Source organism: Rhipicephalus microplus, chromosome 7 (assembly GCF_043290135.1).
Source record: "Rhipicephalus microplus isolate Deutch F79 chromosome 7, USDA_Rmic, whole genome shotgun sequence".
Classification (NCBI taxonomy): Eukaryota; Metazoa; Arthropoda; class Arachnida; order Ixodida; family Ixodidae; genus Rhipicephalus; species Rhipicephalus microplus.
In genome coordinates, this window is record NC_134706.1 from 53,120,735 (window position 1) to 53,185,722 (window position 64,988).

At 46.3% G+C, this 64,988-nt stretch overlaps 1 protein-coding gene across 3 annotated transcripts; it reads left to right on the forward strand.

Annotated features, from left to right (window-relative positions):
* Positions 1 to 591: 591 nt before the first annotated feature.
* Positions 592 to 43,292, forward strand: LOC119180039 (dermonecrotic toxin SPH). 3 transcript variants are annotated; one of them, XM_037431170.2, is made up of 7 exons: positions 592 to 681; positions 19,996 to 20,088; positions 24,670 to 24,901; positions 25,752 to 25,883; positions 34,492 to 34,611; positions 35,004 to 35,241; positions 37,763 to 43,292. In XM_037431170.2, exons 2-7 carry the CDS (start codon positions 20,035 to 20,037, stop codon positions 37,956 to 37,958), a joined length of 972 nt encoding a protein of 323 aa, XP_037287067.2. In that variant the 5' UTR covers positions 592 to 681; positions 19,996 to 20,034; the 3' UTR covers positions 37,959 to 43,292. The 3 variants fall into 3 exon arrangements, with proteins under 3 accessions (XP_037287067.2, XP_075725300.1, XP_075725301.1); XM_075869185.1 differs by lacking the exon at positions 592 to 681 and adding an exon at positions 10,014 to 10,146; XM_075869186.1 differs by lacking the exons at positions 592 to 681; positions 25,752 to 25,883 and having other exon boundaries at positions 19,832 to 20,088.
* Positions 43,293 to 64,988: the final 21,696 nt, after the last annotated feature.

Consider the following 64,988-nt stretch of genomic DNA (forward strand, 5'->3'; position numbering starts at 1 on the left):
TTTTGGCCTTCTTGTGTTTCAAGAGTGCAACACTTGGCTAATTATCTCTATTGTTTCAGCAAGTCAGTTTCGCAATAGCAAACGAGCTGTTCAGCTTAAAACTGCAATCGCCACTCACGAGCGGCTTCAGTATCACATAATGTTGATATCGTGCAATATGACCATCGAGCTCTGCACACTATAGCTTCTGAAAGCACTGTAATGAAATAGGCGTATCTCTCGGAGAATGCAATTTCGAAGCGATATCGACAGTCATTATCTCCATCGTTACGGCGGGCCATTCTTTTGTTTATCCCCCACAAACCACGCTAGTGAAACAAGCTCTTTCATATTACTTCGGTGATAAACGGCCGCTCTATTTGATCACGAGTCGTCACATCTTCCTTGTATTGTTCCAAACAATGTACGGCTGGCCAGTATAGATAGGCTAAGGGAGAAAGGTATCTCACGACAATATCGGTATGGACCTGCACATTGATATACCTTTAATTCTGCAGCTGCCAGCAAAGAAAAGCGCGGCTACGGATGATAAAATCTGTTGCTTCCTCTATTTCGTGCACTTTTTTTTTTATCAGATTCACTGTGATCACGCGATAGCGATGTAAGGATTCATAAAGTCTCTCACTTCCAGCTAAGTCTGTCCGAAGCAAATGCTTGCGGTGCCCATTCATGCCTGCGCAGGTATGTCACTCTTTCAACTATTGGTTGCGTCAGTGTAGATCTCGACTGCGTTCTCAGGTTTGCGGAAGCAGTGCCTTTTTTCGAAGAGTTGTCTGGTGGTTTTGTTGCGCCTGGCGATCGGGCCTGCTTCGAGTGGTCTAAGGGAGGTGGACCAACTCGGGCGATTGTGACTTTTGGAACGTCTACTACAACGGATGAAAGCGAACTGATGTAATCTTAATATGCTGACGCAGTGTACCTAGTAATCCCTTCCTCCCATATTCTCAAACTGCGGCCCAGAGCAGTCTCTTTTTTTTTCTGAATAAAAGGTTTCATTCATTCATTCAACGCTTGGTTGAAACGCCACCTTTGAAAGCCCACAATTTGTATTCAAGCGCGAAAGCCAAGGTATAACATTAGGCCGGCCATACCGCAGAACTCCGCTTTTATTTTCAACCCTTTGTTCCCACAGCCACTGAAGTTGCACACGCAAACTTTTTTTTTTCGTATATGTGATAGGAATAGCATACGAAAGCGGGAACAAAACCAAAACATGCAAAATTTAGCTTCAGTTCCCCAAAAATCTAGTGTTCCCATTTGTGGAACGCTGGAAACACCTGTTGTTGTTGTTGTTGCCCCTTCGCACTGGCACATTTTACACTATATCACCATTCTTCTTCATTGTAAATGGGAAATTTGCCTGCTAAAAACTGTGTTTCAACGCATGAATCATTATCATGATTCACAATTATCATAACCGACGCCTTCAGCATCTGTTCAACGCGTTCATCAACAGAATTACCGTCATCATAAATTGTTGACGTGGCCACTTGCTTACGTATCTGATTCAACACTTTCATCATCATCGCTGATGATCGCTGCCATCATCAATGCTTCAAACTTCACGTTAAACACTTTCATCATCACCATCATCATCGTCATTCCAGGCCCATTTACATGCCCACACCTCTTCTTCAACGTGTTTGACCTCATTTTCATCGTCGTCGATCGTCGTTCACCATCATCGCCAATGCGTTCATGATTACCTCAGTTAGTATGAGGAACCAATTACCAGCGCAATTAATGCGGCTGATGTAGAGCGCGTAGCCAGCTCCCGTCCCGGCAACAAACGAAGCTGATCGGTTCCGTGAAGGCGAACGCGGAAGACCCAAGCACGGGAAAGAAAGGAGACTTCTTCGTTCGCACGGTTCACGAGCGGAGCAGTCATGGTCGCCCCCGTTTGGGACTAGAAGGGGACGCCTTACTCGGAAGAGCGTCCGGCAAGAGGCAGCTCAGGCGCAACTATCTGAGTTTACGCCATTGTTGGCATGCACGCGTACCATTGAGAATGACGCGGGGACGCGACCACTTGGCTGACCGAGACAGAGTGGCGGCTGGGAGACGAGCATAACCTCCCCCGCTGTACCTCATTACCTGGTGTTGTTAGGATGTCGGGGCGCCTCGCTGTCGCATGCTCACCTGGTAAGCGCACAGAGCCCAAAGGTGTACTCGCCGTTCTTAAGGAGGCTTCTACGAAGCAACATTTAATGAGAGAGCTGACAAGCTCGAGCGTGAGAACGGCCGCCGACGGAAGTCGGCCGACAGAGGCAGCCCGGCCTGGCATGGGAGATAGTGTCACACGCGGAGAACCTATCCCATTTGCGTGTTGTATTTGGTAACGTGGTTTTTACCAATGCAGTGTCTATTATAAAAGTGTTTCTGCAATTGATTGTGGCAATGCGAGGCCACACGTCTGATTGGCTTGTGTGTATACCCTTTGTTCAACCGACGGTTCAAAAGAGGATCTTTGAATCTGAAATGAAAGAGCGGAGGTTCGGGCTTGGACTCGGGCAGTAGCCTGAGGCTGCAACAAAGCGTCTCTTCACCGGACTACGGCTCTTCCTTCGCGCTGCCACCGTGCACCCGAGTCATCGAGGGGACACATTCCGAACCTCAAACATCTTCCCTCCTTGGCTAGTGTAGAATCTAGTCGAGGAGGGGGAAATTAATTACCTTCAAACTGAATGTTTTCATAATCAGCAGTCAGGGGCCTAGGCAGGGGTTGGCACACTGGACCCGTGCGCCCCCGAACCCGTAATTTTTTCACCGTTGCCTGGAGAGCAAAAAGTGACCATTTTAATGGGTGCCCTCGCCAAAATACTGGAGGCCGAAAAAAATTTCTAGGTACGGCCCTGTCAGCAGTAGCACTGTTAAAAAGGCCTTGGCTTGTTAATAGATCTGCTTCAACGTGTGCTCTCCGAATCTGAACACTCGCTTTTGCTAGTCAGATAAAAACTGTGGCATGTACGTCTTCGTCACTAAAGTGACGCCTCGAATAAAGCAAAAAAAAATTATAAACGTGACTTTCAAAAGGCATATTTAGTTATATTAAATATGATGCTTTGTGTAGAGCCACATGGCAACGAGGCAGATCCTATACCATTCAACGTACTATCAGCCTCTTGCAGGGCATGCCGGGTGGTATACCTGGCCACGACAAGAGTTATTGTATATGCTACCTTTCTATAGCCACGACCGCTGCCTGGCAAACGTCACGGTGATATACCAGCGCTGCGTTTGGGGACTCCCCGCTGCGGCGCCGCTGCAGCGTCCACAAACGTGGACTCCACAGCGAAAACTAAACTTACAAAATTTTGGCCGTTCACAGCGCAACAAAACTCACACAAAAGAAAAACGAAACCTTCCTGTTCTCGAATAAACCCAAATAATTTTAAAAAGCTGTAACGAATTAAGGGTGAACTCTTGAAAAAAAGTAGGTACATACGTCTACGGGTGACTTGACAAGAGCGCTATTCGGTGCACACGTGTGGCTGTTCCTTCACCAGGAGTGGACACATATAACCACAGTTCACAACAACATATAAATGTTATGAACTGCTAAAGTGATGCCTACATTTGAAATCTATTTTTGGCTAGCCTGATCCCACTAAAGTGATATGTATTTTTTTTTGTCCACATATATCGACGCGCTGGGATACAAATGGTTATAGGCTGGGGGGTTTACTGGCGTGCACCTAAATGTACAAGTTTCCGGGTGTTCCTTCATTTTCATTCCAATAAAATGCGAGCGCCATAGCCAAATATTTAACAAGCTCCATCGCGCTTGAAAGCGTGCGACCATCCATGCATCCACCCACGCATCCGTGCGTCTGTCCGTTCGTTCATCCACGCGTCCGTCCATCCGCTCAACTGCTTGTTTGTCTGTCCATCCGTCCGTCCGTCTAGCAAGCACTTTAAGAACTGCCATCTAACATCGTTTTATAGGATATTTGCGAGGAATCCAACTTGATCCAGAAAGAGTTCACGCCGTGCGAAATTTTTCTATCCCTTCATTGACGAGAGATGTCCGCAGTTTTATGGGTTTATGCTCGTACTTCTGTCACCCCGCCGCGGTGGTCTAGTGATTAAGGTACTCGGCTGCTGACCCGCAAGTCGCGGGTTCATATCCCGGCTGCGGCGGCTGCATTTCCGATGGAGGCGGAAATGTTGTAGGCCCGTGTGCTCAGATTTGGGTGCACGTTAAAGAACCCCAGAAGGTCAAAATTTCCGGAGCCCTCTACTACGGCGTCTCTCTTAATCATATGGTGGTTTTGGGACGTTAAACCCCACATATCAGTACTTCTGTCGCTTTGTAAAGAAATTTGCCGACATCGCTCGTCCTCTGACCGACCCTGTTAAGAAGGATACCTCTTTCTACTGGGGACCGCATCAAGAGCGAGCGTTTTATACCCTTATTCAGTGGTTTACAAGTTCACCGATTCTCTCGCACTTCGACCCTACCGCGCCCACTGACGCGAGTGGTCATGGTATCGGCGCTGTTCTCACTCAGCATCAGCAGGACCACGACCGTGCCATCGCCTATGCGAGTCGCCTTCTCTCCACGCCCGAACGCAATTACTCGATAACTGAGCGAGAATGCGTTGCACTCGTTTTGGGCTGTCGAAAAATTTCAGCCGTATTTGTTTGGTCGTCCTTTCAGCATCATCACTGATCACCACGCCCTCTGTTGGCTCTCCTCTTTGAAGGACCCAACTGGACGACTTGCGCGTTGGCATTGCGTCTACAAGAGTATGACTTCACAATAGTGCATAAATCTGGACACATTTACAACGATGCTGACTGCCTTTCTGGCCCTCCTGTGGATCAACCGGACGATACTCATAGTGACATGGACGTCTGTACTCCTTCCAGATCCGACTTTCTCCATATATGCAGCGAGCAATGACGAGACACTGTTCTTCAAAATCTTATGGGCCGCCTAAGCTACGCGTCCACCGACCCCTCTCTCCGGATGTTCGCATTGCGTGACGGTATTTTCTACCACCGCAACATTCAGTGTTACGGTCCTGAGCTCTTACTAGTTGTTCCTAAGCACCTGCGGCTGACCGTGCTTCAGGAATTCCATGACGCTCCTACTGCTGGACACATGACCGCGTAAAGTGCCGCTTCTTCTGGCCTGGGCTCTATCGCTCTGTGGGCCGCTATGTCGCTTCTTGTGACCTGTGTCAGTGGCTTCTGGACATATTCTTTCTATCGCACACAGTAATATCACATATATATATATATATATATATATATATATATATATATATATATATATATATATATATATATATATATATATATATATATATATATATATATATATATATATATATATATATATATATATATATATAGTACTGCGTGCGATAGAAAGAAAAATGATTGGTGTAACCTAGAGAGACAGAAATGAAGACAGCAGACAGCAGAGTGGGTCAGGCAACAAACCGGGATCAAGACAGCATAGTAGAAATCAAGAAGAAATGGACACGGACTAGGCACGTAACGCGTAGGCAGGATAAGCGCTGGTCATTGAGGGTATACTGACTGGACTCTAAAAGAAGGTAAACGCATCAGAGGGAGAGAGAGAGAAAGGTGGGAAGGCGAGATACCGAAGTTTGCCGGCACAAAGTGACAGCAGAAAGCATAAGACTGAGTTGAGCATCGGAACGCAATGTGATTGTGTTCTCATGCTTCTTTTACTTCTTTTTTTTTGTCAATGCAGTCGCTCTGTGTGAAGAATGTACGGTGTGGTGCTGGAGGCTTATTCAGACGACTGATAATGCCGCCTATCGTCTCCTGCACCACGCCAATCATGTATTGTCAAACAAATAAATAAATAAACATCGAAGAGGTCTTCGCCCTGCATGCAGAAGGCAATGTCAAAGGTCAAATCGTTACGTTTAGCCTCATGCACACCACACCGAAAATAATGTAATGCGGCACTACTTGCGTCGAGCGAGCACATGCTTCATTGTAAGTCCTGACGGCATTTCTGAATGTTTGTTTGCGCATCAAAGTTTATAATTGCTGCTTATTACGACAGCCCGCCGCGTAAAGGTGTGAACGTAAACACAACCGCTGAATGAGCTTGCTGGTAAAAAAATTTTATCTCGAGGACAAGCATTTGGACGCCTTGCCCTCCCAGTTGCCTACTCAGAAAGCGTTTTCAGGGGATGAGGGAGAGATCATACTATCTTACTTCATGCATTATCCCACCAGCTTTTGTACGCATGTGCGTGTATAGACAGGCTAAGATAAAACCTACTTAACGTGCACACATGGGCTATTTGGCTGTACAGCACATGTTGTTTTGTGTCCTCTGTGCTGCTTCTTCGAAAAAAAATTAAGTTATCCGTTAAACAATTCTGAAGGGGGAAGCGTATTAGCCTCCCACACTCCTTCCCATCCACTAGGGCCACGTATCATGCTAACCGCACTTGCTTATGTTCTTTTTTTTTTGTAAATTTCCTTTCGAACGGCTCACATGTTCGCTTTATTACATGTTGTGTTTGTTATCTATCGAGGTTATCGCTACCTTAGAATGATCATGAGGCGATATTCCGTTGGATGTACGTGCAGCGATGTGTTTAGCCAAGACGAAGTAAGTCGCGAGTCAACGTGCAGTCTGTTTCCCCACCTGTGTCATCATACCTTCGCCCTGGTGCTGAAATGACCACCCAAGCGACGACGTGCGGTGCAGCCATGGATCCTTGCTGCGCAGGTTAGTCAAATACCGGAGCGCTTGGTGACCCGCTCCTACCCACTCAACCCTTTCCCCATGTGCTCCCAAACCGGTCCCGCGGGGGAGACAATGCAGTGCTCTGACGAGACGACTAGCACGAATGAAAAGGTGGATGTCGTTGCAGAAGCAGGAAAATAACCACAGACGAATAACATATTCAGAAATAAATCACACATCCTATGTTAAGAGCTAAGAAGCTATAGTCTGCACTAGGACCGGCTATGAAGGAGTCTTGAAACTGAAGTAATCGAGCATAATCACAAAATAAAAAAAAGCACTGGAGTGATTTCCCAATCGGGGAAATGGGGGAAGTGCGCTTAGCGGGTACGTGACTGATGTACAGTGTTTTTTAGAAGCAAAGCTCCTAAAGGCGTTGGTCTGTCCATCCCTTGTGTGCACAGGTCAGCACTTTGAGGGACTACTCACTCACACTCACTCACCACAACTTATTCAGCCTTCGCACTCACTCACGTTCATACTAACATCTACTCGCATTCATAGACCCTCACTCACGTTCATACTTACGCCTACTCACACTCTCGTCTCCTCACACTCACTCCTACTCACTAACGTTCATAATTACTCTTGCTTACACTAAGAGTATTCACTCACGTTCATACTCACTTATACTAACACTCAAAGTACTCACTCACGTTCATACTCACTCCTTCTCACACTCATGAGTACTCACTCACGTCCATACTCACTCCTACTCACACTCAGAGTACTCACTCACGTTCATATTCACTGCTAATCACTCATGAGTAATCACTGACGTTCATACTCACTCTTACTCACACTCAGAGTACTCACTCACGTTCATACTCACTCATACTCACACTCATGAGTAGTCACTCACGCTCATATTCACTCCTACTCAAATTCATAGGTACTCACTCACGCACGTTCAAACTCTGAGTGTGAATACTCACACTCAGAGTATTCACTCACGTTCATACTCACTCCTACTCAAACTCATGAGTACTCACTCCCGTTTATACTCCCTCCTTCTCACACTCAGAGTACTCACTCACGTTAATAGTCACTCCTACTCACACTCATGAGTACTCACTCGCGTTCATACTCATAATCAAACTCAAGAGTACTCACTCGCGTTCATACTCATAATCAAACTCAAGAGTACTCACTCGCGTTCATACTCATAATCAAACTCAAGAGTACTCACTCACGTTCATACTCACTCCTACTCACACTCATGAGTACTCACTCACGTTCATACTCACTCATACTCAAACTCAAGAGTACTCACTCACGTTCATTCTCTCTCCTAATCAAACTTATGAGTACTTACTGATGTTCATACTCCCTTCTTGTCACACTCAAAGTACTCACCCACGTTCATACTCACTCTTACTCACACTCAGAATACTCACTCACGTTCATACTTACTGCTTCTCACACTCATGAGTACTCACTCACGTTCATATTTACTTACACTCACACTCACGAGTACTCATTCACGTTCATACTCACTTCTACTCGCATTCATGAGTACTCACTCATGTTGAAGCACACGCCAACTCACACTCTAGGCCCTCGCGTTCATACTCATGACAACTCACACTGATGAGTACTCACTCATTGCATACTGACGACTACTGACATTCGTGAGTACTCACTCACGCTCATACTCACGCCAGCTCACACTCATAGACCGTCACTCACGTTCATACTCATGACTACTCACACTGATGGGTACTCACTCACGTTCATACTCACGCCTACTCACACTCATTGTTCATGACTCACGTTCATACTCACGACTACTCACACTCTTAGAGAAGCACGGACTGCTTGGCGAGTTGGTAATTCATTTTAACTGAGGTGCGCGAGAAATCGAAGTACGAAAGGAAGACACCTGGTCACAGCGTGTCGTGTCCAGGTGTCTCCCTTTTGTACTTCAATTTCGCGCGCACCTCAATTAAGACTCAAAGTTACTCACTCACCTTCACACTCACGCCTGCTCAAGATCATAGGCCCTCACTCACCTCCGCACTCACGCCCGTTCACACTCATAGACGCTCACACCTACTAACACACATCAGCACTCCCGTTCATACTCGCGCCGAATCACGCCCATGAACTCTCCCTCACTCCCACTCACACTCATGAATACTCACTCACGTTCATACTCACGGATACTCACACTGTTGAGCACTCACTCACGTTCAAACTCACGGGTACTCACACTGATGAGTACTCACTCACGTTCAAACTCACGGATACTCACACTGATGAGTACTCACTCACGTTCACACTCACACTCAAAGTACTCACCCACGTTCATACTCATACTCACACTCACAATACTCACTCACGTTCATACTCACTCCTACTCACACTCATGGGTACTCACTCACGTTCATACTCACTCCTACTCACACTCATGAGTACTCACTCACGTTCATACTCTCGCCATCTCACACTCACAGGCCGTCACTCACGTTCATACTCAGGACTACCCACACTGAAAGCACTCACTGACGGTCATACTCAATCTTACACTCATCAGTATTCACTAACACTCACACTCACCACGTTCAAATGAGTATGGGTGAGTGGGAGTGACTACTCATGAGTGAGTATGCCGAGCTATGCTTGTATGTACGTGACCACCTATAGTTCCACCTTTGCAAACTGCCCACTACTTCATCCTTGCAAACATCCCAATTTGCCCCATCAGCGATTCACCACTTCGCCGACCATAAAGCCGTTATAAAGAAGGGGGCACGGAAGCGACGCATAGCTACCACTTACGAATAGCAAAATTTCTTGTATAAATAAATATGGTGTTTGTCACGTCTTTGATGATGTAATGGGCGATATTTGCGGATGGTTCACGGTTTAGCGATGAAACCCTCCAGCGCTGTGTCCCACTCGTCAACATTCACTCCGTGGATATGTTGCGATTTTTTTATTTTCTTGCGTCGCATTGTGCCATGCTCCCTCCTAACTTTTTTTCTTCCTCCATGTCGAAAATCATACCTTCACCTTCTTGCTTAGAAGCGCAAGGCATCATTAGCAACAAGCAAACGACGGAGGCTACGCGATCGTGTCCAGGGAACAATGAAATGTTCCAAGGACGTAAAATGAGAAAATACCCCGATAAAAGATCGCACGGCCATTGTGAATGAAACTTGCGCAAAGAAAAACAACATCAGGGCAGGAAGGAACCTCGAGATAAGAAGCGGCACATTGATATCTGAAGGTACCATATATATAATGACGAATCCGTCTTCGGTTGCAGTAAGACGAATAGGGAAAAGGTACACTCTTCTCAAAGGCAGTTCATTTGTGTCAGCGTTTTCATAGGAGACCAAACCCTTTATCAGCAACACCCTCAGATTACCTTCATCCGTTGTCAAGCCCCATAATAAGTAAGTACATTTATTTCATCCATAGAACGAAATGAGCGTACTTACTGTGTCCATCGGGATTAGCTATGTATATTTACATTTTTTTCTCTTCTATTATTCATCTTTCTCGATAGAGCACATTTTTTGTATGTTCGTGCATGTGAGTCGGTGCATTTGTGTGGGTGGTCTTATAACAACTCATGAATATATATATATATATATATATATATATATATATATATATATATATATATATATATATATATATATATATATATATATATATATATATATATATATATATATATATATATATATCTGTGTGTGTGTGTGTGTGTGTGTGTGTGTGTGTGTGTGTGTAAACGCGAAAACACGTGAATAAGATAACAGCAATCTGTCCCTCTAAATCACACCACCGTATCAGAATCGGCTGATCGCCTACAAGCTCACGATCGCGAGAGCACAGATTACTGGAAAATGGTGCCCACGTATATGCCTGCCACTTTCGCACCTTCGAGGTGCCGCAATTTATCACGAGAGCCGGCTGCGGGCTCTTCGCGTACGACGCTGCCACAGATTTCCGTGAGTTATGACATGCTTCGCGTATAAGTGTGTAATTGAAATAAGACTCTTAAAACAGAAAGCGCTGCTCGCAGTGCTTGCGCGAGGCTGGAACGTAGCGAACACACAACGCTACCTAGTTTTTGCTGTTTTTGCCAGTGAAGCGAAGCTTTTGATAGAAACGCCAAGTTTTAGGGGCGAAGCTCCTTAGGGCGTGGGCTGTGCGTCCCCTGTAGCCTGTATGTAGCCACCTCTAGTTTAGTTCTTGCAGTGTTCACTAGATGGCGGTACCGTCCCCTGTATGTAGCCACCTCTAGTTTAGTTCTTGCAGTGTTCACTAGATGGCGGTACCGTCTCCTGTATGTAGCCACCTCTCGTTTAGTTCTTGTAGTGTTTACTAGATGGTGGTACTTGTAGCTGATGATGAAAAGATGCAAGATGTTATAAACTAGAAAGCGGTACTTGTAGTTGATGAAAGACGCGAGATCTTATAAAATCCGAGGGTTAAAAAGAGTCAATGTTTTTCGATTAATAAATCAGTTGTTAGATTGCGCCAGTTTGTATTCCTTTCTTTGTCCTTGTTCGCCTGCGCATACATTTTCAGGATGGATAGATTCCAACTAGGCCGAATCGCAGTTTTGCTTATAAAATAGGAATGATGTCACATATGGCGCGTGTCATTGGTTGAAGGCAATCGTTCGATTTATTGCGACGACGTACGCTAGGGGGAGCGTTGTAATAAAATCCGTTCGCTGTTGGCGCGCGCTCGGAGTCGCCGGATGGATAAGGCTGCACAGCGGAGAGAGCGCAAGGCGGCAGCAGCGCGCGCTCGCAGACAGAATCCCGATGTGCGAGCGCGCGAGGCAAGGGACATCGCAAGCCAAGGGACATCGCAAGCCATCCATCGTCTAAGAACAAATAAAAGTTGATTTGTGTATATACACACACAGCGTTTCTCACGTCTTTACATGATGATCGACTGGGCGAATTACACGGAAGATTCACAGTTTACCGATGAATCCCTCCGGAGCTTCGCCCATTCATCATCATTCACCCCGTGAATATGCCGTAATTTTTGCTAGTAGTACTAAGTATGGTGACCCTCGCCTATTTTTCGCTGGTTTCGCTCGGTTACCCACGTACACACGTACCATGTAGGTTTAGCTGTCGTGTGATGCGATTTCAATTACGTGACTGTCCGTTACGTGAGTCCCGGAGGGGACATGTCACATGACTAGTTTTAGGTGATCTTTACATGACCAAGATTTGGGGAAATTTGCACGTAGCGTCATCTCTCGCCGTTGACAGCAGCGGCCTGCCGTAACTGTTTGGAAAATAGGCGAAAAATATTACGTGAGACGAAAAAAAAGAGTTATCGAAAACGACTCCTTGTCTCACAGGGCAGAGACTTATATAAACGTTCTGTTAATATAACAGTGTCGCACTACAAACCGCATGACTTCGCAGGGCGTTAAATATTTTACAATGGCGCCCCATGTTTTTTCAATGGGCGGTGTTGAATTGTCCTGGGGAGCCAGGTGCTTTGTAGTGTGATACTAAAGCTTCACGAGAATGTTCCAATAAGTCTCTGGTGTAATACAACACGGAGTCCTTTTCACTAACTAACTTATTTAAAAAGAAACAATTCTTTTCGCCTGTTTCTCATTCAGTCGCAGGACCCCGTTGCTGATGCCGAGAGATGGTGCCACGTAGAGATTTTCTCAAATCCTGGGAACGGTCGCACGCATAACTGTTACGTGTTTTCAATCATTGTTGCGCGATGTCGCGTGATAGCAGTCCAGTGATTATAGTCGGGCACTACTTTAGAAGGCAGCGGCATTTTCCCTTCAAATGCGGATGCACTTGAGCCTCTACCGGTTGGCGCGCCCTTCCGATGGCGTCAACAGACGGACGGCCAGTGACCCTGCCGACTTTGATGCTGCCTTCGTTGTTTCCAGCTCAGCGCGCAAAAGACTGATCGTTGGCAGCGCTGTGATAAGATAGTGGGGCGTCTAACTGCCCGAATGGGCATTTTGAGCTCGACAACGATAATCAGAGAACAATAGTGTTTCGATTCAGATATTACAGCATTGAAGTGTGTTCCTATGCCACTTTGCCAATCGAACATGAAGTGGGAAAGACGTTGCTTTTCTGGAATACGCGTTTTAGAAGCAGTCACAATTTTTCGAGCGGGACTGTTTCCTTAGTCGTGGAGCGAATACGCTGCTGCGTTTTGGTCATCTGGGTGGGGCCTCTCCTGTCTTCTAAAGTTATACCCGACTATAGGTGTTACGTGATGTGTCGGTATTTTGATCAGTGAAAAACCATCACGTATTTTCGCTTGAAGCGTATCACGTAACTGGAAGGTATATTACTTTAGGGCTGTCACAAGACGTTATATGCGATTCACAAGACGTTGTTATGCGATTCGTAGCCACCTGAGTAGTGGTTACGTGATTCGCATGTTGTAGTCGCATGACTAGTTACGTAATATTACTCGATTTTAGCCACGTCACTCGTCGTTTCATAATGTCGCGTGACTTAGTCACTTGACTTAATGCTATACGTGATTGCCTGAAACTTTGGTCACGTCACTAGTTGTTATATGATGTTGCGTGACATTAAGCCTCTTAACGCACTTGTTCGTCATACTTATTGCATTCCATCGCCGGATAAATTGGCGCACATGTTCGTTGTTTGGTTGTTCCCTAGAGTCCTGGCGCAACGCACCACAGGGGATCGGCCATGAAATGGACGGTAGAGCCGAATACGTTCAGAAATGGGTGCTTTAAAAATGAACACATTGGCAAAACAAGGGCGAAAGACTTATAAAAAACGAAAATGAAATAAAGGAAAACCTAACAGACCAATGGGAAATTAAGTCCTACTAGCTTTTATGTTTTACTTATGCCTAAGCCAATTATATGTTCGTTTTGGTTTCTATAGGGCTTCGCATACGACTTCACTAACGAGGCAAGCGTGGGCCGGTTCATTTGTGTTCGTGGTACGGAACTCAAGGAACACCGGATTCTTGTACATTGCTGGTTGGTTGAATTCACAACTGCGCTGCTATTAATATGACCAATGGTGCACACATACAATCAACAGCGTGGAACATATGTCTCTATGGGCGGCGTCGAAAACATAGTGGATGGTCACCACGGTTGCAACGCTTTGTGTTAATGCTATAATTATCAACGATCATGTTATAAATACAACTATGTAAGCAAAGTGCTGCATTCAGTCTTCGAGAACTATTCAAATTGATTTTGCCGCTGTGCAGTTTGTTTCCATTCGGTCTCAAGATTCATTGCTCGTACGGCCATACAGATAGTACGAATTGATTATAATGAGTACTCAATGAATGGTGTCATGAATGGTAATTACCGGACTGTTCTATTGACACAGAACCGAAAGTTGGGCTAGTTGGATATGCGTGGTATAACTGTCGGTCAAGCGCACGAAGAAACACAAAGGAAGAGGGGACAAGTGTGTTTCTTTCCGCGCTTGAACGGCAGTTATACTATTTTCTATTCACATTTTTTCGTTTTACTTTACAGTTAGTTATGTGCCACATTCATGACGAGTCAATTTCGGAACGATCCTAAACCGTCAATACCTTAAGAAATAATTCTTTTTTTTTGGGGGGGGGGGGCACTTTCTTTGCTTAATTTTATGGTTGATCTCACCAGTTTGTTTTCTTTAATGTTCTGCACTTATCGGCGCTATTGTCCTTTAATGGCTTGATAATTTTGACCCTTCCAGCTTTTTGAAAACTTACACAAACGTACTGACTGCAAAGAAAACTGGCACTGAATGGGCGTGCAACCGAGTAAGCTGTACTAAAAATGAACACAATTCTTTTTTTTTATAACTCGACACCCTGACTGAAATCACAATACGTCAGGTCAGGAACAAATCCGAGTTGCGTTACCCGAGAAACATGAGAGAAAGAGAGAGAGAGAGAAAGAGAGAGAGAGAGAGAGAGAGAGAGAGAGAGAGGGAGAGAGAGAAGTAAACGTTTATTTAGAAAACAGTGTTCCGAGCGAGACCCGGTGTCACCCTAAGGTGGGAGAGTTCCTGGACTCTGGCTTCGACTGCCCTCTTGGCCCTGGCGACGAGTTTTCGCTGGTCTTCCAGGTCACTGAGGACGAGCTTGGCCTACCACGTTTCCATTAGGTGGTCGTCGTTTATTCTTGTGGCTTGGTTCCGCTCCAATTGCACATCGTTGTTTGCATGGCACTGGCATTCCACGAGCAAGTGTGCCAGGGTGTCTGGTACGCTGCAGAGTGGGCACATGTAGCCATGTGTCGTTGGTTAGAGGCGGTGCATTAATATGCCATGTATGTAAGTGTTGCTTTGTAGGCGTCTGAAAATCACGCTCTCTTCTTTGGTTGGTGTTGGATGGGGTGTAGGGTACACCCGTCGCTCCAGTTTGTAGTGTTGAAGTAGCCCCGAGTAGGTGTTTTCTACTACCTCCATCTCTGCAGCCACGGATCCGGTATCCTTTGGTCCCAGGGCAGCCCGGCTTACGTGCTCGCGGGCAGTGGCGTGAGCCGCTTCATTTCCCTGTAGACCCTCGTGTCCAGGAACCCAGCTTACGCAGCTATATGGAAGTGGAGAGCTTCGCCGTCAGTGTGTTAATTGCGTCAGCTGTCACGCAATACTTCACATAATTCAGGCAAGCGATTTGCGAGTCAGTGAAAATTACCGCGGCGTCTTTACAGGTGGTGGTGGCGAGAGCGACTGCCGCTTCTTCCGCTGTGTCTGAGTTGCGTGCCTTGACTGTGGCAGACGCTATAACTCTCGGCCTTGAGAGTCGACGACGCTGATAGCATACGCGTTCCTACAATTGCCAATAAATATAAGAATGCATAGCCCACTGCAAGGCGTAATTGGAGCAATGCTATGTGGGGTTTCACGTGTTAATTGCGTGAACCACGCGTCATTATGCATAGAAATTTCAATCATGCATGCGGTATTTTTGAACGAGCACTGATAACCCACACTACGCGTACCTCTGGCATTTCGCCTCAGTCGAAATGCAACCATCGTGCCCATGACCTTCGCGTCAGCAGCCGAGCACCAGAAGCACTGTACCACAGAGTAGGACAAGTCATTGTCATATTTATTAACGGTAAACATGTGCACTACGTACACTGACCTTTAAAATTGCGTGATCGAGGTACAAAATGGTGTTTTGTAATTATAAATAACAACGTTCAGGGATCAAGCGACTTGCGTTGGGGCATGCCGTCGAGAAGGGCTTCGGTTAGCCAAATTTGATGACACAATTCAACATTTAAAATTACAAAGGGGCATTTTGCCTCCGCCTCGTCAAAAAATAAGTAAACAGTCTGCGTTTAAATATAGTATAGGGAGCTTAGCTAGTTTGTATGTATTATTTCTAAAAACTAGCATTTATTCCGTGTGTTAATACAACCGATGAGCAAAGCTCTATTGAAATGGTACACAAATGACTATGCTCAACTAGAAGCCACAATCGTGGCTATTTCGCGTCATGGAATAATGAGAGAAAACGTTCGATTTGTGCTACCCTTGAACCCTTCCTTTCTTTGCGTCAAATAGACGCAACCCTGGCTTCTAATTGAACGTGAGCCGACTAGCCCAACAACGTGTACTTCTAAACGACTACGCGCCTGGTGTCGCTGCCTGTTTTAATGAGTGGGGAGCGGATGTGGGGAGCGTGAGCTGTGCTCCGAGGCGGACACGACTGAGCGAGCGAGTGTGTGGCACGCGTGGCGCTTCGCGAACAAGCCCAGTCAACAGGTTCGCCGGTTTGAGGGGAGAGGGCAAAGACGAAGAAAAAGGGAGAGAGTTGTGATAGTGAGCAAGCGATGATACAGAGGGGAACTTTGACGGTGGTGGCGGGGTGCGGGCTTAAGGAACTTCGCTCCTAAAAAAGACGGGACACGCAAACACGGCCACGAGACGGAAGTGACGACACCAAGGCGTTTGTGCTATCCTAACTTCCTTCTCATGCCCGTGTTTTCACGCCCTGACGTTTTTATAGGCGATAGTCTTTCTTGGGGACCTTCGGCGCAAAACTTTTGGTCTGTCTGTCTATCTCTCGATATATTTTTCTCTTTGTCCGCCTTTAACTGTACGCAAGACGGCACCAAAGTCATACAGTAACCTTCTATATAACTCTATGTCAAAGCGACCAAACATTACTTTCAACGGCCGACACCATCCGCAGTGCCCACCAATATTGCTCAAGTTTTAGCGTTCTTACTTGTGCGATTGTAAATTAAAAATCAATTATTGCGCATATCTGAGGCACCATAGCAACACATCAATATTCTGTATGTGTGTCTTTTTACTAGAAAAAGCTTACATAAAAAATTCTAAGGACCGTAGCGTTGATCACGCTGCTCTGACCATTCAAGGCTTGCACGAAAAGGCAAGTGTTTCCAACGCTTGGCTAAGACGACAACGTGGTTGCACCTACCCGTCGCCTTGCGTTCTAAACCTTATCACCTCAGAGACAGGCGCGCACGCCACGCGCTTGGTTTCCAGGATTACTGCCAGATAGCGCTCATTTCTCACGTGGGACGTGACTTGATGCGCTCGTTCACCTCCGCTGCACGCTCGAGGCACTCTAACGCAGCGCCTCCAAAATACCATTCACCGATTTTCTTGCGCAGAACATCAAATAAACGTTTTGTTTTCTCTCTTCAGACGCAAGGCTTTTGTCTTTCGGCGACATTTGCAGTGTAGCATGCAGATACGGGGCCAATTTTTCATTGCCTCCTGTGCTTCATACGACGCTAATGTAGTTTTATGTAGGTCTTGGTGTAGTTCTAAATCGACCGCTTAATACAAGCACCACTATCGCGAAACTTGAGGATGTGCGTAGCACGGGAAACACAGTGATTCCCAGGGTAATCGCGCTCATGCCGAGGTGGTGGCGCCATCTCTGACGTGGCGCATGTATCAGCCGGATGCTTCATATGAGTTTTTCGCTATTTGAGGTAAACTAGTGCCAACAATTCTTAGTTATTTCTGTAGTTTATAACAAACTGCATCTTGTCAGTTTATTTTTCACTGGTAATGAGCATTTTTGGCCTTCTTATGAGCTTTTATTGACCACCGTGTGACCAAGCGATATGAGAAAGCGAATGGACTACAAGCAGGGCGCTTAAATGCCCCGCCGCGGTGGTCTAGTGGCTAAGGTACTCGGCTGCTGACCCACAGGGCGCGGGTTCGAATCCCGGCTGCGGCGGCTGCATTTCCGATGGAGGCGGAAATGTTGTAGGCCCGTGTGCTCAGATTTGGGTGCACGTTAAAGAACCTCAGGTGGTCTAAATTTCCGGAGCCCTCCACTACGGCGTCTCTCATAATCATATAGTGGTTTTGGGACGTTGATTGATTTGTGGGGTTTAACGTCCCAAAACCATGCTATAATTATGGGAGACGCCGTAGTGGAGGGCTCCGGAAATTTCGACCACCTGGGGTTCTTTAACGTGCACCCAAATCTAGTGGTTTTGGGACGTTAAATCCCACATATCAATCAATCAAATCAGGGTGCTTAAATTATTTAAAGAGAAGTCGATCGACTTGCGGTAGTTTCAGACGAAAACTTATCCGGACCCGGCGACCCCAAACCTCCCGTTCAAGACATATGCAAGACATATTGGCAAGGACGATGGTTCAGAGCCACTCTGGAACACATGCTGTGGGGATGCCGAAGGATAACACCCAACACTGGGGTAAACTTAGGCCTCTAGTGATCCTCTCAGCGCGCGCAGAAAGACTGTGTTGCACCGTCCTGCCAGTGAACATCATCAACCGGTCTGTCGAGCGGGCAGAAGAAGCCGTCAGTAGTCAGGAACTCCTGGCCATCGCCTAGCTCAGACCTTTAACTCGCCCGGTGGACTCGGAGAGCATTTAAGTACAACTATTTGTACTTAAATACAATAGTATAGTATTTAAATAGTTTTAAATGTACTTAAATACAATAGTATTTAAGTACAATACTACCAATTGCCGAACGTGCTCAGAAGACCAGGCATTCAGGGGATCAAGCCCAGCAGATTGAACGTTCCTGAGAACGTTTCTGCGGGATCACCAACTTAGAGCCGATAATCTGACACTCCCACTGCCCTGGGGTAGGATCATTTCATTATTATCATTATCTTCTTTTGCAACCTCACTCAGTTACTGTGACTCGGCATATATCTGTGTTTGCAACGCCAAAGGAAGACGACATTGAGAAGCAACGTATTGTGAAGCAACACCCTTTGCTACACCCTTTACTACACCCTTTGCTTCAAAAAAAAAAAAAAAAAGCCAAGCTAGCAGAGAGCCGAGATGTGTGCTCGAGCTTTTTCGCGCTATTTTAAAATGCGATTTTCCTTAGCGGCACGGTCCTCCAGGATTTCGGCTCCACCGAAATCTAACAGAGATCAAACTCGCGGCCCGGATCGACCTCACAACTTCGGATCGGCAGCCTGAAATGATATCGCGTGATACCTGCTGGAAGGGGACGTCCCAAAACCACCTTATGAGTATGGGAGCCTTCCACTACGGCGTCACACAAGATTTTGGAAATATCTAAGTACACGGGCTTCCATAGAAAACACGGCCGCCGTGGCCGGGATTCAATCCCGCCAGGTGCAAATCAGAAGTCGAGTGCCGGAACCACTAGACCACCGTGGCGGGCAAAATGAGCATCGCCATAGCCACCGTTCCGCAGGGGTTTCCGAACAAGATATGTGTGTGCGTTAGTCATCACTGCTTTATGAAAACACAGACAGCGAGCACTCGTCGCCATAAAATGTCCTACCGTTGACCTTACACCAGTAACAATAAACCAGGAATATCAGAACAAAGTAGCACAACTAAGAGTATCCCAGTCGACGCACGTGGTTTATCAGTCATAACTAAACGCTCTGCTATGAGCTTTGACAAAGCGAAGAGGCCGAGCCGGAGAAGCTGTCTGCGTTGCTTAATCTGATTATATCTGCTACGCAAACGGAAGAGCGCCTGTGCGTGCATCTCAGCTTGAGTATCTGAATGCGTGTTCGTATTTTAGTTTTCTTTCCATAGATACTTGTCCCATATTTATACATTAGCAAAAGCGGCTCTGAGAACCTTGACGTTTTGTTTATCAACTCCCTCGCGCGCACGCGCTGAGTTTCGAAATGCGTCGGTCATCATATTTCTCTTATGGGCCGATTGATGTAGGAAGCTTGTCAGGAACGCCTTTTCTGACGTGCTGCACTGGCCAGAGATTCCTGGGGGAACTGACTCTGCATCAACTTCAGTGACGTCAAAACTTTGCAGGCTGACCGGCTGAACGAGAGAGAAGTGAAACGATAGATCATGCACGCGAAGTTCCTGGCCGTCGCGGTTGCTCTGCTGACCGCTCCGCAACTGGTAAGTCTTACACAACTAAAGCGCGCTAGTTTTTTTTTGTTTTTTTGGTACTAGAAGCCTGCTTGTTAGCGATAGTTGCTGCACGTCTTAAGCGTCACATACGATTTTTATTACTGACGGAATGTCGCAGAATAAAATGAGATGATGTATGTGCGGAAAATTGTGCTCTTCAAACCAGCTACAATACAGAAAAAAAAAAGGCTCGCTAGGAACCTTATACATTGGTCTAAGACGACTGGTCAATTCGTGAGGCTTTTTCATTGGGCATTTAATAGATGACTCTCTTTTTTCACCATGATATGCTCATTTGATGCGAACAATTCAGTTGGCTGCAGAAAGCGCTTCTCATTGTTGACACTTGTTCGTTCTTTTTTCGAGAACGGAGGAGAAGAGAGTCACCCTTAGAGCTATGTTTCACATACAGCATGGAAATAGCCAGGCCTACAGCCTGTTATTCAGTCATAATGAAATATTGTTGCTGGAATGAGTAGCGAGTGACACTCGCTGCTTGAGACCTCCGTGTTAGGACCTCCGTGTCAAGAGCCCGAGCGACAGGGACAAGAAATGTGTGAAAGAGGGGAAAGGGAAGAGAAGGAAAAGGAAAGACAGAGAGAGTAAATTCACTGCAGCGTGTAGAATTCCACCGCAAGTCAGAGGCGATATCACAAACCTGTCGTCCACAAAAAGCTCAAGAAGGTTTTCACTGCCTTGTGGGCTGTCGAGAGATGTGGACGGCGCTGTAATGGCACCCGCACAGGAATTGTCCCATCATCCAGTGTCCGAGTTGCGTTGGCAACTGTACTTGTATTTCTAAGACTGATCGAGGAGAGTGACACAACAGGTGTTCGATATTATCGTCGGTGTCGCAAACATAGTATACCGCACTATCAGTCATTCCAATTGACGTGCTTTGGTTCATATACCACGACGCAGCAAGCGATTGAAGGGAAAATGATGGTTGTAACCTTAAGAGACAAGAAGAGAGCAGAGAGGGTCAGGGAACAAACTGGAGTTGAGGATACCATAGGTGAAATAAAGACGAAGAAATGGACATGGGCCGGGCAACTAGCGCGTAAGCAGGATAACTTCTGGTCATTAAGGGTAACTGACTAGATTCCCAGAGAAGGCAAGCGTGTGAAGAAGAGACAGAAAATCAGGGGGGGCTGATGAGATTAGTAAGTTGGCGAGTATAAAGTAGCAGTAGCAAGCACAGGACCGAGTTTACTTGCTGAACATGGGAGAGGCCTTTCTTCTGCAGTAGGCGTATATATACCAAAATGATGATGATGAGTATGGTGGTGGTGGTGATGATGATGATGATTATGATGATGATGATCCTTTGGTGAAATCAGCTCCCAGCTAAAGGCAGTAGGAAAGCCTTCATGTTGATGTAGGCCGGATGGATTCTAGAGCTCTAGCGAAGCGTCAAGGTCATGTAGTCTGGTACATCGTATGTATGGTGCGTTCCACACATTCAATGTGAGACTGCGGGCTATTTGACAAATCTGCCTCACGGCGTCTGTTGAAATCCGAATCGGAAAGATGTTTGCTTCCCGATGCGACGCGCGAGCAGCATTAGCCGCGGAATAATTCCCGCTGATACCGCCAGGCAACCACTGAAATACAATGTCGAGGCCTTTTCGTATTGAGAGGTGGTCAAGTTTCACGGAGTCATGTGTCAACTATTCGTGACATCCGTGTCGAAGAACTGACCGCAGGCACTTTATTGTCGGTTTTGAGTCAGAAAACCCAGCCCAGTCACTCAGTTTTTCTTCAGAATCAATGAGTTCCAGTGCACAACGTAGAGCCACGAGTTCTGCTGCCGTAGACGTCGTCGCAGGCTTAAATCGCAGAGGTACCCCTTGTGATGGTGTAACCACTGCTTCACCAGAACTGGACGACGTAGCCGAGTCATCTGTGTAGATGCGCATGTGATCACTGTAGTTCTCGTCCAGTATATATGTAGTATCATCATCATCATCATCATCATCATCATCATCATCAGCCTGACTACGTCCACTGCAGGACAAAGGCCTCTCCCATGTTCCGCCAGTTAACCCAGTCCTGTGCTTGCTGCTGCCAATTTATACCAGCAAACTTCTTAATCTCATCTGCCCACCTAACCTTCTGTCTCCCCCTAACCCGCTTCCCTTCTCTGGGAATCCAGTTAGTTACCCTTAATGACCAGCGGTTATCCTGTCTACGCGCTACATGCCCGGCCCATGTCCATTTCCTCTTCTTTATTTCGACTATGATATCCTTAACCCCCGTTTGTCCCCTAATCCACTATGCTCTCTTCTTGTCTCTTAACGTTACACCTACCATTTTTCTTTCCATTGCTCGCTGCATCGTCCTCAAATTAGGCTGAACCATCTTTGTAAGTCTCCAGGTTTCTGCTCCGTAGCTAAGTACCGGCAAGATAGAGCTGTTATATACCTTCCTCTTGTGAGATAGTGGCAATCTACCTGTCATAATTTGAGAGTGCTTGCCGAATGTGCTCCACCCCATTCTTATTCTTCTAGTTACTTCAAACTCGTGGTTCGGCTCTGCGGTTATTACCTGCCCTAAGTAGACATATGTATATGCAGTATATATGGACTTAATTGTGTTAGGGCATGTGTTGGTAGGCGTGATTTTCTTTCTGGGATCGTTAAGGGAACTCGTGGCCGGCTCAAGCCCTAAAAAGGGAGCAGTGGCTTCCACGCAGGTGCGTACATCACAGTAAATTATCAACGGTACTTGAGCACACTGGAACCGTGTGTCGTGCGGGGACTTTCTGCAGCGAGGCTCGCCAGGTGGTGGGAAGGGGTCCTGGCATAATGCCTGAGGTGCCTACGCATGTTCTCGGTGATAATGCGTATCTTGATTGAGTAATCTTGTGCGGCGGCATTGGTTTCAGCCGTTGAGGCCCTGCGGGGTAACCCAAAGGCAAATCGTAAGTGCTTGGACTTGAATGCTCTGAATTGTGCCCAGGTTATATTCTTGCCGGCGCTACGCAGTTCCGGTAAGCTGTATTGCAAGAATCAGAGGAACAATACCCCGTACAGTGAAAGAGAGAGATAAATATGCAAGGAAAGGCAGGGAGGTTAACCAGACGCACATCCGGTTTGCTACCCTGCACTGGGGAAGGAATGAAGGGGAGAAAAGAGGTTGTAGAGAGATAAGAAGGTACACACAATCACGAGCGCACTCGAGGGAGCACACACAGTCTACAGGCGGTCGCTCAGGTTTGTTGACTTTAAGTAAAGTAGCAGTGCTTTAGTCGCTTTCTGCGCAACTGAGGCAGATGCCCAAGGTCCTAGAATCTTCTGCACACAAAATGGTCTGGAGTGAAGTTGATTCAAAACCACCCGGAGCTGGCATCGCTGTGTGTCGTAGCAAGCGCCGCTGCACAGGACGTGTTCAATGGTCTCTTCAGCTCCGCAGTAGTCGCATGTAGAGGTGTCTGCCATACCAATGCGAAAGGAGTAGCCCGTATAGTTGTAGCATATATGGCACGGGCACTTCCCATTTTTTTCCTCATCCGTATAAAATAGGCACACCATGCAGGGATTACGTGAGAGCAGTGGGTTGTCAAGTCTCGCCATTCTCGTTTTGGTGAAATTTGACTCGGTGGTAATCCTTCCAAGATAGGATTCTGTGCCGTCAATCTCTCTGCGCTGTAGGTGAATTGCCAGAGATGTAAGTGGGTATCGCTGATCAAAGCTTGTGCGAGGACCCCGGACCGCTCTCCATATAGGCGACAGAGGCTTTCGCGGATCAAACGACTCGCAGAAGAATGCCCAGCGTCACCAAGCCAGTTTATCCATGTTCCACTGCATTTTCACTTAGGTGCGTCTAGCCAGCCTCAAATATATTATCCGTGCCCTCTGTCCATCTTTACATACATACTGCAGGATGACACATTGCACGAAGTTTCTCAAGCCCGATGTCTGAACCAGGTCGCATGTAACCAGTCAAAAACGAACGCGTCGTATTTTGCAGGTCCTCCCTTATCGAGGCCTCTGGGTTAGAGTATGAGCCGTCGCTACAGATTTGTAGACACTTCAAAGAATGCATGGGGCAATAACAGGCTTATGTTTCCTAAATGCCGGACGTGGGTGGGATGGGGAGTTCCGCAGCCGGACTGTCTATGCAATCAGAGTGAAGTGCACAGAAGAAGCTTGTCATTGCCGCGATGAAAATTTGCAAGTTTGGGCAAGCTCCGTTCTAGCATTGTATACACTGTATGTCTAAAGAGAAATTCAATCGCTCCTTAGGGATGCTTTGCTTCGCCTCCAGAAGAAGGAAAGGGGGAGGCTGCGGCTGGTGTAATCGATAACGCCGCTGCTAACATTCCTCCTTACGGTTTATATATTCAATTTAAACCAATAAAATATATTCGCTAGTTCAGAGCAATCTATGGCATACCGATATATGCATTTCATTTATCATCCTCCACAAACAGCTGATCGCCATTATTGTTAGCATACCTGATACTCTGCTTCATATCGCTGCTGACAACACACCACACTTTCAAACAACCAATCCACGCGTTATTATGAAATAACGACAACAGTGAATGCTTCTCTTTCTATCTAGACAAGCGGCTCAGGTCGCAGGCCCATCTACAACATCTACCACATGACGAACGCCATCTGGCAAGTGGACGAAGGCATGGAGCTGGGAGCCAATGCCATCGAGTCTGACGTCACATTCGACAGTAATGGTACCGCGGTCTGGTTCTTCCACGGCGTACCGTGTGACTGCGCCCGTTGGTGCGAACGTCACGAAAAAGTGCCGGCGTTTCTGCAGTATCTCCGTCGGACCACAAGTAAGATTTTTCTTTGCTCGTCCGACTTATGTTATGAACGAGTGTGTTTCGTCCTTTTGTTAGATTGCCGGGCACAATTATGGCCAATTGAACAGTTTAATTGTGGACATAGAGACTGCTGCCTTCTTCAACGTCACGACCACGTGACAATGTCAAGTTATCCACTTATGTGTCGCGGAGACTCGACCATGCAAAGACAGTCCATGAATTTCTTTCGGAGGTGGCGTCTTCAGTCTTCTTTATTTCCCGAACCGTAAGAGAATTGAATGCTCTATCACCTAACATTGCGAACATATTGGACAGCGATGTGTTTAACAACACTTTGTGTATATGAAATTACTTTGTTTTTTTTTTCTCACTGCAACCCCTCTGCTGTAGTGTCCATTGGGGTGATACAGGTATATTTTATTAAATAAGTAAATAAACAAATAAACAAATAAACCTTGAGGTTTATTAACGTCCCGAAACCACCATATGATTACGACAGACGTCGTAGTGGAAGACTCCGGAAGTTTCGACCACTTGGGGGGACCCAAATCTGAGTACACGGGACAACAGCATTTTCGCCTCCATCGAAAATGCAGCCCGTATTCGATCCCACAACCTGCGGGCCAGCAGCCGAGTACCTTAGGCACTAGACCATCACAGCGGGTCTATAAATAAATAAATAAATAAATAAATAAATAAATAAATAAATAAATAAATAAATAAATAAATAAATAAATAAATAAATAAATAAATAACGCCCTGTTGCAAGTGAATACCAAGTAGGTGTATATCTGACGCACTTACAGGCTTCGACAGGTCGCGTGTGGAAGTTTAGTTAAAGCACAGATTTTTTTTTTTTCAGACGGGGGCAAATACGAAAACAACCTGGCTCTTCTGTTTTTGGATCTCAAGAGTACTACCCTTTACGCGGACAAAAAGCACGATGCGGGCGTCGACGTCGCGAATAAGCTTCTGAATCATCTCTGGCTCGGAGGTAAGCAAAAACAGTATGCCGGCGACGCCCAATGAGCTGGCAATTATTGGCCAATAGTATTTGGACGCGTGAGTTGCACCAACGCCTCTTTTACCTATTTCAATGCCTGCGCAAACAAGCCCTTCTCAACCGGTGCCATGCCTTAGTTCAGGGAGTGGCCGTGACGCGACGCTGCATGATGGGTGAGCAAAACGTCAGGAAGCCTCTAGGGAACACAGACATGCTAAGCAGCGGGGTGAACTGACAGATGATGTTGAAAGAAAATGGGCAACCTTTCTAAGCTGTAGAAGGGATGCATCCCTTCTGATCAATGAAAAGATTAGAAGGAAGGGAGCTCAGTGGCTGGCAGAAGTACATAAAAAAGATAAAAAGGCAGCTGCGAAATTTTGGAACCATCTAAACTCCCTAAGAAATGAGACGAGCCTAGAGCAGAGTTTTATAACTACAGCCCAAGGTGCTAGGCTAGAAGGGGACGAAGCTATTGAATATATAAGAACAAGGGTGACAGAAAAAATTCAACAAAGAAGTACTTTATACACCAAAATAGACGAGGACTAATCAAGTGGTACAATGGCTCCATTTTCACAACAAGAGTGGGAAAGGGCTGAGAAAAGGGTTCCTAGTAGTACATCAACAGGCCCAGATCGCATTCCAATTAGGCTGATAAAGACATTAGGTCCGAAGTCTAAGCAGGCTTTGAGAGAGGCAGTGAGCAAAATAATAATCGATGGTGAAGTTCCCGACGGATGGAAACTTAGCAGGATGAGCATGATCTATAAAGGAAAGGGGGCCAAAGCTGACATAAACAACTACCGTCCTATAACAGTGACATCAGTGGTCTACAGGCTGGCGATGCAGATTATAAAGGAAAGACTTCAGGCGTGGATAGAGGATGAGGGGGTGCTGGGGGAAATGCAGAATGGGTTTCGGAAACACAGGAGGTTGGAAGACAATCTGTTCTCACTGACGCAGTGCATCGAAATAGCAGAAAAGGAACACAGGCCCCTGTGGCTAGCATTTTTGGATATCAAGGGAGCGTACGATAGCGTGGTTCAAGAGGATTTGTGGGGAATACTGGACACACTAGGCGTGGAACATGTAGTAACTAATCTTTTAAAGGGTATCTATAAAGGTAACAAGGTAGTTATAAAGTGGGAAAAAGAGGTATCCAAGCCTGCAGAGGTAAAACGGGGGCTTAGGCAGGGGTGCCCCCTGTCACCCTTATTATTCATGATGTACCTACAAGGATTAGAGGCAAAATTAGAGGGAAGTGGACTGGGCTTCAACCTCTCTTTAGTCAAACAAGGAAAACTTATTGATCAGGCACTACCAGCATTAATGTACGCAGATGATATAGTGCTAATGGCCAACAACAAAGAAGATTTGCAGAGATTGATGGACATCTGCGGTAATGAGGGAGATAGGTTAGATTTTAGATTCAGTAAGGAAAAATCAGCAGTCATGATTTTCAATGACAACGAAGGTAGTGAGCTTAGAATACAGGAGGTCACGCTAGAGATAACAGATAAATACAAATATCTGGGCGTATGGATAAGCAATGGGACCGAGTATCTGAGGGAACACGAAATATACGTGACGACTAAAGGTAACAGGAATGCAGCAGTAATTAAAAATAGGGCACTGTGGAAATACAATAGGTATGATGTTGTGAGAGGAATATGGAAAGGGGTCATGGTTCCTGGGCTGACGTTCGGCAATGCGGTCTTGTGCATGAGATCAGAAGTTGAAGCAAGATTAGAAATTAAGCAACGTGGAATAGGCAGGCTTGCTTTAGGAGCTCACGGGAATACACCAAATCAGGGAGTACAAGGTGATATGGGATGGACATCATTTAGGGCAGGGAAGCTAGCAGCAAGATAAAATTTGAGAAGCGATTGAGAGAAATGGGGGAGGAGCGTTGGGCTAGGAAGGTTTTCAGCTATTTGTACGTGAAGAATGTTGATACAAAATGGAGGAAGCGAACCAGGAAGCTGACTGGTAAATACTTAGAAAACAGCAGGTGGCCAAACCAAAAAGAACTATTGGTTAAGAAGAAAGTGAAGGAAACGGAGACTGACATGTGGAGAATGGGCATGATTAAGAAGTCCGCACTAGAGATCTATCGAACTTTTAAGCAGGAAATTGCCAAGGAAAAGATCTATGATAATACTCGGGGTAGTTCTCTACTGTTTGAGGCCAGGACGGGAGTACTGCGAACCAAGACATATCGGGCCAAATACGAAGGGGTAGACACAGTATGCAGTGCGTGTGGAGAGGAAGAAGAAACTGCCGAACACTTGATAATGTTCTGTAAAGGGCTTCACCCTATAGTTCAGGATGATGGCGCAGAGTTTTTCGAAGCACTGGGGTTTAGGGACCGAGAGGGCAAAATAATCTTTAAGCGGGTAGACTTAACTAGAAGGAGGTTATCTGATTGGTGGCTAAAGTCAAGGCACTAGTGAAAATTAAACTCTTCACCGCAAAGTACGAATCCTCAAACTCACTTTTTAAGGAAAAAAAAATAAATATAGTTTTTGGTTCATTAGGTATTACGGCTTGGTGGCGCTAGCCACCGCCCGTTCTAAAGGGTACAGCCATATCCATCCATCCATCCATCCATCCATCCATCCAACCATCCATCCATCCATCCATCCATCCATCCATCCATCCATCCATCCATCCATCCATCCATCCATCCATGCATCCATCCATCCATCCATCCATCCATCCATCCATCCATCCATCCATCCATCCATCCATCCATCCATCCATCCATCCATCCATCCATCCATCCATCCGCTAAGGTCCCTACATGAAACAAGTTGTTTTCATCTAGGGACCTTAGGTGGCGCAGCTAGCGCTGCCTGAGTCACAAGTGCGTTCGAACGCTTTCCGCGGGAGACGCGGTATACGTGTTTCCCATCCCAGTATCGTATACGTCTGTCAGACTTGTTCCCTCGTGCTCCTTCTTTGTGGCTTGAAGCAATGCCGCCGCCGCATCGCAAGGCTCTTATACCCGTGACACACGGGCATCCTAAACTCCTTTAGACAAAGGGGACATCTTCCGGGCAGGCGGTGCAGTGACACACGGCAAAGAAGTAACTCCTCTCCGGCAAAGATCCTGTCTACTTTTCGGCCCGGAAAGGAGTACTCACAAACACCCGCGTGACATCACTAGCACCTGGAAAGGCGTACTCTCAAACGACCGCATGACGTCACTAGCACCACGTCGAAATATATGAGCACACAAGGTAGAAGGAAAAGCACTTGACAGGAAAGACACTGAACTTACAACTGAGCTTTTATTGGAAACATGCATTGCACGAGCACACAAACGCGCAGGCGCAACCAATTATCACTACAAAGTGCTACAACCCCCCCCCCCCCCTTACTTAAAAGAAAAGGAGGTATACGTTTATCTACTTCAACAGCTCAAAAGAAGACACCTCTTTTTCAGTTATTGCTACCGAAGGAACATTGATACACCTGCTTGCGTTCGCCCTAATCTGTTCTGTTCCATGATTTTTCTGGTCAATCTGTGTTTAGATTTGCCCAGAATTCTTGTGCTGCCAAACTGCGCATTGCACCCACAATCCCTGCAGTGCTTCGAGAAGTGCGTGCCACCTGCGAGAACCTTCAAGGACGTCGCATGTTTTCGGAGTCGATCATTCAAACAACGACCCGTATGGCCGTGGCACTTTGAAGTGATAGTTGGTTGCGCCTGCGCGTTTGTGTTCTCGTGCAATTGATGTTTTCTAATAAAAGTTCAGTTGTAAGTTGAGTGTCTTTCCTGTCAAGTGCTTTTCTTTCTAGCTTGTGCGATCATATACTTCCACATTATGTTGTACCAACTGGCCCAGCCTTCCGCATTATTCACTAGCACTCCCATGGCAGCGGCAGTTGCTGCGTCTGGTGCCGCGTGTGATCGGCGCAACTCCTTTCTGTAAATGGTCCCTTTTGGCGACAAAAGGGGTTCACTTCAAGGTACTTCACTTTTTCTCGTGTGTCACGGGCATTAAAGTCGGTGAATGCAGTAGCGTTGCAGCGACACTTTCCTCTTGATTGCCCGCATAGCGCCACAGAACGGCGACATGCTATCACGAAACACCATATCTTTGCAGTGCCAGCATGACCGCCAATATTGCGAATATGAGGAAAGCAAGACGCCACCTAACGGATCTGCACACAACTGACCAAAGAATTATTTCATATAATTTGCGTCGGGAGGTAGCAGAGTTGCGCATAGGTCCGCCATCTTGCCCGCTGAGGCGTCGACGTCATGCATGACAGCCACCCCTTTCGAATGTAGGAGCCGACGCGGCCCAGCGGCTCCGTCAGCTTTCTCACTCGTTCATAATCTGTCGCTGGCGCAAAGACCTTCACTTCGAAGGAAAAAAAACGAAAGCTCGAACAAATAATTCCTTTGGATAATGCTGCTGCTTTAGCTTGTGTGATAGCAGCCACTTTAGGAAGTAACCTTTCTGTTAACCACAGTAACCTTTCTGTGGCAAACAGGACAACCTTAATTTAATTTGTCAAGAGCCGTGAAAGGATTCCTGATCGATTAAGTTCCGCTCGTTTCGCGTAGTTTTCCACGCAACGCTTTCAACGACTGAGTAGGTGGCTCGATAAAACAATTGCTAGAACTATCACACCGTTCTTTACAAATTATAACGCAAGCAAGCGAAAATCTTCGTGATATAGGTGTGGCATGAACTAAACACCCTGTAAGGCTTGGAATGCAATACCGCACAGTGCCTGTACTGAATGATAATAATATGTGGGGTTTAACGTCCCAAAGCCACCATATGAATATGAGAGGCACCGTATTTGAGGGCTCCGGAAATTTCACCACTTGGGGTCTTTTAACGTGCACCCAAATCTGAGCTCACGGGCATACAGAATTTTCGCCTCCGTCAAAAATGCAGCCGCCGCAGCCGGGATTTGAGCGCGCGACATGCGGGTCAGCGGCCGAGTACCTTAGCCACTAGACCACCTCGGTGGGGCACTGAATGATACTGTTTGACCCAGTTATAAATTTTGACGGAATTAGTGCGGTACATGAGTTCTCGTTGAGGCCTAGAACATGTACACGAAATCCTAGCCATATAGTGATTCACTCTAAAAAACATTAAACTCGAAAGAAAACACATAAATGAACCTATTAGCAAAATCATTTTTCGTTTTGTTAGAGCCATAAAAAAGTGAAATTAGTTGCCTCAAATGCAAGTCTGCTGTCAAAACGAAGAATTCTTCATGTCACTGCTGCAACCCCCCTGCTGTAATGCCTTCGGGAAATGCGGGGTAATCTTCGAATAAAGACTAAGGAAGCTGCAACGTGGTGTTCAGAAACTCGTCTTTCGACAAAAGGACGCAGGCCACGCTAAGACAAACGGAGCCTAAAGGACGAAGGTTAGAAAAGCCTGTGTACTACTCGTCATTCCTATGCTACAGCTAGAACGCCATGTCCAGCAGCTCCTTGAGACACCAGCGTCGAAATTCCGCCTAGTGTATTTATAGAAAAGGTTGAGCTACTGTTGAGGTGTCGCACTGTGATGCAGATAGTTACGGGGCTCACTTTTCTATTCTTTTCTCTTTTAAAATTCACATGAGAAGCATCTAGACTTCTTTGTCTTCCTTGAATAAACCATGACACGCAATAAAAATGTGTCGTCCCCTTCCAAAGCAAAAAAAGGAAAAAGCGCTACCATTCGTTTAACTTTGTTAACTAGCGTTTCAACACGACCCACCTTTCTTTCAACTATTGCGATGATTTGGAGCCATCACGTTTACCTGCTAATTTGCCCTATGTGCTTAGGGCAATGTTGCTTAGGGTGACTCATAGAGCAAGTCGGTATTAACCAAGTTAATTCAACAACTTCATATATATTTATACCGGCTGTGGCGGCTGCATTTCCGATGGAGGTGGAAATGTTGTAGGCCCGTGTACTCAGATTTGGGTGCACGTTAAAGAACCCCAGGTGGTCAAAATTTCCGGAGCCCTCCACTACGGCGTCTCTCATAATCAAATGGTGGTTTTGGGACGTTAAACCCCACATATCAATCAATCAAATTAACTTCATATATTCTGAACGTAACAAGTATGTGTGACCATATATGTTAGTTACGACTACAAACACTCTAAAATTTGTCTTTTCCCTTTTCGGTACCGCCTTCTGCCGTTTTGGTAGGGGTAAAACAACCAGTATCACCACAACGAGAGCCTACGAGATATACAGGGTGTTTCAGGTAACTTTAGTTAGAGTTTAGAAGTATACCGGCACACGCAATTACGACGCGACGAAATGCATGTTGCTCACCACTGCCCGGAGTTAGACTATTTTTTTGCGTTCTCAAATACTATTTAATTAGATATGTTTTTTCAACTAACTTTTCAAGAAACGAAGATAGATGAAAAATTCCATTGAGAAAGTTGTAGATCGGTTTGCAAAACATCCGATTCGACAGTTTCAAACCTTATATCTGTTAGGTACTAGTGTTTTTCTGCTAATTACAAATGCCCGTGAAATACAAAAATACCACGTGATAAACCCGCTCGTGAGCCAGTGTGCACAATGATTCTAGTGCTCCCTAACGTTACACATACGAACGACCATAGCATTTGCCCCATTATGCTGTCTCGGCACGTTTTTAACGATGGTGGTGGCTTTGCGACGAACACGTTTTGCTATCGGCCACAGAAACAATAACCGCTGTTACTGCTCATCGCTGTCAAAAACCGGTGCGAGGGAAGCGTGTCGTTGATACGCGGAACGTTAGGGAGCACTAGAATTATCGTGCGCACTGACGCGCGAGCGTGTTTGGCGCGTGGTATTTTTTTTTTTATTTCACGGGCATTTGTAATTAGCAGAAAAACACTAATACATAACAGATATAAAGTTCAAAACTATCCATTTGGACGTTTTGGAAACTGATCTACAACTTTCTTCTTGAAGTTTTTTATCCATCTTCGTTACTTCAAAAGTTAGTTAGGTAGATCTAATTAAAATTATTTAAGAACATACAAAATAGTCTACCTCAGGCTACGGCGAGCAACATGCATTTGGTCACGTCGTAATTGCGTGTTCCGGCATATTTTTAAACTCTGGCTTAATTTACCTGGGACATTCTGTAGAGCTGTCTCGCGAATTCCCCGCTAGAGAAAGCCCGCATGTGCCGTGACATGTGGAGAACGTTGGGTTGAATATAAGTGATTAAATGCACCAAAGTCCAGTAGATCATCGTGAACGAGAAGAGTGCACTCGCTTCATGACTTTCTAGTGCTGCCAATTTATTTGAATTCGCCAGGGAATGAAAAATAAGGAAACCTTTGGATATTGTGTAGCCTTAAGTTTATATGTCGTCTTTATGAGACAAAGGGGAAAATGATCTTAACTTTATAGTAAAAAAATGACCAAGTATCTGCGTTCTCTACTGCAAAAGACGTCGAGAGACGATAGTCTTTTCTCTGAAGCCGTTGTATGAGATATGGACTCCCTCTGGCAGTAATGTAATGAAACGAGTGTTTTAGGTGGGGGGGGGGGGGGAGCTCCTTAGGGTGTGGGTCCGTCCTTCCTCCGTTGGTGTATGTAGCCATCTTGCAAACATTCCACTACACCCTATCACCAATCCCCCACTTCAGCGACGAATAAAGCCAATACTGTTGAGAAGTAGCCAATATGAAATGCAAGATGGCCGTGTACTTGCATACTGGTGCGCGTCAAAAAAACATAAATTTTCCCACTGTATTCATCCTTTTTTTTCCTACGTGACCGCCTATAGTTCCACTTGTGCAAACTGCCCCCTATTTCGTCCTCACTAACATCCCACTACGCCCCGTCACCGACCCATCATTTCACCGACCATAAAGCTGTTATAATGAAGGGAAAATGAAAGCGACGTATAGATACCACTTACCAATAATAAAATTTCTTGTATAAATATATGCAGTGTTTGTCACGTCTTTGATGGTGTAGTGGGTGATATTCGCGGATGGTTCACAGTTTAGCGATCAAACCCTCCAGCGCTTCGCGCCACTCATCAGCATTCGCTCCGTGGATATGCTGTGACCTTTTTAGAACGCAATAAAACTGGTAGATGGCAGCACCATGTCGTTTTAGCAATAATAAGTAAGAAACACCTGCATTTCCGTTCGTAGCGTCGCATTGTCAGCGCAGCGTAATAAACACTTCGGACTTTAGAATGGCGCACCTATGCATTTTTTGAATAAATAAACACACTACCTAATGCTCACTAATTGATGTTGCGTCTCAAATATGCGTATTATTTGCTTTCTAACTGACAATGTTCACAAGTATAAACGCAGTCGCGAGATTGAGATGGTGGGCATTGCCCAAGGGGTGAAGCTGTCACCGGGTTTCTGAATTGACACACAGACAGACATTTGTGCGTTGAAGCAGCCAAAAAAGACTATCGAACCCACAACTATTGAATAACATGTGCAACGGTGCTACGCGTGGCTTCTGGGATGCGAAGTGCAGATAAAATACGTATCGGCTTGCGTTTAAATAAGGAATGTCGCCTTCGGCTGGCGGCACGTAGTCAACGTGACTATTGTTCATTTCTTATCTCAGTTTTTGTTGCGCAGTCCCTATCCAGAAGGCGCTGAACGTTCTCCTGTGTGTACACAGCGTGGACGATAAGGAACTACTCTGGGGAGCGATCACAACCATCCTTCGCCAAAGACCCGAAATGATCGACAAGATAGGTAATCATCCTGAAAAGAAGCTTCGCTTCTTTTTTTTCGTTGATAACGTATTTTACGCCGTTTATGGGCAATGTGGCTTCCTTGATATGAGGCAGGGACCAAGCAAAAACTTTATAGTATTTTCTGTATACTGCATAACAAAAAAAATTGAAGGGAGAGGGGGCACGTGCATGGTGTGCCAGCCCCTGGCAACGCCTCTAGTTAGGAGTCAGCAATCGGTCTCTCTCTGCTCCTAGGTTTGACTTTTTTTGTTTTCATTAATCAAGCGTAATTAAACCTAATGCACGTCTCGCGCTCATCACTGCATCGTCGGTGAGTTTGTTGTTGCTTCGTTCGTTATTCGTTCAGTTCAAGTGCTATACAGGAAGACCCCGCTGTCTATTGATGCACAGGGTTCGACGTTAGCAACAACGACGATCTCGAGAAGATCGGCAAATTTTACCGGAAACTCGGCATTGAAGGCCATCGGTGGCAAGGGGACGGCATCACGAACTGCCTTTCTTACGCACGACCGGCAGGAAGGATGAACAGCATCGTCAGAAACCGTGACTCTGATGAAGAATCGTGCTACGTCGACAAAGCTTACCAGTGGACCATAGACATCTGGGACCAGCTCCGTCTGTCACTCAGGTGCTGCTCTTGTTCATCATCATCATCATATTGAATGTAATATCTCCCTCCGCATAGAGCCTGAGCCATAATCCTTATATTAGCGGTTCCATCAACAAGAAGTCTCTCAGAAAGGCGCACGTTTCAACAGGTGGACCTGATTTCGCCAAAGGCGCGTTGCCATCTTTTTAAAAGTAACGCAACAATGAGGATGAAGTGCCTTACACGAGGACAGGTCTCCTTATTGAAACGTCGGCTTGTTTTGTCTGAGGCGCTTGTTTCTGTTGACCGATCTTATGCTTCCCAACTTTACGCTGTATGCTTCTTAAAAAAGGCACATAACAGCGTAAGGTGACCAAAGAAAAGAAGAACATGCGACGCCACAACGCAGTGTTCCTACAGCACCTTTATTGGCTAGGCGCTATTCGACGCAATAATCACATATACGAATTCTGAAAATTATCTTTATTTACCAGGGTGGATATAGATACCGAGAAAAGTAATTTGGAATACCGACATCAAGATACACATGCTGGAAGCCCGAAACATAAATAATGATGTGCGTTTGTCTTCGACGTAGCGAGATATTTCGGAGATATTTTGACTGAAAGGCCAGTAAGTATCCCGTAATACAGATACAACAATACAGAAACTCATTGTTTCTAATTATTACAGAATGCTGAGGCTCCGCAAAGATATTCGTTTAAGTAGAGCGAGTGAATGCCGTGAATATTGTTGCCGTGCGACAAAACTATCAAGTTGAGCAAATATCTCGAACTGATCGCGAACGCAAGTGAACCGATAAAAATATATGTACATTTATTTTGCACACAAAATGTCTTTGGCTGAGAATAGTGTTACTATAATGGTGTTGATAATATAATAAACGCAGCGAGCCAGCGAAGGCAAAGAAGAAGTAGACCACGTTCGATCATGGCGACGATGGCTCCTGGATGAGTTCTTCCGTGCCGTTTAACGTTGCAGAAGGGTTTCTTGAAGGGCTAGTTGGTACATGATACTGAGGAGAACAGCACAAAAACGGGACAGAGAAATATTGAACACGTGACACAAGCGACACAAGAGCTGTTTATCGTCACTAAGCGTCCACATATTACGTCCCGAGTTTAAGCACCACATTATGTGGACGCTATGTGTTAACTGGCGCGGAATAATTCAGACAGAAGCCATCTTTGTCATCATCGAACACGATCTACTTCTTCTTCCATGTCTTCACTGACTGGTTGCGTTTATTATATTTTCAACAAATGGCTCTTTCAAGCAGCACAATCTTCTCAAATATAGGCTGCCTGTCTCCTGGGCAGCGTCGATTCAACCTGAACTTGAGGTTATCAAATGACAAAAACATTGTCTTCAAACCCCTGCACAGATGAGTCCGAGCTCGATTTATAGTAAATAAATATCGGCTTCATGACCTGAAAGTTCTGAAGCATGGCGATATCGCTTCTCGGGTTACGTAGGGGCTACAGCTGTCCAACTCAGGATTAGGATTAGGATGTTGAAGGTAGCCGGCAGATCTAGACTTGCGAAAGCCTTGGCAACGAAAGCCTTTGGAAATTGAACACCCTGGTCAATGAATGTGTCTTCATTTACCTTCACTTCGTAATGAATACTGTTGCATGTAACCACATTGCTGGACGCACTGCAGTGTTCAACCATGGCCTCTTGTTATAGCCGCCAGCTAATCTCCGGCTAATCTCGAAGGCCTTGGCTCGACCTGCAGTTTTACGTACCGCTTCTGGCGAGCCACAACAAAAGTATCATTTTTCTTTTGCTCAAGTTGAACATGGCCGAAAACGGTCTTGCACGCTATTTTTAGCCTGGCATTTCATTCTATTCTTCTAAAAACAGAGATTAAATGACTTCAGTGTGAATGCATATTCAATCAGTTTAACTACGAATGATTACTATAACACACATAAATCAACTTATTATTCCGTCACTTTTTTTGAACTAGAATATTGAGTGTACCTCAGTAATGTGTCAATTTCCGCAATCGCAGACAGTTCTTCATTGGTGGCGTTGGAAAGGCCTGGAGAATACAATCGCGATACTCTCGTATCACTATATAGGGCAACCAGCTTTGTGCACGTCTCCCTGTAGCGGAATTCAATAATCATGTGCAATATGTCCCAGCTTCGTTTTGCGTCGAATCATCATTACACGCATTATTTATCATTATAATAATTTCACTTCTTTAAGTGGACACTGAAGTAGAAGAATTTCTTTCGCCTAATGGGTTTATAATTACGCAATATTAGAAAGACTGATCTAACAAGCCGTACCGACTATGTGTTGGCTATAGTTTGAAAATATTACATAATGATGTGTCAGCCCGTGGCGAGCACAGAAAACAATAAGAGACGGTCATGTGTTAGCTTGGTTATTAGCGATTACAAATAAAAATGCTGTCATAAAAAAAACGGAGGTCATCGATTCAATGGTTGTTGGCACGTGTACACATATAAACTTCCAGGTTGTTTGCTACAGAAGGTTTTGTCTTTTCCTTTCCCCATTGTCGCAGGAGAAACGTGGATGCCATAATCACGAACATGCCGCACCGCCTGGCCAGCATTCTCAAGGAGAGGGAGTTTCGGAACACGTTGCGGCCAGCCAACGCCTCGGACAACCCCTGGGCACGCTACGGGTGCCGCCACGACTGCGGCAGGAAGCCTTTCATCTCGGGCCACCTTCTCCTGGGCGCTGGCGTGCCCGATTAACTGATACCTTCTGAGTGTCGGGCAGTTTCGCTGGACCAGCTAGCAACATTATTACGCTTTTTTTTTTTCAAATCCCGTTCTACCCAATGCCGTTTTCGGCAGGGCTTTGGCAGGGGCCGGGACCGCCTGTGTTGCCAGAACCAAAGCCTCCGAGATCAAGAAATGTTTTGTGACTTTTCCTCTCAGGGAAGGACGCATGTGCAGTGGCGTCGTGAGTGGGTGGATCAGTATGTGGTGAACACGAAGTTCTGCGCGGTCAACTTCCCGGCGTGAATTCGCCTGCCGCTGGAAGCATCCGAGCACGCAGCTACGCATTCCGCTATACCCACTCCAGTTCTACCCAACGTGAAATCTGCAAAAAACAGCGGAACTGCGTTTCTCCGGTGTTTCAATTGTGATTTGTGTTGTGTGACATTTTGTGGATGCCTTTAATTAAGGTAATTGTAGAGTGCAGATGCATGAGAAAGATCGCATTGGGAGCCTGTGCCACGCACACCATTGCTTCAGTGCTTTCAGGACTTGTTCACCTTCAATCTCCACCGTTTGGCTTCGACAACGACGGAGCCAGTCACGTTAAATATCCGTGTATTGTGGAGCCGAAGCGTGGATTCGTTCTCTGGATTTCATGCCGACCGGTTGTGCCCCCGCAATCTCCGACGACAGCGCAGCTCTGGCCGGCGCTGGGCTCTCCCTACGCCATCTCCTGCCACCGACATGAGCTCTTGTCGAGTGGTGCCCCTTCCTCGGACTCCTGCGACCGTGTTCATCTTTTCTATCTCCCCTATACTTCCATCGCTCGCTGTCTTCGCGCCTCGCTCTGTTCTTCCTCTCTCTATATATACCTTTTAATCCTATCCTTTTAATCCCTCCTTACCCCACCCTTGTGAGCCACTGTTGAGGTGTCCTCCCCCTGAGAGACAGTTACAGGGCTCACTTTTCTCTTCTTTCCCCTTTAAGACTCACAGAAGAAAGAAAGAAAGAAAGAAAGAAAGAAAGAAAGAAAGAAAGAAAGAAAGAAAGAAAGGAAGAAAGAAAGAAAACTGGAGCGTGACATGCGACGCAGATGTTCGCCTGTCATCAGGACTATAGCCAATAAAAGCTCCTGCTGTTAGAAAAGCCTAAAAAAAAGGTGAGAGACATCTATTGCTCACTGGTGGCCTGCCGGAACTTTCAGCCAGAGTGGTTGTGCCTTTGAGGGATGTGAACCGAAAGGAACGCAACACTAATGAACACTGACTTATTGTTTTACCCAGGATCAGCGTTGGTTGGACAAGCTCGAAGGAATGAGAAAAAAGGAGTGTGTTTTGACGTACGGGTGATGAAAAACAATATGTGGCAAAATTGTGTGTGTTTACCCAAGTAGCCGCTTTACTGATGCTAAATTGACTTGGCTTGAAGGTGTACTCAAATGCATTATAAATATTTTCACAATGTTGCTCTATATAAAAACGCGAATGTCGAGAAGCTCCAGCAGTGCAATACAGTGCCTGGGAATGCATCGAGTGTATTTTAATACTGCTACCTTAGAAACACAGCTTAGGTTTCGATTTCGAGAGAGTGGCTTCTCGGTGAACGTTTCAGGCAGTGTGGCGTCACCTGCTGACAGCAGCTCGCGACTTAGTAGCGGTAGATCTGTCTACCGCTCGTGGCACGCTTAAACGACGATCTGGAAACTATGGTATGCTGACCTCGACAGTGATTTTTGCGATTGTCACTGCATCCGGGATGCAGAACCCGCAAACTGGCAGCAACTGTCTCGACTCGTCGGGGTAATTACTAATTACCGTTGCCCCGGGGCTGGCTCACTGATGCTCAGCAACGAAAAGCTTAAAATCGAAGTAAAACAATTTATACGTTAGCACAATAACGGGACGTAGAAATAATGGTTAACACATACGTCCCGTTTTGGCGCTGTTCAACTCAGTATCATGTACTAACTGGCCCTTCGAGACATCCGGCATCAAAATTTAAACTTCGACTTTCTTCACTAATAATGAACTTATGACAGTGAAACGTACGACATTAGAGTTATCAGAGTACAGTTTATCAATACGAAACAACTCATTGTTTCTACTCAGTGTCTCTTTTAAGAACCTTAGGAAGTCGCAATTGCCCCGCCGCAGTGGTCTAGTGGCTAAGGTACTCGGCTGCTGACCCGCAGGTCGCGGGTTCGAATCCCGACTGCGGCGGCTGCATTTCAGATGGAGGCAAGAATGTTTGAGGCCCGCATGCTTCTAGATTGAGGTACACGTTAAAGAAGTCCAGATGGTAAAAATTTTGGGAGCCCTCCAGTATATACGGCGTCTCTCATAATCATATCATGGTTTTTGCACGTTAAACCCCAGATAATATCATAAATATGAATTAATCTCGAATCGCCGGGATATACGGTCGAATCGAATGGGAGAAGTGATTCCTTAGTGCGGAGCACTCATAGACGGTTCACGATTTCCACAGAGCTCGGGCGCTGGTATTTCTTGCGGAGTGATGAATTGACGACGAATTTTCGCCGGCGAAACCAAAGCACCCAAGAACGAAACTGCCACACCATGGACGCCCGGAAGAGGGTGCAAGGTTGGGGCACAGAGGGCAGCGGCTCCCCAAGGAATTCATTATACTTTACAATACAGCAGCTGTAGAGTGCACCGCTTGATAAGCACACTGAGTTCGTGGCTTTCACTATTGCTACACAATATCGCACGTTACACACTGTTGATAATCTCCCCTCTCATTCACGACAAGTGTCCTGCCAGTACTGGATGACACCCCCCCCCCCCTCCTCTACCCTCTTCTTGCGGACGCACCTCCCTGCAAAAAGTTTAGCGCGGACGCCCCTCTGCCGGACCTTCTCGATGTGCCAAGAATGACGGCACCGTTTGTGAGAACGATTACAGGCGCATTACTATGTCTGCATTAAATAAGGAGCTTTAGAATAGCGCACCGCGAGCCCTTGCGGTGCGGTCGCTGCCACTGCGCATGCGTCGTAACGCGAGTCGGCGTTCGCGGACCGCACGCAGAAAATCCGAAATTGCGTGCGACGATCGCGGCCCGCATGTGGCCCGCAAGCGCTGGTTTCGAGGCTACGGTGTCGCTGCCATCGTGCGTTGCGGTTTGCAGCAGGACAAATGCTAGTCTAAAACTCATGTGGCGCCCGCCACGCATGCAACGCCCGCAGCGCTTACAAACGGTATTCTAAAGCTCCCTAATAACCTACGTGCGTCACGCGTATGCGGCAAACGCCGCCCGCAAACAAACGAAGAGAAGTATATCGACAGTCGATAACGACGGGCATTCATAGTTTTATTTATTTTTTATTTCAGACAACCCGTATACACAATTTGCCTAGGGAATTGACGTAAAGGAAAAGGAAGCCTGGCGAAGTGCCAAACCCCTGTATACAACGATACATAAGCGGTTATATATAGCAGTACAAAATTGGAATGCATACAATACCCACAAACATTAACAATTTTTGTTTCTGACATCAAGCCATTTGGCAAAGAAATGTACATAATTGTGAATTAGCACATAAAGAAACGAATGAGAGACTATTTATGCAGAATGGTGGCAGATAAAATAAAAGTAATTAACAAAACACAGCAGCACATGCAAGTTACATAAAATAAGGAGATGAACTGGAAGAGGTATGAAAGTCTGAGTTTTTAGGAGCAATGTGTGTATCGTCTTATTGAAGGCATAAATGGAGGAACTTTCTTCACTTAATGACATCACAGTGGGGTGTTCATTAAGGAAGTTAGTTTTTGTGTACCGTAATTTGTACGAAGCGTGTCTTTCTTGAAATTGATGTGTCGTGATTTTGACTGTGGGCACGCTCGTGAAACTTCCTCAAAAATTTAATTCGGTTATATTTAACTTCACGTTACATGATCATTGCTAATTGTTATATCGAATATTATTAATGACTAGCCGTTCATGTTTTTTAAAAAGGGGTCACATGCGAACGAAAGGATAGGAGTTCAATTTATCGCACAGGTGATTTTTGTTATAGATAGAAATAGCCGAGGTTAGTTTTTGTCGTCGTTCTTTATATGAGAAGGCAATACTGATGGTGAGAATTTATTTTTGCGTAATAAATCTGTCTTTTTAACCATACTGGTAATAAGTGACATAACGTGCATTGTACGCCAGCTGCTCGAGAGATGCTTTTTTCGTAAGTAATTTATATGCACAGGCCAATCTAAATATTCCTGAAAGAAGACACCGAGGAATTTATGAGACGTACCGCGTTCAATAGGCTGTCCCTGAAAGCTAAGAATACTTTTGATAGTGTATGTTTTGTTAAGTGGTTTTAAAACAATAAATTTTGTTCTTTTTTTGCATGAATAAATGGCAAGCGCCTTTCCGACCCTTAAACAATTTCGTATTTAGTTGGCATTTACGTTCCCAGGTGCTCGCTTCGTCTCCCCGTTTGTCACTTATGTATAGAACCAATGTAAAAAAGACAGCCGAATTATTCGCTGTTGCTACGGTACGTTCTTCCAAACCTGCCAATTATCTTCACCCACTTTTTTAGAAAAAAAAAGAAAAAATCGCAGGGGTCATTCACCTAAAACAACTCGCGAGATGCGTTTTGCTTTCTTTCCAAGTCGACTGAATTGATACTCCCCTTATTGCTTCGAATGCTTCCTACTCCTCACGTGATTTGCACTGCCTCTGTGATGCCCCTATCTTTCAATCAATCAATCAATCAATCAATCAATCAATCAATCAATAGATCCTCATGACAAGAATAATGACCTTTGTCCAAGCGGTGATCATAAAAAAGGAAAATTGCACTTTGTAAACTCCAAAGTGTGTCCGGCGAAAGCCTGAGGCTATTCGACTGACTTTGCCATCTCTTTTGCTTTCACAAAGACGTTTGGACTGTAGCTACACCAAAAACTTTTCATGGCAAACAATCATTGTCCTACAGACTACCTTCTTTATTAAACTTTGTAAACCGCGCAGATTTCGATCCTTCCTCTAAACAAAGCTATCAGATTAAACACTTTGCCCAACTGATACAATTTCCTCAATGATACATCTCTCAGAATTTATGCCCATTCTTTTCTTTTTATTATTGCCTTTCATGTTCATGCCACTTCATGACCATGCATTTGAACTATTCTCTTTTGATCTTAGCACTGTTTTCGTAAACTTCTTGTATTACTTTTTGTGATATTATACCTATAATGTTTATTTCATATTTGTTGTCTGCCATTCCTGCTGCTTTGTCAACTTGTAAATGGGGTCAGTACCTCGTCAAGCTCTTGAGCTTTTAGTCCTGAACTCCACCTGATCAAAAGAAAATAAATTGATTGATTGATTGATTGATTGATTGATTGATTGATTGATTGATTGACTGACTGGTGTTTTTACGAGAGACGGCATAGTGGAGGGCTGCAGGAATGTCGACCGCCTAGTGTTCCTTAACGCGCACCGACATGGCACATTACTCTAGCATGTCGCCTCCATCGAAATGTGACTGCTGCGGCAGAGATCGAATCCGCGACCTTCTCGTCACCAGCCGAGCACCTTAGCCGCTGCACCACAGTGGCGGGCTGACCAAGAAGCGATGTCGAGTGCCGACGTCATGAATTTTAGTGATCTGCGACATCGTGATGACGTCGCAGGGGGACGTGCGTTTGGATGCGAGCTCATTGCTCGTATGTGTTTTAAGCAAGGCCTTACCAGACCGTTCGGCCTCACCAATTGTCCCGTCGTACCATGCAGGACGCGTGGACGGGAGTGAAAGCATGTAGTCGCTTAAGGCTTTTCACCGTAAATGAGAGAAACTTCCAGTGCCCGAAAACAACGGCCAGTTTTTTTTTAACGGATGACGCTGACTTCAAGGGCGCCGTGAAGACGCGAAAGCGCTGTTTCTACATATAACCAACAAAGCGTATACTGCGCATCTATATATTTATATATGTAAGTGGTTATAACAGAAGAAAAGAAAAGTGCCGACCCGTAACTGTCTCTCCTTACAAGGACACCTCAACAGGTCAGCACAGGAATGGGGTACGGTGAATAAAAGATATAGGCAGGGAAAGATTGGAACAGAGAAAAAAAAAAAAGAGAGTCGAGGGTCATTCGATCTGCTTCCCGCAACAGACTCGCAAGCCCCCACGCGCCATGCGCAGCTGACTAGGAAAGCTCCCAAGGGCCGGAGAGGTCTATGTAAAAACCGTATACTACGTTGGACAGCTATATTGCGAAAGTGGAAGCCACCACGTGGACGAAAATGCTCCTTTTCCCTACTTTGTACAAAATGTGTAACAACACATCTGCTTTATTCCATCCATCGAATCATTTAGTCACGTGATATACATGAACTTCTAAAGACCTCCTGTATATATACTCTTCGCAAAAACATTGGTGTTTTCTTGAGTAAACATGAAACATGTAGCACTTTTCCGTGTTTCGTCACTGTCAAAAATGAATTTTAAAATAAAAACGCCTGAACTGTTTGAGTCACGTATGACAGGCGTCTTTAGATATAGAAAAAGGTGTTGCTTAGTAAAGGCCCGAAATGGTAATTTTCTGTGAAACATTTTGAACGGCCGAGTTTTAATTCCGCGGATGAGTGCTATGAGCCTCCATTCATAACGCGGCTGTGACATGTGCGCCACCAGGCCCCGTAAAAGGGGAAAAAAAAAAACTAACCTGGTCGAGCCCTTCGCCGCTGACATGAGATAGGAATGAGCATAAGACGAAAGCCAAACGTGTCCCTACAGAATCAGATGTATACTAAACTCGGCGACAACTTCTCTTGACATTGGAGCGAAGGCTGCTGGGGCGGGGCCTCCTCACATTTGTGTTTCTGCGCAAGTAGTCCGGCAGCTTGCAGTCGATTTCGGTTCCAGTTTCGGTTTTCTCTTGCTCGCAACGTTATAGCGTGTTTAGAAAAACGTATGCATGAAAAATGGGAACGTCAGAGTTAAACTTTGAGCGTGCGTGTATACACTTACTGTACTGTATATACACTGCTGCACAGAAAGTTTTACGCTCTTCAGAAGGTTTTCCCAGCGTTATTCCGCCTTTCTTAGGTTTCGTGTTGAGTCAACAAAAAGTGTGGCGCATACCTCAGCCCAGAATATACGAGTACGCGCTGCACAAATGTTTACGTTTACACTGGCAGGCCCACCCCGCCGCGGTTGTCTAGTGGCTAAGGTACTCGGCTGTTATCTCGCAGGTCACGGGATCGAATCCCGGCTGTGGCGGCTGCATTTCCGATGGAAGCGGAAGTGTTGTAGGCCCGTGTGCTCAGACATGGGTGCACGTGAAAGAATCCCAGGTGGTCGAAATTTCCGGAGTCCTCCACTACGGCGTCTCTCATAATCATATGGTGGTTTTGGGACGTTGAACCCCGCATATCAAACAATCAATCAACACTGGCAGGCCTGTAGGCCAGAAAGAGGAGTTTCCCGAAATTCGGATGAAGGGGGGTGTTTTACCGGAAAAAATAATAAAAGTAGCTGGTTCTCGAAGTTTTCGACAGGTGCCCCCCCCCCCCCCCCGTCGAAATAAATTTCTGGCTACGGGCCTAGTTTACAGTATTAAACCCTGGTACAGGCGAAATGGACAGCCGGATACTGCCACGCACGTGTCTTGTTTCAGTTTCGCTGTAGTCGGTTTACGCCCACAAAGACTGTCAGCAGCGATCGGCGCAGACTGCGCCTCACTGTTCGAGAAGCTTACACGATTGTAGTAGATCATTTGATTGATTGATTGATTTGTGGGGTTTAACGTCCCAAAACCACCATATGATTATGAGAGACGCCGTAGTGGAGGGCTCCGGAAATTTCGACCACCTGGGGTTCTTTAACGTGCACCCAAATCTGAGCACACGGGCCTACAACATTTCCGCCTCCATAGTAGATCGTTTTGTTAAAATTGTGCGCAAGACGCGAACAGTCAAGCTAATTTTAGAGCTTGTGCGACCACAGGTGATAAGGCTGGAGAGTTCGACGCGTGGGGTATAGAAGACGGCGCGCGCTAGAGATGATCACCTTTTCCATGGCCGATGCTGTATTCGCCGGAGCCAGTGTGTATTGCTATAATCTGACTTTCCGTTCACCGGCTGACTGCTGCATTCGTCAACGTCACGACCCCGTGACAATATAATAGCTATGCAAGATGACGAACGTCGCCAAGCACACACCGCAGCAAAAATGCGCAAGTACCATGATGCCGCTGAATTGGAGGATTTTAAGACAGCTTACAATTCATTGTATAGAGACTGATACAGATTTTTTTTATCAAGTTTCGCTGGTCAAGCACGTTCATTGTGATTGCCGCCAATGTTGTTTTTTTTTCATTCTCTGTGCATGCAGTAAATAACGAGTATTGTCTATATCACCAATTGTTATTGGTAGAAACAATAAAGAATGCATAAAACAGTTGATACCTTTAATGGCACCATATAGTCATACGCGAAAATTTTCGAGGTCCGTCTATTTGAATTTAGAAACACGTTAAAGAACCCCAGGTGGTCAAAATTTCCGGAGCCCTCCACAACAGCGTTTCTCATAACCGCATCGTGGTTTTGGGACGTTAGACGTCATAAATTATCATTAACATAACATTTTGCACTTGTGGCACAGAACGTGATAGCCATAACTTATTGCCGGCAGTCCATGTCGACATAACACTTGTGACCAGACCATAACCATAACTCGTTGCTGGAACTGCATGTCAACATAACGTTTTTTCACTTGTGGCACAAAACGTGATAAGCATAAGTCGACTGGCATTGCTTGCAAAAAAAAAAAAACCATTTATAACAAACAAATTCAAATAAAAAAGAGCAGGAACACATTCATAACGAAGACTGAGGGGGTAGAATACATGATAAAACGAGTAAATAAAAGACAAAACAACAAGAAGATGCGGTATCGCACTTTCAGGCAGCACTGAAACAAGGCATGAAGCACTATTGGCATGAGATCACTCAGAAAATGAACGCAATCTTGAGGACTTCAGCCCTGAAGTAAGAAATGTGGTTCTCGCTGATGCGGCGTGTAATGTAAAAGTTCACGGCCATGATACATCACATCGCAGCAGCCATGACAGTAATTGATTGATATGTGGGGTTCAACGTCCCAAAACCACTATATGATTATGAGAGACGCCGTAGTGGAGGGCTCCGGAAATTTAGACCACCTGGGGTTCTTTAACGTGCACCCAAATCTGAGCACACGGGCCTACAACATTTCCGCCTCCATCGGAAATGCAGCCGCCGCAGCCGGGATTCGAACCCGCGCCCGAGCCATGACAGTATACAGGGCACTATATATATCACAATCCCATTATATATCACAATCGCACTGCGTGGCTTGACGTTCGGTAGCAACTGTGGAATAAGTCATTTCTGAAAACGCGCAGCATCCATTTCTGAGTGGTAATCACCAGCGCCCTTCTTGACACGAAAAACTGGGACGGCTCCATCAACAAAGCCTTCCTCACGGTTAGCATGCAAAACAATTAGGCGTCCTCCTTTACCACTCGGTGCACGGATACCTGTTGAGGGGCCTTGACGAAATGCGCCTCGCCGGTACATCACTTCGATGTGTGTCCATGAGGTCTCCCGAGTGGGACCAGTATTTACCCAGGTATAATCGAGGTAGTATATGAGCCTGTAAAAGAGAAATCAGTGTTATCATTAAGAGCGTACTTTTACTGGCATCCGCCCATTAATGAACCAGCGGCCTTGATTCAAGGTTATGTCTATGTTACATCGCGAGAAATTCACTGACAAAACCCATGTGAATACATATAACAAAGATGAGCTGGCGAAAAAAATCCCCTGAAAAAGAATGAAGCGAATAAGTACAAAATATGTTTCACGTTGCTTATAAAATCTAATGCAACCACATCCTCAATTGCGTGCACTGCTGAATAAAGTTAGCTATTCTTTTCTTCAAACCATCTAGATTCCTTGCTCCTACGCGGAAAAAAGCAGGAAATCTGCCCAAACAATGCGACGGGAAACTCTGCAATAGCGAAACGCTCAGTTACATCTTCAGCACAGATCATCGCATCCTCGGCTAATACTATTATACGCCGTACAAGTGCAAGCATGACCAGCCACCTTATTTTACTAAGGAATTTCGCTGCGACTTGAGTTAGGATTAGGTAAGGGTTTCGATCACTTGTGTCAACACGTTACGTTTGGCGATCACTGATCCAAAGCATACCTCTCGTTTTTTCTCACCAGTATATAGGTGCACACGCATGTTCACCATTCGCGTGTACAGTTTTACCGACAGGAAAGTTAGCAGAAATTAAACGAACGCAAGAACTTACCACTGCTGCCTCTGCAATTTTCGGGTTGTTCGGAAGTATACTTTCGACGCCAAGTAACGATCTCGTCTTTTTCGAGCAATGCGGAATTCTTTTTTTTTTTTCGGAAGACGAACCCCAAGTCGTTCAGCATTCGTTGCATCGTACGAGTGCTGATCGTCGGCATGTCCACTTCGGGGTCACTGATCATGTCGTTGCGTAGCTCCTCGACCATAGGCAGTTCATTGCGCATGAAATAGCTGTGCACTTTGCGCCGCAACGCAGCCATCGCAAACGTGTCGTGGCGCAGCAGCCTCGTCTTGGCATTCAGTCATATGCTTCCCAGCTTCGCCCGAGACCAAAAAATCCAGCTTCTCAGTACGCTTAGGAGAGGATAGTGGGGCCCGCAGAGCTTCAGCTATGATTCGTGTCACCGTTCGCAGACTCACTCTGGTGAGCTGGGCGACAGTCTGGCACACAGAATTCGTCGACAGCTGAGGCTGACAGCGCTTTACTCCAGCGTAGATATTGAAAATAACCTGCTTGCTTTGCTTCGAGATTCACTTCTTGTTACACTTAGAGTATAGCGTCCGCGGAGACCGGAATGGCGAGTTTGCGGCCGCACAGGGTTCTGTAGGCTCCGGAGACGCCATGTTTACTGCGACAGCAAGCAGTAGGCGCGTGGAAAACGTGGTGCCATCCAAGAAACAAAAAAAAGGAAAAAAAATTAAGGCGCACGATAACATTTTTTTTTTCATGAACAGCTCCCCACACTTGTTCTATATGCCCCGCTGCGGTGGTATAGTGGCTAAGGTACTCGGCTGCTGACCCGCAGGGCGCGGGTTCGAATCCCAGCTGCGGCGGCTGCATTTCCGATGGAGGCGGAAACGATGTAGGCCCGTGTGCTCAGATTTGGGTGCACGTTAAAGAACCCCAGGTGGTCAAAATTTCCGGAGTCCTCTACTACGGCGTCTCTCATAATCATATCGTGGTTTTGGGACGTTAAACCCCACAAATCAAACAATCAATCACTTGTTCTATATTTCTAATAAAAAAATCTGTATTTATTCGGACCAGGTAACTCTTAGAATCAGAAAATAAAATAGGTACTATTTCCTGGCGCACGCACATGCAGGCGGTATGGCTCTGTAGCTTCCACAGTGCTGTCAAGAAAAGCTGTCGCCTAGGATAACTTCACATTGATGTAAAAACGTTTGCGCCTCTTCTATTGGTTTTTGGCAGCTATAGAACCATTAACGTGGGTGAACCCTACAATATGACGCTTGGTGGAACATCTCCATCTCTCCGACGAACGTATTCAGTGTGATTGACGATTAAAGAAACGCTTGTGGTAGCTGTTGTAGTTAGCAGTAAACTTCAATAATATAATGTGACGTGACCACAGTATCTTTTCTACAAAAATGGCTTCAAATCCTATACAAAATTGTCACATTTCTTTTTGCTGCGCTCTTCAAATATTGGACGCTTTGAATCCGGTGCTATCAAATCTATATAAAGAAGCACCATGGCTCTTTCTCTGCAGCCCTTCCGTAAACAAGTGAAAGAGGCATCAATTTTCCAATGGAATGCCCGAGGTCCTAAACCCCGCGTTTCGGATTTTCGACCATATATTTTCAAGAATCAGTTTCCAATTATCGTAATTTGTGAACCACGTCTTCACAATGCTATACGACTTTCTAAATACGAGGCTTTCAGATCTGCAACCCGTAACGAAACCAGTAAGGTCATTGTTTACATCAGGTGCGAACTCACATATATTGAGCATCCAGTAACACCGGACAACAGCAACCAATACGTGTGCCTGACAGTTAAGCGTAAGAACGTGAACTTCACGCTAGTGGCAGTATATATTTCGCCTTCAGGCCGCTTCGACCCAGCAAGATTAAGCGCCATTATATCAGCGACACCTGGGCCATGGATTATTACCGGTGATTTTAACGCTCATCACCCCCTGTGGGGAAGAGATGTGCCCTCCTTTGCATCTGACTACCAACTATAGTGTTTAAATGACGGCGCTCCCACGTTTTTACGGGGTCTGACATATAGTAGCTGTCTCGACCTAACTTTTGTGTCAAGTAGCCTAAACACCAAGGTGCAGTGGTTTGCGGACAATGAAACGCATGGCAGTGACCACATCTCCACCTATATAAAAATCAAGGGGCTAAGCAAGTCGCAAATCGCGCCCACTTCATGGATAGACTGGTCAAAGTACAGATCATCCACAGAGAAGCAATGCGAGAGAAACCAAGAAGGTTCTCTTGAAAGCCAAGAAGGTATAATGAAGGCCGCTATTCAAGAGGCAACGTTTAATTGTGGACCTTTGCCAGATTTTTGCAAATATGAGGTGGAGTTGGAGCGACTTCGCGCAATCCGTCGTCGCGCCGAACGACGTTATAGGCGCACGAAATCCCTCTACGACTTGATGGGAGCGAGACGTCTACAAAAGAAGATTCAACGTCGAATCAATGCACTACAGTCGCAACGATGGAAGTCACTATGCGAGTCGCTCGATCCCCACAAACCTCTTTCGCAAATATGGAGAATAATCCGCGGCCTACGAACATTGCCACAACAGAATCGTCCGTTCAAATGCCTTGCTCTCCACCAAGGCCGGCGTGAAATCGATGAAGCGGAAGACTTCTGTGCCAGGTTTGCAAACTAGGGGTCCGGGATCAACATGAGTAATCTACGAAACGCGACGGTGTCCAGAGACACTCGGATATACAATATGTTTTCTCTAGAGGAGCTTCAGGCAACATTGGCAGCATGCAAGCGCTCGTCATCGCCTGGACCCGATGGAGTCACTTACATGGCCCTTGCTAACCTGGGACGAACAGCTCGGCGTGCCCTTCTAGCTGTATACAATGACTCGTGGAGCAATGGTTTGGCTCCTCCTTCGAGGAAGCGCCGCCGCCTTGTGCCCCTGCTCAAACCAGGCGAATCGCCTCGGGACATGGCCTCCTATCACCCCATCGTGCTTGCCAGCTGTTTTGGAAAGGTGATGGAGAGAAGGGTGCTGACTTGCCTGGAGTGGTACTTGGAACATAACAATATATACCCCGATGCTTTGACAGGCTTTCGACGTGGACGGTCTTCCATAGACAATGTTGTTGATCTTTTCACGTCTGCCTTTCCTTGCATCTTTATCTCTCTGTCTCTCTTGTCACGTCTGTACAACAGCGGAAGAGCCTAAAGAGATTATCAGCGGCACTTTTCTTGGATATTAAGGCTGCATACGACAATGTATTACATGAAACCATCCTGGACGCCTTGGGCAGCATTGGATTGGGAGGCCGCGTTTACCAATAGATCTACATCTATTTGAAGGACAGAACCTTCTTCGTCAAACAGAAGATGGCGCAACAAGGCAACATCATACTTATAGCGGCGTACCTCAAGGTGGGGTCCTAAGCCCTATACTTTTCAACCTTGCGCTCATCGGCCTCGTTGACGTCCTGCCACACTCCGTACATCTGTCGATATACGCGGATGACATCTGCATCTGGGCATCAGGGATCACGCGTCTACACGTACGAGCCAGGCTTCAGACAGCGGCTACACTGACGTCAAACTACCTTCAAGGACGAGGACTGGAGCTGTATTATGAGAAATGCTCACTAGTTGCGTTTACGCGCAAGACAATGACACCATACCGCATCAGAACTAATGGACACACAATCAGTTATCGAAAGAATCACCGTTTTCTGGGAGTAATAATAGATCGTGATTTGTCTTGGAGCCCTCATATCGCTTACATGAAGAAGAAACTGACCATGATCACCCACGTCCTAAGGTTTCTTGCGGGAAAATCATGGGGTGCATCGGTACGAGCCATGCTTCAACTGTATGCTGTACTTTTTCTTGGCTTGATGCGCTACAGCCTACCTGTTTGGCAAGGCCCGCATAACAAACGTACACGTCCTCCAGTCATTACAAGCTCAAGCACTGAGAATATGTCTCGGGCTGCCGAGATGCGCATCCTCAGCAGCGACTGTCGCGACGCTCATGAACACCCTATCACAACCTACATTCGTGTCGATGCTTTAATAACGCACATAAGACATGCCACCCGGATTCAATCGCATCACCTCGCCTCCCTTCCAACTTCCAGGCCATGCTCTGCGTTCTGCTCTATTATTTCCCTACATCGCACGGTGATTCCCACGAACTTCACGCACGCAGCGAGACCATCGTTACCATTGTGGTGTCTACATCCACTGAAAGCCCTGATAACCATCCCCGGAATACAAAAGAAAAAAAAATGGTCAAACTTGGCCATAAAACAAACAACATTACTGTTTCTGGATGAGAAACACAGTGGACGCATTCACATTTATACGGATGGGTCGGTCACTACAACAATTTCAACAGGCGCAGTGGTAATTCCGGAGAAATCCATCACGATAAAGTTCAGGACCTCGCATCTGACATCATCCACGGCGGCAGAACTCGCCGCCATTCGTGCCGCTCGGGAGTTCCTAGTTGAAGAACCGCTACAGACATGGTCAATATTCTCCGACTCCAAAGCAGCTCTCCAGGGCATTGCCTCACCATGTCGTCATGGACCAAACGAACAGCTAATTGCTGAAATACAACTGCTTCATCACCGGGCTATAAAGAAACAACATGACATAGCGTATCAATGGATACCAGGCCACTGCAGCATTGATGGAAACGACCGTGCAGATGAAGCAGCCCGAACTGCTAATGATGATGCCCCTTGTGTAGCTATACCATTATCAAGAACGGACGCCGCTGCAAGGCTTCGATCACTTGCACGAGAACTGACACTCGCTCAGTGGAATTCACCGGCATTCACCAACGTCCGCCTTCATAATTTGGACCCACACCTACAGCTCCATCTTCCATCAGGAATAACCAGAGCAGAGTAGACACTTTTGTGCCGTCTGTGGATTGGGGTGGCCTTTACGAATGCTTATTCGTTTCGAATCGGAATGGCCAGAAGCCCGACATGTGATAACTGTGGTTGCGCAGAGACTTTCTCCCATCTTCTCTGCGAGTGTCCCCGCTTCAGCGTGCCAAGAAAAGAACTGTCAAAAGCTTTAGATAGAATAGACAATCGCCAATTGTCGGAAGAAAGGGTATTAGGACACTGGCCGAGACCGTCCTCTGCACGCAAGGCATTGAGAGCATTGTTGCGCTTTCTGCGGGCAAATGGTCTTAAAGACAGACTGTAAACAGCGTCGTGGATCGTCGGATGACCTTCTCTCTCTTTTTTTTACAACGTCTCTTTTCTCTCATCTTTTATCCCCCTTACCCCCTTGCCCAGTACAGGGTAGCCAGCCGGTCTGAGAACTGGCTAACCTCCCTGTCCTTCCTCATTTATTCCTCCTCCTTTGTTTTTGCTAGCGCAGTTGTCCAAAGACTTACCACGCAGCAACTAAGTATTCTTTGAGGATCTTGTCACGTTCTCCTCAAGGCCACCTACATTGAATTTATTTTAAGTCAAGTCGAATCAGTATATGTGGCTACTTGAATAGTAGTAGTAGTAGAAGTAGTAGTAGTAGTAGTAGTAGTAGTAGTAGTAGTAGTAGTAGTAGTAGAAAACTTTATTATGTACATAATCCAGACTGGCTAGAACTCCAGTGCCCCGAAGAATATACAGGGTGAAGAGCGAAGTCTGTCCAGCAGGGTGGTGCCCCTATTCCAGGGCCTCACTGGCGCGAGCCATGCGTTCAGCTCTGTGGATCAGTCGCAGCTGATCCACCAGGACTGGGCTAGACAGCAGCGCCTCCCGTTCTTCTCATGCTCCATTGGTGTCGTGTTCTTTGTCGTGCTCTGCACATTCCCACGTGGTGTGAAAGAGAGTTGCGGTGGCTCCACACCACGGGCATATATCTCTGTACGCCGTGGGGTAGATCAAGTGAAGAGTGTGCAAATTTATGCAAGTGTTTGTTTTCTTCTTAGCGCTGTTGCCTCCGCAGCGCTAAGCTTGCTATGATGATTTGAATAGAGCTGTCTATTTTCTCTGTAGTACTTTAGAATCGTTGTTGAACAAGGGTCCGGGGGTGTAGGGTAATCTATTGCATTGTCTTGAGTGGCTCGGCGATTTGTGAAGCCTCGAGACGCCTCGTCCGCGGGCAGGTTCCCTGTCGTGCCCTCGTGCCCCGGTGCCCAAGTTACAGTCTGTTCGTATTTTACTGTGCACTGTAAGCAAAAACTATCCGGGTTCAGGGTTTTTGCGGCTCATGACCTCTGAAAACTCTCTCGCGTTTAAAATTACTACCTCATGTAGGAGTAAAAGATGGTACATGACATAATTTACCACCACCTCTCAGGCAAGTATTAAAAGGATGTCAAAATCCAGTTTTACCACGTAGGAAGTTTTCTATCACGTGATTTTTAACCTGCGTTTCAGAGTTTATTACCACGCGACTGCAAGGTGCAGCTGCTTCGGCGGCTTTTGCCCCATACCCCCCTTGTGACGCTCTCAGTGAATCCTGAAGGTATGCGAGGACCACAGATGTTTTTTGTTTTTGTTTTTTTGGCATCACCGTGCCTCAGGACTGACCGAGAGTCAACGCACTTTTACTGGAACTGAGGGCAGCATAATTTATTTATTTATTTATTTTATTTATTTAGGTACCCTAAGGGCCCAAACGGGCATTACATAGGGGGGGAATGAGTTGAAAGCCGACACAACGTACAATATTGCAAAAAGAAAGAATCAACACAACAAAAGTGACATTACGATATCATAAAGGCAGCAAAAGTACACAATTGCAATGTACAGCGTGAAACATATAAAAAAAGTGTAAAAGTGACAGAAAATCTGGTATTTGGAAGACAGGAACACAAATTTACAGCCTAGAAAAGATGAGCATGATGAAGACAAGTTAAAGGGTATTTTGAATAGCTAGAAAAGCGAGGAGTGCGGTTTGAAAAGAAGAGGTGTCTGTTTGGTCCACTAGGCTACTAGGTAAAGAATTCCATTCATTGATTGCCAGAACAAGGGGTGAGTTCTGATATTTGTTTGTTCGGGCAAAAATTGGGCCAACTTTGTGAGCGTGGTCAGCGCGTGCGGACGTATGGGGTGCCGGGAGTATAAATTTGCGAGCGAATGGTGTTGGATGATGGTACAGGGTGTGAAAAAAAGTTAATCTTGACAACTGCCTGCGTTGGGTGAGAGGGGGGAGATTAAGTTCGTCCTTCAAGGCAGATACACTCTGGTATCTTGAGTACGATGACAGAATGAAGCGCGCGGCCTTGTTCTGTACGGATCCAAGCATGTTAGTCAGACACATCTGATGTGGATGCCAGATGATTTGCGCGTATTCTAGTTAAGAGCGGATAAGAGCATTATACGCGTGAAGTCGTGTCTCTGAATTAGCTAAATAAAGGTGACGCTTGAGCAGGCCGAGCTTTTTACACGCCTTCGATGTGATTTTTTCTATATGGGGGGTCCAGCTTAAATCGGAGGTGAATGTAGCTCCCAGATATTTGAAAGATGAAACTGTTTCTATTTTGGCATTATCTATTAAGTAATTATAAGTTTCGGATCTTGTCGTAGAAGAAAATTGCACATGCTTAGCTTTTTCTACGTTTATTTTCATCAGCCATTTTTCGCACCATTCAGTTAGAGTAAATAAATCATGCTGGAGTGTAGAAACATCATCGGAAGTTACTATTTCTCTATATATCACACAGTCGTCGGCAAAGAGGCGAATTGACGAGGAAATGTTACATGCGAGGTCGTTTATATAAATCAGAAACAGTAAAGGGCCAAGTACTGACCCCTGGGGGACTCCTGATGAGACACCCACTGGGTTAGAAACGTGATCATTTAATTTTACAGATTGCAAACGGTCTGTTAAAAAACCACGAATCCAGTGGGTTGTTTTGTCATCCAGATTAAGGTTACAAATTTTAGTCATTAGACGCTGATGTGGAAGCCGATCGAACGCCTTCGACAAATCGACAAAATGGCATCGGTACAAAGCAACCTGTGCTGCGAAACGTGGAGGTCAGTGACCAGCTCAAAAAGTTGTGTCTGACATGAGAAATGTTCCCTAAATTCGTGTTGATTGCTAATGAAGAAGTTATTCTGATTAAGGTGGGTTACAACATGCGTGAAAAGAATATGTTCCAGCAACTTGCAGCTGATTGAAGTGAAATAGGCCTATAGTTAAGGGGATCAGACCGGTCGCCAGATTTGAAAAATGGTAGGGTATGGGCAAATTTCCAATCGTCCGGCAAGCAACCTGAATCTAGGGATTTCTGAAATAACAACGAAAGCAGGTAAGCTGAGTAAGGAGAAGTTATTTTCAAGAGCTTCGCTGTTATACCATCAGGCCCGGGGCTAGTCTTGGAAGCTAGGTGGTCGATAGCGCATGCCACGCCATAGCCTGTAATTACAATGGGCGTAAAACTGGAATCTATGTTTGGTTGCGACGGATCAAAAGAGTCATTTAAAGGTAGCTCGGTAGTGAAAACTTTGGCAAAGGCTTTGTTAAAATGTTCGGCATATTCTTGCAAGGATAACTTATCCCCGGTTGCATTGGTTAGGATGGGTACCCCGTTTTTGTTCTTGGGGTTTATAATACTCCAGAATTTGCTTGGGTCGGTTTTCATAATACTTGGGAGCGTAATATTAAAATACTTATGTTTTGCCTCACGTATTGTTTGTTCAGTTAAAGTAGAAATCTGTTTGTAGTTCTGCCAGTCATCAGGATCGTTAGTTCGAGTTGACTTTCTGTAGGCCCTTTTTTTCCTGTTTAAAAGCCGTTTGACGTCACGGGTAAACCATGGGTCGTTCGTCCTAGAGCTTATTATCGTTTTTGGAATACAAGATGCCTGAATTTCTTTGAGCTTGTCGCGAAATAGACACCAGTTGTCATTCATTGTACGATCCTGCAACCTAGTCTCAAGATTAACAGTTAATGTTTCCAGCATATCGTTCATTTTTTGTAAGTCAGCGTGTCCGTAGTTGAAGATTTGTTTTTCTGTTTTAGTTTTGATAGCGCGTGCCACTGATAGTGTGCAGTGTATGGCCTTATGGTCACTTATTTCGTCAATGACGTGTGTGTTAGTAATTTCGGGTTGATTTGTGAGAATGAGGTCAAGCAAATGTGCGCTCCGCGTTGGTTCGCATACTATTTGCGTAAGTTGGTGGTAATCAATACATTGAATGAAGCTAAGGCATTCGAGGCGATTATTTTGCGCAGTGACGGAGTTTGTTGGCCAGTCGATACCCGGGTAGTTAAAATCATCACCTATAACTAACAAGCTACTTGGAAATTCGTGCAAGATGGTGCCAATTGTATCGTTTAAACTGTCGACGAAATCTGCGGGACCATCGGGGGGACGGTAACAAGCGCCTAAGACACAAGGTGTATGGCCAATGTGAACGCTGACCCAGATAATTTCTAATGGTGAATCGATGTCTATTTGTGATGGGCGATACTCTTCTTTAACCGCGATCGTTACGCCTCCCCCGCGAGAGCCGCACCTGTCTTTGCGAAAAATTTCGAAGTTTGAAGGAAGGGTAAGATGTTTATTCGATATTTCGTCGGAAAGCCATGTGTCTGTGCCGATAATGATATCGGCTGAACATGTGTGCATAATAGCTTTAAGGGCGTCAAGCTTTGGAAATATACTGCGGAAGTTTGCTAGGAGTAAGGAAACTGGGGCTATTGTTTGGAAGCTACGTGAACGACTAACAGTGTAACAGTGGAAGCTACGTGAGCGACTAACCTAGAGGAGGGCTGATTTTTTGCAGAAACCTGGACTACTTGGTTTATGGATGAATCATAGCGGTAAATGCCGCGTTCCGTGTGAAGCTTGTTAAAGCGCACATGGTATTTTTCTCCGTCAGTTCTATTTGCCTTTCCGAATTCACGCAGTTTCATTCTAGCGAACTGAACCTTCTGGGAAAAATCTTCCTCAAGCCATACTTTGGGTGATTCGAGGTTTTTCAGTTTATGTCCAAGGCTCAGAGCCTCTATTTTTTATTTAAAGTTCAGAAATTTTACAATGAGGGGCCTGTGAAAGTTAGGTCGACTGCGACCAACGCGGTGAGCCCGTTCAATGTCGCCAACGTCATGCCGGAGATGCTTGGAAAAAAATTCCCTTACAATACGTTCCGATTCCACGTTGTCCTCATGTTCGACTTCGTCAAGACCCTTAATTATAAGATTGTTTCTGCGCATGGGGTTATTCATGTCATCCACGAGATCTACGAGCTCTTCATTGGCCTTGTTAATGTGAACTTTCACTTCTTTAACGAATCAGCGGCGGCATCGATGTTAACCTTACAATCAGACACATTTTCCATACTTTGTTCGATAGCGCGAACACGAGTGTCGATGCTAATGATATGCTGTTTGATTTCTGCCAGAGCCGTTTTGGTTTCTTCATGACACTCCTTGACAAGTGCGAGCACATCATCTATTTTGGGCCCTGGATTTGCTTCGACATCTCCAGCTGATAGCAGCAGGAGCGCAAGGCACATAGACAGTAGCAGTGAAGAAGGTTTAGGGCAAAGTACCCGGGTTAAACCAAACGCTGAAAAGAAACAATCGACACGACGGCACGCGTGTGCTCGGCTGGGAAAGAAGGCACCGATGCGTGCACGGTACGTACAAACGTCGACACCCATGGCACAATTGTAACAACACACGGGGTGGGATTTACGGCCTCATAAAGTTGTGGTAGCTGCAATTACGGTGAGTGTGAACAAAAGTTTCCTACCTATGACAGAAGAAGGCACGTGTTCACAGTATGCCACTCGTGGCCGCAAATCCCGGGGGTGAGCAGCTTCCCAGCGTTTAGGTATGGTCCCGGTGGCGCTGTTGCTTGTGACGTCACAGGAGGGCGTTTCTTCTTTTCGTCATGCTGGTCGGGGCCAGATAGTAGTGGTTTGTTGACAGCTTGGTTGATGAGTAACGGCCAGGTGGCTTGGGGCTGGTTGCGCGAGGCAAGCCTCGCTTTCCTATGACAAAAGAAGGCACGTGTTAACAGTATGCCACTCGTGGCCGCAAATCCCGGGGGTGAGCAGCTTCCCAGCGTTTAAGTATGGTCCCGGTGGCGCTGTTGCTTGTGACGTCACAGGAGGGCGTTTCTTCTTTTCGTCATGCTGGTCGGGGCCAGACAGTAGTGGTTTGTTGACAGCTTGGTTGATGAGTAACGGCCAGGTGGCTTGGGGCTGGTTGCGCGAGGCAAGCCTCGCTTTCCTATGACAGAAGAAGGCACGTGTTAACAGTATGCCACTCGTGGCCGCAAATCCCGGGGGTGAGCAGCTTCCCAGCGTTTAAGTATGGTCCTGGTGGCGCTGTTGCTTGTGACGTCACAGGAGGGCGTTTCTTCTTTTCGTCATGCTGGTCGGGGCCAGATAGTAGTGGTTTGTTGACAGCTTGGTTGATGAGTAACGGCCAGGTGGCTTGGGGCTGGTTGCGCGAGGCAAGCCTCGCTTTCCTATGACAGAAGAAGGCACGTGTTAACAGTATGCCACTCGTGGCCGCAAATCCCGGGGGTGAGCAGCTTCCCAGCGTTTAAGTATGGTCCCGGTGGCGCTGTTGCTTGTGACGTCACAGGAGGGCGTTTCTTCTTTTCGTCATGCTGGTCGGGGCCAGATAGTAGTGGTTTGTTGACAGCTTGGTTGATGAGTAACGGCCAGGTGGCTTGGGGCTGGTTGCGCGAGGCAAGCCTCGCTTTCCTATGACAGAAGAAGGCACGTGTTAACAGTATGCCACTCGTGGCCGCAAATCCCGGGGGTGAGCAGCTTCCCAGCGTTTAAGTATGGTCCTGGTGGCGCTGTTGCTTGTGACGTCACAGGAGGGCGTTTCTTCTTTTCGTCATGCTGGTCGGGGCCAGATAGTAGTGGTTTGTTGACAGCTTGGTTGATGAGTAACGGCCAGGTGGCTTGGGGCTGGTTGCGCGAGGCAAGCCTCGCATTCCTATGACTGAAGAAGGCACGTGATAACAGTATGCCACTCGTGGCCGCAAATGCCGGGGGTGAGCAGCTTCCCAGCGTTTAAGTATGGTCCCGGTGGCGCTGTTGCTTGTGACGTCACAGGAGGGCGTTTCTTCTTTTCGTCATGCTGGTCGAGGCCAGATAGTAGTGGTTTGTTGACAGCTTGGTTGATGAGTAACGGCCAAGTGGCTTGGGGCTGGTTGCGCGAGGCAAGCCTCGCTTTCCTATGACAGAAGAAGGCACGTGTTAACAGTATGCCACTCGTGGCCGCAAATCCGCAAATAAGCACAAGCGAGAACAGCATTCTGTCAACAACGAAAAAAGAGACGGGGGGTGGGGCTCTCAAAAAAGAAAAAAAAAACAAGAAAGAAAACCTGTTGTGGAAAGTTGTCCTGAATATTTTCGCAAATTGTTGGCTTTTGCTCGGCGGTGGCCTTGGAGACAGACGGTGCAAGAAGCTCGATATTTGTGTGTGTGGTTGGGCTGATGGATGCCACGTCTTTTCTACATCATCGAGCGACCGTGCGCTTCCGAGCGCCTCCGAACCTGCACGTCGCGGATATCTCGCTTCCGAGCCGAATCGCGAAGATCTGCCAGTGGTAAAAAAATCAATTTGGTGTCATCTTCCGTGCTTGCCTCCTGGAGAAGCAATAAGCAAAATGCTTCACTCTGTCGTCGGCACCGAGCCGCGGCCGCCAGTGACCAGTGGGAGTGTGTCGCCGGGGCAGGTGAAAGAAGCATCGCATATATTTTGTGCCACAGTAGGCGATGTCTGCATGAGTAAAGTGCTGCCCGAATTGCCCACCTCAAGCACCAACTGTTCTCAAACATGTAGCACGAAGCCGATAAGAGACAGACGGAACCAACAACGGCTGCCGGTGAGCACGAAGAAAACGCGGACGGTAGTCTTTCGTTGGAAGTGTGCATACACCGCCTCGTCCCCGTAAGATAGCGGTCACGTGTTCATTTGTGTCTGAAATGACGACAAATTCGCACAGGATATGTGTTCTGTGATCACCAGCTGTGTTTCATCGGATAGCCGTGCTCCTCGAAAAGGCCTAGTACGCCGTCGGTAAGAAGCTTGTGTGCAGGCGTGCACCGCTCCTCTACGCCCGTTGTGATGAATACGTGCTGCTACTGTGTTTGTGCACCGTCGCTCAATGAAAACCATTGAAATACCATGGTTAGTGCGTACCTAGGTATATTTTATGGACTTGTGCATCAGCAGTGCTAACACGCGTGGGGCAATGAGCCCGGTGTGCCAAGTAAATATTGCATATTGAAAAAGGTGAGATCGGGTAGATTTATAATGAAAGGTTGGTGTGACATTAAGTACCCTGCAGCCCACCTTAAGTGTACGCTTGCACCTTCAGCCGTTGTTGTTAATCAATGCAAAAAATAGCTCTCCTACCGGTACTACAGTGCCGGTCAAAAAGTCGTGCCTATATACCGGATTGCCAAAGTGTAGTTGAGCAGCGCGTGCAGTCTGTTCGACTCCGCGTTCGGCTTCGGTGGGAGACGGACGTGTGATGGCTCGCTCCGTGCGAGGTGCTTCGGCGGCCGCTGCTGGCCGCGGTGTTAGGTTCCCTTCTGCACCACCGGATTACCGGTTTTTGTTGCCTACATTGCCGTCGGGACAGTATGGAAGAGTGTGTGTTTCTGCACGGGGATTTGAAAAAAAGACCATACCGGTTGGAAGACCTTCGGGCCCCGTTGGAAGAAGTGGGACTCATCAAGGCGATCACTGGCATTGGAGCCTTCCAGATGAATCACGTCTGGCTGGTGAAGATGCGAAGCATGGATGACCAAGATGCATTACTCAAAACAGGTGGACTCCGAGTCAAGGGTGGCTTCTGTGCTATCATCGACCCTATCCAACATGATGTAACCGTGAAAATCCACTGGGTTGACTTTGCGGTCTCGAATGAGAGCATTCGACAAGCGTTAGGTGAGTTTTGTGAAGTTCTGGAGGTTTCCAACGACAACCGGACCGTCGCGGGCTTTGAACACGCGATATCGACGACGAGGGTGGTGCGACTGAAACTGAAGGAAGGCGTGTTGCTAGAAGACTTGCCGCACCTTTTAGATGCGGAAGCATCTTATACTCGCGCCTTGTAGTGCGCCGTCCGCGCCGTCCGCACCGCTTCTCGAACATTCGACAGCTGACGCGCGCGCATGCGCCGTCGCGCCGTCGCCCACTCTTCCACCATCTGTGCATCCCTTCCTCCTCTACACACCGCGCGCGCTTCACTCCTCCACCATCTGTGCACCCTTCCTCCTCTACACACCGCGTTCGACATCTACAATTCTCCTGATTCTCCAGTGGACGCGCATGTGGCGTCGCGCTTCGAGAACATTCAACAGCTGACAGTGCATGCGCCGTCGTGCTGTATATATACTCAAGGTCGGCGCTCGCTCGCTCAGTTGCCACTCGTCGGTTGGTTTGTACGGCGCGTCGACGTCCAAGGTCGCGGTGAAATGAATTCCAACGAATCCACAAACACAATGATCGACGTCCCTTCGACCAGCGCCGCCCTTTCGCATACGTGTGTACGTGTTCACTCAGTGAACACCCCCTCCTACAACCACGTTAACCAATTTAGCCATCGACCCAAGTAAGTCGCAATTTAACACCCCATTTCACAACCACGTTAACCAATTTAGCCATCGACCCAAGTAAGTCGCACTTTAACACCCCGTTAGCCAATTATATGGTCCGCATCCTCCTCAGTGTTCCCCCGAGGGAAGCTGCGGGCAATTTTTTTAAGATTGGAGGGGGCACCGTCCTTCTTGTAGCCCCGGGTCGGGCACCGCTTTGCCTAAGGTGTCATATGCAAGGACATATACGACGAGACTGCCAGACTCCCCGCTGTGGTGTATGCCGAGCGTTTGGACATGAAAGTCAAGATTGCGTCAGGAGTTATGCCAGTGTTACGAAGACCGTGCTGCCAACAGACGACGCCCAAGATAATCTAATGGACGCCGAAGAGGCTGAGAAGTTGGCCCCTGGCAGCAACGCCGTGGGACCCGACGCCGCGGTTCAGGCAACTGGAGAAGAGACAGCCGACGCGACAACGCAAGATGGCCAAGACTAAACGAAAGAATCCGAGGAGTTGGCCGCAACAGGCGGCCAGCAGGACATTCAAGAATCGATGGAGGAAGATATGGGTACCAGTGGCGAGATCGCTACGCCAGAAGCCAGCACAAAGTCCCCGGAAGCGACCACGGGACGCGGCAAGCGTTACCGAGTGGAGAGCACAAAACGCAACCTGAAACGCCCGGAGCGTCTGTGGCATCGCGTCACGGGCGCTAAGAGTACAAAATATGCCCTCGAAACCCGGTCGGCGTCATCGTCGCCGGTTCGAGAACAGGATCTAGACGCGTAAGACCCCGGTTTTCCCACTGCACAATATACGAGACACGGTAAGCACAGCATTATAGTTTTCATCTTTGTCATCAACATGGCTAGCATGACTGCGCCTTTACGCATTGGTACGCTGAATGTACGTGGTCTAGGAACGCGTCGCAAGCAGTACCAGTTGAAACGCTTGATGCAAGAAAAAGACCTTGACTTGCTCGCGGTCCAGGAGACTAAAGTTAGTACTGAGGACGCAACTGATAGCTTGGTAGCAGAATTTTCATTGCGGTACAATGCGTGTGTGAGCTATGCAGTGGGAGCATCAGCCGGATGTATTATTTTTGTCAAGAACCCTCTTGGTATTGTCGTGGAAGAGGTCAAAAGTTGCCTACATGGGCGTTTTGTTTTGTGTGACTTTTGTTACGGGAACACTACATTTAGAGTTATCTGTGTATACGCACCTACAAATTCGAGAGACAGATGTTTGTTTTTTCGGGAAATGCAAGCGTACTTTGAATGTCAGAAATGTGTGATTCTGTTGGGTGACTTCAATTGTGTTTTGACCCAAGATGATTGCACGTATACTGCTAAATTAGGTGATGAAAGCGTTGGTTTGCTTAGAGACAGCCTTAATAAGTACTTTTTACATGACGTAGCTCTGTTCGCGATGGGTGGCAGTCGCCAACACTTCACACATTTTCAAGATTCGAGTCACGCACGACTAGATCGAGCTTATGTTTGTTCTGAGATAGTACCTTTATGTCAGAACTATGACGTTTATGCTGTTTCCTTCAGTGATCATTGCTTAGTTTTGTTTGAGATAGGAAGAAAGTGCAAAAAGAAGGTTGTATGGGAAACATGGAAACTGAATACTAAGATAATTACGCACGAAGGGTTTGTAGATAAGACAAACAAGGAAATCGAATTTTTTTTCAAAAACGCAGAAAAGAGTGCCACGGAAAGATGGGAATTATTTAGGCAAAAGATAAAAATGAATGCAATAGAAATTGGTTGCTACATACAGTATCAAGCTCGAAAACAGGAACGTGAGCTACGGGCAGAGCTAAAAGATTTGGTGAATATTGAAGCAGAAAACTCGGGCTTATTCACACATCAACTGCAGGTTGTCAAAAACGAAATTGAATGTCTTGAAGAAGATAAATATACAGGCGCAAATATACGAGCAAGAGCTGAGAGATACCTCGTGGGTGAAGCCCCGACAAAGCGAGCCTTGTCAGATGAAAAGGCATATGCTCGAGCTCACGACATACTAGAGATAGAATGGAATGGTAAAATATTGAAAGAACATAAAGATATTATGAAAGCTTTTGAAAACTATTATCAGGACTTGTTTGCTTATCGCGAACCAAAGGAGCCGGGTTTTCTAGATGAGTTCTTGATAGAAATGCCGACACTTAATGCTGAGGACACAAAT

Bases quoted from the DNA above. Each gene is read 5' to 3' on its own strand.
- LOC119180039 (XM_037431170.2), top strand. From the start codon at position 20,035: ATGCACGCGAAGTTCCTGGCCGTCGCGGTTGCTCTGCTGACCGCTCCG. The intron at 20,089-24,669 runs GTAAGTCTTACA...CTTTCTATCTAG, and splicing joins TGCTGACCGCTCCGCAACTG to ACAAGCGGCTCAGGTCGCAG. The intron at 34,612-35,003 runs GTAATCATCCTG...ATTGATGCACAG, and splicing joins CGAAATGATCGACAAGATAG to GGTTCGACGTTAGCAACAAC.